The 72,089-nt window shown below is 34.7% G+C and overlaps 2 pseudogenes; one reads left to right on the top strand and one right to left on the bottom strand.

Moving 5' to 3' along the window:
- Nucleotides 1-23,059: 23,059 nt before the first annotated feature.
- LOC145982800 (cytochrome c oxidase subunit 3 pseudogene) lies at nt 23,060-62,702 on the bottom strand (annotated as a pseudogene).
- Nucleotides 56,609-60,627, top strand: LOC145982799 (NADH-ubiquinone oxidoreductase chain 5 pseudogene; annotated as a pseudogene).
- Nucleotides 62,703-72,089: the final 9,387 nt, after the last annotated feature.

Here is a 72,089-nt window from a genome sequence, read left to right as displayed (position 1 = left end):
AATTTGTGATTATGTTATATTATGTGTATGAAAAGCTGTTAATGGAAATAAGCTACTAAAATTGTGTAAACATTATCAAGAGTCAAGTATAATGTAAACAGTAAATATATATATATATATATTCTTTGATAGTTGTTTGAACTAGTTATGGTTCATCGGGAAACTGTTCTGTTACTCATACTTTTGGTAGAAGCACTGGTTGCTATTAATCTCAATAGACATTTGAACGAGTGGGTATATTATGAAATTGTTAAAGTAGTTTTGAGATTTAATATTTCATTTAAAAAAAATCGAAGAGTAAGATTTAAAAATGTAAGTAAACCTCTAAGTTATCTATGATTATGCACAGATAGAGTGAAGAACGACTGAGAAAGATGATCGAACATTTACGCTCAAAGGAGATACACTTGGGAAGTTCTCCAGAATGAAAGATGATATAGTGTTAATGGAATGATAAATAGCTTTAATAGAAGAAAGAAGAAACGAGAGTTCTTGGACATACAGATGATAAAAAGTCAGTGTGAATTAAGAGAAAACTAAAGTCCGAGAGATGCACAAAATTTGAAAATAAGGTCGAAGGCGAACCGGAAAATAATGGTTTTAAAATAAGGTCGAAGAAGGGCCGGAAATTATTACAGTTGTGTATTAAAGTACATGCTGACGTCAAGTAAATATGAATGTTCAAGATTCTGTTACTAGTCATAGAAGATATATGCTATTAAGCGGTGAATCGTAAAGAAATTGAAAATTTCCCAAAATATTATTTCTCTTTATATAAGAGAAAGGAAAGTAGAGGTTATGTCAATAGCAACAAGGTTTACTGTTAAGATTATTTTGATCAAGTAAGGTGATATTTTTTAAAGATAAAAGCAATAAAGTTATTTTTGGAACAATTCTATCGAAGCACGCTCAAGTGTTTATTTCAGGTTATTTGTGTTTGAGAAAAGAAAAGTTAGTATATTTAATAAAGTTACAAAAAGTAAAAGAGGATGTTATTGTTATAAAGTAAGGGTTATGAAGATGATGCAGTAAAATTAAAATAGAATTGAAAAAGAGTTATAGGTAAAATAAATAGAAGAAGCGATGAAGGGTTGAAGAACAGTCTGAAAATTGTTGAAAGGTTTATCTAAAATGAAACAAAAGAAAATACTAGAATGTTAAATACATGAAAAGAAAAATATTATTTGAGTAATTTATGAAAGAAAACTGGCTCAATCAAGGGTGATACAATTAAGTTAAAAAAGAACATTAAAATTATTAATTTTACGTAATAGCAATCTACAGCAATAATTCATTAAGTATTATCCTGATACTAAAGAAAGGGTGCTTTTCTTTCGATAAATATTGTTTGAGAATGTTTTCTAAATTTGTGTAAGCATACTAGTGTATATTTAATTATATTGTATGTGGAGTATATATGATCTGTATTTGATTTAATAATTGGATTAATATGCAAGATGTTTAAGTTGGGAGTGGAAAAATGTTTGATTTGTAAGTTTCGCTGTTACCAAGTCTGGCGCCAGAATGCCAACTTGAGTATTCGATGAGTAAAGAAACTAGAGAAACAATTTAATCTCTAAAGATGTTTTATAAAAGTAAAAAAAACATTTTTCTATTGTAACTCTCTTTGATTGTTAATCTTTTATAACATTTAATAACTGAACTGATAACAATAATAATTGTTAAAATTTCTATGTACGAGGCTTGTCTAATAATTGAAGGTGTCGTTTAAAATTGTAATGGTTATTAAGTTATTATCTCTCATAAATGTCCACATAATAACTTTTTGGGGGAGGGGCTGTTGTAACCGATCTTAACGCACCCTTTATAAAAGTTGACCCTCCCTCGCTGGCAAGAAAAGGGCAGCAAGATAGGCTAACGTCTTTTCTAGCGAACGGTTGATGTGCGTTGCAGAGAAGACAGTCCGGCTCAAGCATTGATACGGTTAGGATCCGTGTTACTTTGGTTATTGGTTTCGCGGGCCAAAGAACAAATGTAAGTGAACTAATGGCCATGATCTCAGCCGGAAAGAGAGATATTGTCTAAAGGACAAACTGTAAGTAAACTAACGGTCATGTTCTCTGCCGGAAAGAGAAATATTGTCTATACAATAAATTGTGAGTGAACTATCGGCCTGTGCAAAAATCTACCAGAACCTGAGAATAGGTTATTAAACAAGACAGGCTACATGTTTATTATGAATCAACGACAAGAGTATTAGGAAATTGAAGACGTCCAACTCGTTACCAGCAAGTTTTGTGCTTTCCCCCCCAACTCCCCCTAAGTGTTCATGGTTAGTGTTTTTCAGCGTGTTTATCGCCAAGTGAATTGCATATCTAAGTAGTTACATCGAAGACGTAAGTACTCAGTGAAGTAATCACTAACTTTGGTCTAATATCTCAACAAATTCAAACCGGAAGCTGACTAATCTGTGTATTCCGGAATCGTTTGTAAACCGCAGAAGTCAGGTGCCTGGGCCTTTAATAAATATTAATACTGTATTTTGTGGTGAATAAATACCTATATAGTTAAATGTAAAAATTTCACTTCTAGTCTCCTTTTGTGTTATTGACGTTGTTCGACGGGAGAAAAAAAATTGTACTAGTAAAAGCAAAAGAAAGAAAAAACGTTATAGTATTCCCTTATCTGATCTTCACATGCTACAGAATGAGCCTGATACTTCGATTTTTGCTTTTCCCATCCGAAATTTAACTGCGAACTATTTAAATACGAAAATTTCGAGGACGAATTATCATAGAAAGACAGGGTTTTTGCATTAATTTCATCTTAAAATTCTCTTTCACTGGACACCTGACTCGACATAGGTCATCATAAAAGAAGATATAACTTTTATTTTATATCTCAAGAATTAATATAGAGTCCTTGCCTTGTAACCAAGGGGTGCCGGGTTTGGTACCTAGTGGGGTACAAGTGGTTTCGATCTCATTTTAAACTGTAGATCCAGTCTCGATTAGCCTTTCTGTGTATAAAGTGGACTTAAAACAACAAATCAACCAACCAACCAATCAAGGATTAATAAAAATATAATATATTAGAATGATATAAATATCGAAAGAAAGAAAAATGCCAATGAATGTATTTGGCATAAGAAAGAATATATTTCCCAAATAGCAAGAATTCCAGACAGCAGCATGCAAGTGATTTCCGATCTTCACCGTAAATTGAAAGAGTTGGTCATTATTCAACTTAATAGTATATGGTACCAGGTAGACGAAAATACTGGAAAGCAACTATATTTTTTTAACAACATCCTACCGTCATATGAGATCCCTGTGACAGGAAAGATCCAAATAAGTATCTCTCCTTCAAATGGTGCTGCTGTTCATGTAGGAAAAAAAACTGTATAGGATTAAGCACAATAATATGTTTCCTAACATACCACACGAGGTGGAAACTGGTCATTTCCTTAATGCGGAAATAATTGGCGATTATGATAAACTAATTCCTCTCTTTATCGAAATAAGAATAATATACCCTCTCATGAATAAATAAAATACCGAAATAAAATAAAATAAATAAATAAAAATAAAACATAAATAAATATAACAAACAAGTGGACGTATTTGGAAATCGAAGAAGGCATTAAATACCCGATAATTCTAGCGACAACGTCTTAAGAAACTTAAATCTGATTTATTAATATTACAAAAATTTGAGTGTAAGCTTACATGCTGAAATTACTAATCTACAATCTGAATTAATTAATACTATAGTGAAAATTGATGTCGAACTAAAATCTCTACTTCATAAATATACTAACTTAGCTTCTCTTGATAATGTTGAAAATTTAAAAGAGAATTTAGCTAAATTAAAAAATGATCTTGAGAAATTCCGTCAAATTCAAACAACTACTTCCGAGCATCTAAAGCAAGAACTAAATAATCAAACGAATACTATTCGTACCGAAATACTTTCCATAATTGAAACTCTCAAGACTCAAGAGCAATATGAACAGTTTAATGCCAGTATTCTTGAATTACGGGACCATTTTTTATCTTTTGAAATTCCCTCACTGGAATATATTAAATCCGAATAGCAAACAGACCAATTACATGCAGCCATAACAGAAGTTCAACTACAAACATTAGAAGACTTTATTAATAATTTACCTTCATCTTCCGAATTAAATGCCATCGCTCCCAGTGTTGCTACTATCAAATTGCAATAAGAGACTTACGAAGATTTTGGTAAGATACAGGCTACCAAAGCTCATATTGAAGATACTTTGACAACCATGAGAGACGAATTGAATACTGTACAAGAAACTCTGGAATTTAAGCTGACCAGCATAACTGAATATTTAAATGTAATTCAAGGACAGATCACAAAATTAGATATCCTCGGCACTGAATCCGAAATATCTCATTTTTACCATCTCATAGACGACATAGAGAACAAATTGCAAACAATGCGACAGTCTACCCCTAAGCTAGATGACATACAGTAACTTAAAAATGCCTTAACCAGTGTAGCAGATGCTACAGCGTTAGATGTACTTAAACAGGACTTGACAACACTTCAAAACACAGTATCCAATTTACCACTTCCCAAGGGTTTAGATCTGTAAGAAGAGCAGTAAATAGAATGTTGAAGTCGGAGGACATTAAGAATATTCAAGCGGAAATTGACATAATTCTAAACACCATTGCTACTTTGCCTACAAATGAGATTGTGAATGAATTGCATGCATTGTTTGTAGCAATCAGAAGGCAGGTATTCGATCTTACAAACAAGAGCACTAAATTGAAACTTGTTGAAAATTTACAGGAGATTACTTCCAACATTAGAGAACAAATTGGTACCATTGAACAAGCCAGGAATCTGCTTTATCAGGTCTTAACTCGCAATTTCATGATCTCAAAGGACAACTTAAACATTTGTATCTCGATGTGAAAATCAAACCCAGTTATGATGAAATGGTACGTACTATCAACGAATAACAGGAAACGGTATTAAAAAGATTAGACGATTTCGAATCACGTCAATTTTTCACCGTTGAGATAGTTAGACTTGATAGTGTACCAAATATACGAGGGCACTGGACTTATGTTAATCGAGGAAATGTACCCTTACAGTCAGTCTCATGAATTTTTCCTTGATGGCGAAATTAAATTTTTACAATTTTGCTACGTGGAGAAAGGAAAGCATGTGGAAGTGCCAAATTTCACCATACAGAAAAAAGATGGCCTCAACAGAGCACTACAGATACCTGTTGCATATTGGGACGAATCTGGAAAGAAATATAAAATACAAGAGGAACAAGAATTATCTGTTTTCCCTGTGCAAGCTAATGACGAATTATTATTTGAAGTGAAACAATTATACCCCGAGGATAATCCATTTTATGTCATATTTTCTTATAGAATCCGATGTCAAGACAAGATATAGTTAATGAATTACACAGACCAGCTCGTCGTAACTACAAACGACTGAGTGTAGTAACGAAAGGTGTGAATGAATTCTTCCAGGCTGATCGGATTGAGGTGGTTACAGAGACTTTAAAACATTTACATAAGATAAATCATGGTTAAAATACATATATATGCTTATAGTTATTGATACATATAGAAAATATGCATGGGCTGTATCCCTAAAATCCAAGACTGATACTTGTGTTACCGAGGCTAATAAGTCGATGTTTAGTGAGTGAAGGATGCCAAAATATTTGCAGACAGACAGAGGGAAAGAATTTAACAATTCTACTTTTGCTAAGTTAATGCATCAACATAATATTAAACATTATTCTACATGCAGTTATCTGAAAGCTAGTATAGTGGAACGATTCAACAGGATATTAAAAAATCGCACGTGGAGACAATTTACTCTACAGGACAATTATATGTAGGTGCAAATTATACCCGAGCAAGTTCATAATCACAATAATACAGTACACAGTACTCTTAACATGAAACATGCTGAGGTAACCGAGTCTGATGAGTCTAGGTTGATTTCTACTGTTTATTGTCAAAAATATACATACACTACCAAGAAGCCAAAGTTTAAAATAGGAGAACAGGTAAGGGTCATTAAAATACATATATCATAAAAGATAATTATAATAAAATATTGAACGGAAGATTCTATGAAGACGAACTCTGTAAAACAAAATATTTTGATACATATTTAATTGATAAAATATTGAAGAAAAAAATAATAAATTGTATGTGAAATGGTTAGGTCTCACGGACAAAAGTTAAATAGATGCAAACCAGATGATTCTTTGACACCAACATGGAATGTGGTACAGCGTTTACCAGATGTAGTGGAAATTAATAAAAAAAATGGAGAACTTTTACCTGATAACATAAAATGCCTCGTTGCAGGCCCATTCGCTTGTGGAAAAACCACTTTGCTGGTTGATAATTTCTTGCTTGACCCCAATTGGCTAGATTGGAAAAATAGACACTTGTATGTATTCTCAAAGAGTTTAGAACAACGTAAATACCAAAAACTCATGAAGCTGTACGAGGGACTGGGCATAGCTTCATTTGCATCAACAATAAAACCTCTCGACCAATGTTTGAAAAATTCTGTTGTGGTGTTTGATGATGTTATTCTAGAAAATCAGAATGAAATTAGAATTTTTTACACAGGGCCGTCACAAAGAAATAGACTGCTTTTATTTAGCACAAACTTATTCCAAATTACCAAACAATTACTACGAGATAATACAAACTTAATCTGTTTGCTTCGTCAAGATCATACTAATTTGAAACATGTATAAGATGATTATGTGGGAGGAGACTTAAATTACAACCAATTTTCAAAATTCTGTTCATCTTGTTGGAACAGTGAAGCTTTTAGATTTGTCACCATCGACATGACTCGTAAACCTAACAATGGTAAATTCAAAAATAAGATCAACGACTTTTTGAACGTTGAAACCATATAAAATAACCATTAATTAAAAAAATGACGAAACACAAAATTGAAGAATATTCGAAATTACGAGAATACTTGTCCAAACGTTTCAAAGGTTGGAAATCAGAGAATCGATAATTGTACAAACAGCACAAACGTCAAGACCATCGAAATATCGATGAGATCAGTGGTCTTGGCAAAGAGATTAAGGGTGTCACAGAACAAAATAAAAATCTTATAAATGAATTGGTACCTCTTACTGCTAAAAATTATGCAGATTTCCCTCCTACGCCTTTACCCAGCATTCACACACTGGTGACATTCCAACAGCCACCTAAAGCAGCTACAGAAGAAGCAGAGAAAATCGAGTTGGGTACCCTGGCAAGGGATTACCTAAGTACTGGAAAATTCGAAAAAGATGAAGTATTTGGATTGTATCCAACTATGGAACCAAACGAAGGCGTAGTATGGAAAATTGGCAAACAAAAAGTAACATTCGAAAGGGACAACATAAAAATTAATTTTAGCGGAAAAAATAGTTGGTCCAGATATCCTGGTACTGTTGGGCTATGGGAGCTCATGACTAAGAAACAACCAAAAAAATATATAATATAAATACCCTCAAAAATAATAACAACAACATGAAAGCAAAAGGAGTTGTGTACCAAAATCTATATCATGATCTTAAAAAGTTTAAAATTAATCCAATTTTAACTAAAAAAACAACAGGAAAAGAAGAGACACTGTATATCCAAAGGAAATGGAATGAAATTATTACTCAGTACGCCACAATGAAAACGATTGCAAAATGGAAGAAAGAAAACACACAGTGGCAGTGGTGTGAAGTCCAAAGCACTGAGAAAATTAAAAAAAGAAGAAGCACTCACGAACCAAGACATTGAATCTTTAGTTAAAATATTAAGGTTAATTTGGATAAGTCCGAAAATATTGGTACCCACTGGATATAATATTATAAACAAAATAACAATGCTTTTATTTTCGATTCCTTTAGAGTGGTACCCCCTTCAGAATTAATTCGTTACTTAAAACATGTAAAGGTTTATTACTACGACGATCGTATTCAAGATTTCGATCAAATTATATGTGACCATGTTTGCATTACGATGCTCAGAATATTAAATAATATAGCAAACATCAAATTATAAGATTTTCAAAAAGCTGTATTATATATTAAATATGGGAATTTTTCATCTCTCCAGCGAGACTTCGGTCTTGAAACTACATCTTCACGATGATATTATCTATCCAAAATCCATAGCTCTGAGAGCATTCTACAGTATGTATCTGATTCCGAATGTAACTAACTACAACAATATTATATTAGTAGGTAATGAAAAAATTATTATTCCTCCCGGACAGTATAACTTATCTACCTTACAATCTGAACACTGTATTGCTATCTCAAAATTCTGTAACACACAGAGTGGAGATTGTGTCAACCAATGGAACAGTGGACTTATCTACCATGGGGGAACTTCTAGGATTCGAGAACAATAGCAAATTAGAACCAGGTGTTAGGCACATAGGTAAATTTATACCAAACTTCTTAGCTATAGAGACATTAAATATTCACTGCAACATTGCCAAAGGTATGATTATCAAAGGAGAAGAAAAATCGATTGGTAGTCACAAAGAAACAGGTATCATTGCTACATTTAAACCAAATTCAGAATTTATGAAACCCATCTTCTATTCCCCAATCCCACCAGTCCATTTCCCTGTTTCTATTGTTAAAGTTAATTACATAGAGATAACAATTACAAATGAGAAAAATGAGATCATCGATTTTGCTGGTGCTAAGAGCACTGCAATAATATAAATTAATATTTAAAATATATAAATAAATACCAAGGTGGTACATATTGAAAGTTATGAATTATTGTCCTTCCTTCCAAGCAGGAGGACATTTGCAAATTTGAATAAGCCCAACAAAGAGATACAGTATGACATCACGGTGGGGGATGGTTTCATTCATCCACATAGATCAGATCCGTATATAAAATTTGATATTGTAAAACAAAGTAATGGTGAAGAATATCCAGCTACTGCTAATGTAAAACTTAGAGATAATTTTGTTCCATTCTTATTCTCTCAAATTAAAATTAGGAAGCATGGTACAGTGATTGACAGGATTGATTGCCATGGAATTACTACCACTACAGTGGGGACGTTGAAACTATCCCATTCAGAGATTGTATATTATTAAGTTGGTGGTTTCGAAGCTGGAACAAATATTCAAGCAAAAAGTCACAACTCAAATAAATATTACAATAAACCAGAAAAATATTAAAAATATTAATATTAATATTTATATCAAATTTTCAATATTATAAACATTTATTACAATGTTTACTTGTATTATAGTGTCCATATTCTTTAGTATGGACATTGCAATCTAATTAATATTTGCAATTTATTATCTTCCCCATTGAGGGCTATTTTGTTTGTTTTTATTGTATGCACACCATCCAACTTGCTAGTGAGATGATATGAAGACATCATTATTGTTTTCTTTTCAAATAAACATTCTTTAAAATCTTCCATTGTAAGTTCTCTTGTACATGGTCGACTTACACCCTTGGCTCTTTTAATTTCTTCTTTGCCATGAATATTTAGGAAATACATTTTTGGTCTTAGATCAGCAAATTCTGTTATTATAGACCCTGCTGCTTCATCTATCATTTTCCCAGGGATCATCTGATTTTCAAGACTCTGTAATGGATTATTTTCTGGATTATTTTCTGGATAATTACTAAAGTCAAACTATCCTTTCATATCTAGAAAATCAATGTGTTTCTGTCACATACACAACACTATGTACGTATGCTATTTCAATTTTGTTTTGTATATAGGTTTCATAATATCATAATGAAATTTATACATTTCTAATTTAGCTAATTCTAGAACTGCAACACCCACAGCTATTGGTGCATCACACTTTACTTTGTTTTTAGATCTTTCTATAAGTCAGATTATCTGTAATTCTTATAAAACCTTTGTATGTGGGATTCGCAATAAGTTTCCTGATATTTTTGGATCGCATAACAAATTACACCTTACTCGATTTCTTTCGTTTTCTGTAAATTTTCCATATATTGCATTAATTATTAATTTAAAAAGATTTTTTTAACTTTACAATTTGTTTGTATTCTATTCTTTGTATTTTTCTCAATATAAGATTTTAACCATTTTTTGGTCAAATTTTAACCCCTTATGGATTTTAGTAAGTTCCATACCTTGCTCTCAGTAATGTTGCAACAGTCGATAGTGAAGCATATATATATTTTTTTAATTTTCAAAACATAATATCAATTTTGATTTCTCTGTACCTGGCACCTTCTGATAAACTGGTGCCATAGGTAATCCGTGGTGTTTGTCATGGAGATTAGATGGATATTTCAAATCAACTTCCAGTAAACAACCTTTTGGATGATCTTCAGACCAATTTATTTATTTATTTATTATATTGAACTCAACAGGTTTACACCAATTTACAGAGTTCACACTGTAATAGAATAGTATAATTTCTTATACAATACATAGAATAATAATATTGTAGAGTTTCATAACATATTTCCATCTATTTTTCTAGCCAATGTATTCATAACTGATTTCTTGAATTTGGAATACGACATTGTGAACAAATCGACGCTTTTATTCTCTTTCTCCATAGCATTGTAGACCGCACTCATTCTCCAAATAGGTGACCTTTTCATGATATTTGTTCGCGCTTTGCTCACATAGAAGGTTCCATGCTTGGGTCGCGTTTTTATGTTCGGAATGCGTATTTTGAATTGCGAAAGCCACAGAGGAGATCGAAGTTTGCCGTTAAAAATTTTCCAAAGTAGCATAAGGTCTCGGGCTGTCCTTCTGTGGTCAAGTCTGTCCATATGGAATTGCTCTATTATGTTGGTATACGATTCGAACCTGGGGTATTTGCCTTCCAGTTTGAATTTCATGTATCGCAATAATTTTGACTGTACACGTTCTAAATTTGCGGTATGTTTTTGAACTTCTGTGTTCCATATGACAGAGCCAAATTCGAGTTTTGTACGCACTAGAGAATAATATAATATTTTTAGTGTTTGTGTACTTCTGAAGCCCCTGCCCGTGCGAATAATAAATCCAACAAGCTTGTACGCTTCGCTTATTACTTTGTCCAGATGATAGGTGAACGTTAATTTAGAATCAAAAAGTATTCCTAGATCTCTTGCCTTTTCCGCTTTCTTAAGGTTAACATTATTTATTTTATACTGATAATCTATAGGCGTCTTTTGCTTGGTGTACGTAACAGAGAAGCATTTTTTAACATTTAGGGAAAGTTTGTTATACAAACACCACGCACTCAACCTATTTATGTCGCGTTGTAAGGAGGCACAATCGTCTGCACTTGTTATTCTTTTGTAGAACTTTAAATCGTCAGCAAAAAAGAGTTTGCGAGAATCAATCAGATGTTCGGGTAAATCATTAATTAACAACAAAAATAGAAGAGACCCTATATTGGATCCCTGAGGGACGCCCGAGCTCACCAAAAATTCATCGGATTAGGAGCCTTTGTAGGTGACATACTGTCGCCTGTTCATTAGGTACGACGCCATGAGTTTTCTTAGGGAGTGTGACAAATTAAAGCTACCTAGTTTACTCAGTAGTACGTCATGGTCTACTGTGTCGAAAGCTTTTGAGAAATCAGTATATATCACATCTACTTGCCCCCCTTCGTCTAATACTGTACTTCTATAATGCAATTTCTCTCCAAGATTTGTTTCAATCGAGCTGTTAGGTAGGAATCCATGTTGAAATTCGGATATGGAATTTTTCACATGGTTAAAAATATGCATGTATAGTATTTGTTCTAGTATTTTCGCAGGAGTGGATAAAATAGAAATAGGACGGTAGTTTTGTATTGTATTGCTTTCACCCGACTTTTGGATTGGACATATAGCAGTCACTTTCCATCTATCAGGAAACTGCATAGATGATAGGACAGAGTTGAAGATGATAGACAGAGGAACCTTTAAAACATCAGCGCAACCTTTGAAAATGTATGGTGGGATTTTATCAGGTCCGGCGGACTTCTTTGGTTTTAACTTTTTGATAGCATTTTCGATTTCATTTATACTGATTTCTTGAATATTCAGTATGTCTAGCACTCTACTTTGTGGATGCTCTGTCATAATTTCAATATTATACGTGGACCCATTGCCTGTGTACACAGACTGAAAGTGTTTCGCAAATTCTTCTGCAACCGCGTTTACGTTTGGTAGGGGCTCACCACCCTCAGAAACAGGGTGTTTTGGTTTGTCGCGTTTTTTACTATTTATATACGTCCAAAAGAGAGAAGGGGCATCCTGCATATTATTTTCAACATTTAATAAATAGTTATCATATGCAGCTGATATTTCTTTTTTTACTAGTGACCTAATTCCTCTAAATTTATTAGCATGGTAAGTTGGGTCCCCTACACTTTGTTTCCACTTTTTGTGGTGGTACGCCTTTGATTTAATTTTCTTAATTATGCTAGTCGTAAACCAGCTAGGATATTTTGGTGCTTTAACGTGTCTTAAAGGGACGCATTTATCGAGAGATTCGTACATTACATCATAAAACATGTGTACCATTCTATTAACATCATTGGAAAGCTTTAAGATCTCCCAGTTAACAGCAGATAATATTTGGTACAGTTTCTGAAAATCAGCCTTTTTAAAGTTGTAAGATAAATTGCCCTGTGAGAGTTTACAGCGTGTTTGCTTTACATGTTTCGCTTCTAAAATGAGACACGGGTGGTGTTTGTCCTCGGGTACCAGGGGGTCCGGTTCTCGTGTCAGTTGCAGGTTGGGAACGTTTGTAAGTACGAGATCTAGGGTTTTGTTGTTGCTATTTTGAATATCGTTTATACTATGCAATTGATGGAAACACATAAAATTATACAGGTCGCGACAAATGGGAGTTGACTCAATAATATTGTAGTTATTGTTTGTTATGCATGGAATGTTAAAATCACCTATGAGGAGAATGTTATGCGCGGGTCCACAATGTCTTTCAATAAAAGCATAGAATAAATCGTACGAATTACTATTGCAGCATGATGTGATATGTACTACACAGACGTATAGTGATGGCAGTCCCTGAATTTTAATTTTCACAGAATCAATATCAGGATTTTCATCATACTTACATATAAGCGTTGCCGTGTATTGCTTCTGAACAGCCAAGAGCACACCCCCACCCAAATTTTTCCGTGAGTTACAAGCACTTCTATCGCTTCTAAACACATTGTATCGATCGTCAAATATTTCAGCATTGGCGTGTTTGTCGGTGAGCCATGTTTCAGTAATAGCCACGGCATTATAGTCGTTACACAATATATTATTAAGAAATAACTGCATTTTAGTGTGCAGCCCCCTAACATTTTGATACACTACGTCAAAACATCCTACCTGGTCCAAACTGGCACGTGCACTTGCTTGTTTACATTTCCCGAGTCCGCGTTCCTCCCTTCAAATTCTCTGTAGGTTGTTGCCTTGGCGCCTGGGGTACCGTTGAACTAGAGGAGGGGTGGAATCTTGACCTATTTGTCGAAGATGGCCATTGTCCTCTTCCTTTCTTGTCACAGGTGGGTGATTAGTGGAGGGGGGAGCCTGTTGCTCGCACTGGATTGCAGACGGAAGCGTGGACGCTGTCGCTCTTGCTTCCTCGGATGTTGTCAGATTTCCAATGTTGAGGTGGGAGGGGAGAGCCTGGTTCTTGGAAAACGAAGTGTCCGAAGAAATTTGTGTGTCAGGAACTCCTACATAATCGCTCTGGTTGTCTTCCAGGTCCCATATGGAATACTTTTTACCGTTTACATTAAGGTACTTGTACGTGAGATGGGCTTTGCATCCTTGTTGCCTGGCTTCGAAGAGATGCTTCTTCAGTCGCTGCCTCTGTTGACGAACAGCATAGGAGTAGTCCTGTTCGATATAAATGTTGGTGCCTTTGAGTTTGTTGCTATGTTTTAAAACTTCCTCCTTGGTTGTATCCCGCAAAAACTTACACACGACGGGCCGGGGTTTTCCTGAGTGCGCACTCCCTGTACGATGGGCTCTTTGGATGGAGTCCGACGGTAAGGAGAGATGGAGTCTGTTTGTTATTAAGTCTCGCACCGCGTTTGCTGATTCATCCCACGTTTCATGTTCTTTTTCCGGAACACCATGAAAAACAAGATTCTGCCGCCGTGACCTGTTCTCAAGGTCATCTATATGATCCTCCAGAGATCGAACATACGACTGCACTTCACTTACAAGTATCTTGAGTTGGTCTGTTTCGGCCTCGATTTTTTCTATTCTTCCTACCAGTCTGCTCACAGTGACAGATAGTTGCTTCACTTCGCACATAATAGCTTCATTAGAGCTTTTTACCTGGAGCATAACCTGCTTCAGTTCGAAAAGTTCGCTTTGGACATCAACGTTGTTACGTGGGGCTGGATTCTGCTCAATTCCGCCTATAAGCAATAGCGTTAACACCACCAATCCATATGCGACATACCACGTATTTCTCCGTAAATCACTTCCTACTTTGCCTTGGGAGCCTGATCGCCAAGCAGCTCGGAAGAGGCCGATCGCCTGCCGCCACTGCATCACTGAGATCCCCATCTCGTTCCACTTGACTGGCCGCTGGAGACAAACGAAAACACGTCCACTCGCTTTCACTTCTCAATGAAAGAAATTACTGTCTTCAAGTTCTTTCTTGCTCATCCATTTGTAATTACCAATTGGCAGTGATTGAGTCATAGCATAACCATATAAATTGTTCATATCAACATAAAATATGTATTCAGATGGTTTAGCTAGGATCAAAGTTAGGTAAATATTTAATGTTTGCTTTTGCATAGCTTAAATGACACTGCACTATACCACCACGTTTAGCAGATTCAACAAACTTGAACTGGTTAATATTATTAATAAGATCAATTTCAACTTTAGTTTTAAAAGCGTGGCCTGCCCGGATAAACCGGGTGTTGTGTACATGAAACAGGTTCTACTTCATGCAATTTAAAACAATGTTCTCGAAAAGTTTCGAATACATCAGCCAAATGGAGAGTATCCTAAATCAAGTAGTTTTCATGATAATCTCCCATTGCTTTGCAATCTAGTGTTTTCCAGGCTCTGTGTGCATATTGATAATCTAAGTCGCTACATTCTTTATCATCAAGTTTGTTAAGAAATTTATCTATCGATGGTACCTGTCTCTTTAAATTTTTCAAAATCATCCATGTGACCATATTGATAGACCCCTTTTCTCTTCAACAATTCTATCTTATCCTTACCAAAATATTATTTTCTATAAACAAATTCCTCGTTGGTTAATTGACTTACCTGAGTAGCTAAACTGATTGGAAGAAACTGATATGAATCCAAGAATCTAAGAACGACCTTTTTTCCATTTTCTAATTTGATAGTTTTGCCTATGGCAATATATTTATCTTTACTGAGTGGTATAATATTGATATTCTCTGTATCATATCCTAATTCTTTGATAAATAAATGCGCATCAACATTTTGCAAATTGTGAGTAAATATTGGAATGAAATTAGGTTGCTGTATTTTCGAGTTACATAAATTACAAATTGCATTGATATATTCTCCATTAAAATGGTTGTGGTGTATCCTTTTTTCACTATCAGAATTAAAATATCTATTACAGTATCTCCAACTTAAAGTATTATCATGCTCCAGTTGTTGTTCTCGTGTAAAAGGTTTCATTGGTAATTTTTATATAAGATTGGACCATATTTTAAACCCCACTCTCGAAGTTTTTGAATATTTTTTTGGTCCGCATCTTCACCTAGATAAAAATATAATTCTGAATTATTTTGTTCATAAGTTTTTACTAATTTTAGTGCAAAGCCACATGCTTTATGTTTAGCTATATTGTAGTACTAGATGCATTCGAATCTGGAAAACATGTTTCTGGTATTGTTTCAAAATCTCCATAGATTGTAAATGGATTTTTTACCAATGATTTGAAATTACTAAATTTTACATTTTTGGATGAAACATCATAAGTCCCAGGAGGGTACAGACAGCAATATTTAATATGTTCCTTTAATTTTTCTTCACATGTTTTCCCAACCTCTTCCATCAAATTTTGACAAGCATCGATCACATATTACTATTTTACCATGATCTGATTTTATTTGACTATGTACCAATCGTCCTAGTTCCTGTATGAGCCAATAATGTTTCTTGTTTCTCTTTGTAACATATAATAAATGTATAACACGTGTAACATCTGCTGCTGGATAAATTTTATTATTTTTATCAATACCATAAACTTGCACAGCTATTGGTCGATTGTAGTATTCTTTATATTGTTTTTCAAACTTACTAATTTACTGAGATATCTACTGTATATTTTATGCCTGGCGTAGGTTTTTTAAACTCTTCTATATATTCAGGATAATTGTAATTAGAGATACGATATTTATTGTTAGATGTTGGATGAAAATGAGCAATGATGCACCTGAGAAAACATTTATTATCTTCATTTTGAATATTTATTACAGCATTCTTGTTTTTGATCTGCTCGGGTAATATAATATAACTAGATCCAACCACAAGAGGGACAAGAGGGCTATTTTCAATTCAAGTTTATGGTTTGTATCACAAAGTGACCAACCCGAATCTTTTCCTTGAAACTTTTCTTGTTTTGACTTAAGTTCTTTACAAATTTTTTTCATAAATATCATACAAACAACGAATATCACACTTGTGTAAAATTAATACACGGCTACGATGAATGTATTGTTCATTTTCACTATGAGAATTTATATACATAGAGAATAGATTAAAATATATTTTGAGAGAACATCTTTCAATTTTATTTTGAATTGCTTCTATAATTTTTTCTTTCAATTTAGATAGAAAATTTGGAATATCGGAGTCTTCATCATTTATGTCCAATGTGGTATATATATTTTTTTTGGTTTCTATTATTCATTTTTTATTCTTTTATATAATTTATAATTATATTTTTTTTTAAAAAAATATTTGATTTGATATATTAAAAAATTTACAAATAATATTTATTTGGTTTCATATATTTAATTTTTATTTTTTTAAAAAAATTGGTTTTATATATTCAAATTTTTCAAAAATATATTAGAAAAATTTATACTCAACAAAAAAATAATTATAAATTTACATGTTATTAGTATTCTAAATACCAAAGATTCATATATATTTTTATATATAGCTTCTTTTCTTTCTAAAAAAATGCACATTTGTACATTTTCAGACGTAAAAATTAATCAGAATATATTATACGTTTGAGAAATAATTTTATATATACGCTACATAGCACTGCAGCACTCATAACTTAAAAAAACAACAGTATCTACATTTTCAAACGTAAAAAATTAATCAGAATATACACACATTTGAGAAATAATTATACACGCAGTGCTGTATAGCATTGTAAAATAACTCAAAATCACTATCAATATATATATTTCTCTTAAAAAATTTAATAATTGTAAATATATGCTTAAAATATACTGATATATAGGCTGAAAAAGTAAATTTTGTTCCCCATGAGTTGAGATTTGATAAAAAGAAAACATAATTATTTTTATACTATAAAAATATTAAAAATTGGATTTTTTGAATCATGCCCCTTAGAAAATTATCTGATATCAGGGTAAAATAAATAAAAAGCAAATAAATGTTTGCGAATGAAGCATTATCTCTACTCTCCCTCATCCTCGCCCTCACAATAGTGCAAATGAACCCGCGCGTCACTCAGTGTCGCTCCATCAAAACCAACGTTATTTACACGACTCATTGATGCAAATAGATGTCGAATTAGACAAGCACTTACTGTCAATATGGCGAAATATACATGAATACAAATGTGTCCGTTTCGGATACTTTTAAAAGCTACTCAAATAAATAAATAAATAAATATGAAAGTGTCTCATACAATTACAAACATAGACTCTTGAATCAAAAGCACCAAAATAATATTGTATAAATAATTAAAATTGTGCAATATAATGAATGAATTAAAAAATTAACTCACCATTCAAAGATTTTCAACGTAACTTTTAATAAATATCAACGTAATTCTACTAAAAGAATCAACGTATTTTTCCAAAAAAAATCAACGAATTTTTCAAAAATAGTTAAAATCCTATCTACAATATACAGGGTGATTCTAAAGGTATAGTACAAACGAAAACCACAGATACCTCCCATGAAATAGAGACGAAAGTTCCCCTTCCACTTTGCCGAGAGATGCCTCCGTGAGGAGCTAACACAACGCCGAAAACGTGTGAAAATGAACTTCACACCTCTGTACAGCCAGTACCAGTGAAGATAGAAAGGCGGAACAAACGAAGTCAAAAGGAACACCAAAGTCGCCCATCCGAAAAACACTAGGCGGCAGCTGCGCAACGCATGCGCATGGGGTTCCACAAAAAATAAATAGGAGTGTCCCGCAAGACAAGTGAAGGGAAAGGGTAGCGATCGACAACGGTAGGGAGAAAAGAAGCTATGAAGCATGAAGTAACAATTGCACAGCGGGAAACAAACACCATGACTGAAGCAGTGCAGTCGAGAAAAGTAGTGCGGGGTTGCAGAACCACGGGAGGACGACGTAGGATGTAAAAACACACCGAGAATGCAAGCAAAGTGGTCCGTTACATTCGACAGGCAACAGACGCGTACATGGTTCGGGGCAGAAATGGCGGCGCTGGCGGTGCAGCTCAAGGGGAGTCCCCAAAACACAGTGGGGAGACACCGCAGCAAGAACAAAGCACGGTGCAACAAAAGAGAAAGAGGACCTGACGGGAATGGTACCTGCCAAGGAGACAACAAATGCGGGACGAGGGTTTCCCCGTAGCAGCACCGAGGGGATGTCACACAGAGGTCGTGCGCCAGCAGGACAAACACAGCATCTACGGGCACAGGAGGTTATTGCCAATGAAAGGTGCACGTACAGATAGGACCACGTACCCGGTACTGACGTTGTAACAAACGTCGTGATGGAGCCCAATCAGCTTCTTAGAAATGAAGCCGGAGGCACATCGCTGGGTGGGAGCGGACGAAAGGCTGCTGGAGTGTCGTACGGACCCCACCAGTCCGTACGGTGGACGACACTAATGGACGAGGTCGGAATGTTTCCATCCCGATCACCAGGTCCACCGTTTCCAGACCTGACGCGGCTGCTTGCTTCCGAGCGCAACCCCAGCCGAACAACTCGAGTCCCTCCTCCTCCGCTCCGAAACCAAGCGTGCCTCACACCACCGCAGCCGCACACTGCCGCGTGGGTGTGAGACCGGGCCGAGCAAGGCTGGACAGATAAACTGCGTGGGACAATCGTGCAATGAAGCTACGTGGGGGTAAGCACGTCTCTTCAACTGCTGGATTACCCCACATTGGTGTACACAAACACCACACGATCGTACGTAGTGCTCCCGTCGGCTCGAGCAAGACGGACGAAGTACGTGTTGTGGGTGAATGCGGCAAGAATGAAGGACGCTATATGTGTTCCACGATGACAAGGCCCCAGAGTACATGGCCCCACCTGACGGCAGTGGTCAGGTAGTGAAGAGCACAGGCACGGGTGGCTCAGGAACGTCAGCTGATTGTACCACAGCGCCGTGCGGACGTGTGGGCTGATTGGAAGTGCAGCGTCAGGGAGCGTGTCAGTGAAAGAGCTGGTGCGGTGGTGGTGTGCTTGAAGTACGGCAATTGAGTACGTTGTTTCGAAGCCGTTGTTACCAGTGTGTGTGTGTGTGCCACCTGTGCATTGCAGTACAGTATTTCATAATTGGCACTATCCTCACCGTACCATGGAACGCTACACATTTGTAGAACTGAGGGACATGCATTTTGTCTACGGCCTTGCAGATTGCAATGGCCGAGAGCTGCACGCCTTTATCGCGGACGGTATCCGGAGAGGCAAAAACCCGACAGCAGGTTGTTTTCGAACGTGCACCGTACCCTTGGTGAATCGGGTGTGTTACGTGCAGGCCATCATGTCGGTCACCCAAGACATGTGCGCACCGCGGTGGTCGAGGAGGACGAACTTGCTCGCGTGGACGACACACCGTCCACTAGCACCCGTAGCATTGCACGTGCAGTGGGAGTATCACAGTCGACAGTGTGGCGTGTCCTTCATGATGATCTGCTGTATCCCTATCATCCACAGCGAGTGCACGCGTTGCAGGCTGGGGATTACCCACGACGTGTGGAATTCTGTCAAAGACTGTTGCAGTTTTGTACCGACGATCCCCGTTTTATGCGCCATGTGCTTTTCACGGACGAGGCAACATTCACCCGTGAGGGCATCTTCAATTGCCGAAACAGCCATGTGTGGGATTATGAAAATCCACATGCAGCAGTCGAGGTGCACCATCAGACCCAGTTTGCAGTGAATATCTGGGCAAGTATCATCGATGAACAGATTATCGGTCCATACCTGCTGCCACCACGTTTAAATGGCCGCCTCTATCGCACCTTTCTTGCGTCAGTCCTTCCAGAGCTGCTAGAAGGTGTGCCCCTCAACGTGCGACATCGTATGTGGTTTGAATTGGATGGAGCGCCTGCACATTTTGATGGCACAGTGCGAACCCTTTTGCACCATACCTACCCACAGCGCTGGATTGGCAGAGAGGGCCCAGTCCCTTGGCCCGCCCGTTCGCCTGACCTCACACCAATAGATTTCTTCTTGTGGGGCCATGCGAAAACACTCGTCTACGAGACCCCGGTGCCTGACAAGGAAACATTGGTAGCGCGGATACTTGCAGCATCGGCCGAGGTGTGTACCATGCCAGGGATTTTTGATAGGGTTCGCCAGAATTTCCTGCGACGCTGCAATGCCTGCATTGAATGTGGTGGTCGTCAATTTGAGCAACTTTTGTAACAACGTCAGTCCGGGGTACGACTACGTACTACGTACTATTCCTATCTGTAAGTGCACCTTTGAGTGGCAATAAACCTCCTGTGCCCGTAGTTGCTGTGTTTGTCCTGCTGGCGCACGACCTCTGTGTGACATCCCCTCGGTGCTGTTACGGGAAATCCCTCGTCTCGCATTTGTTGTCTCCTTGACAGGTACCATTCCCCGTCCGGTCCTCTTTCTCTTTTGTTGCACCGTGCTTTGTTCTTGCTGCGGTGTCTCCCCACTGTGTTTGGGGACTCCCCACGCGCTGCATGTGTTTGTTTCCCGCTGTGCAATTGTTACTTCATGCTTCATTGCTTCATTTGTCCCTACCGTTGTCGATCGCTACACTTTCCCTTCACTTGTCTTGCGGGACACTCCTATTTCCTTTGTGGAACCCCATGCGCATGCGTTGCGCAGCTGCCGCCTAGTGTTTTTCGGATGGGCGACTTTGGTGTTCCTTTTGACTTCGTTTGTTCCGCCTTTCTATCTTCACTGATACTGGCTGTACAGAGGTGTGAAGTTCATTTTCACACGTTTTCGGCGTTGTCTAGCTCCTCACGGAGGCATCTCTCGGCAAAGTGGAAGGGGAACTTTCGTCTCTATTTCATGGGAGGTATCTGTGGTTTTCGTTTGTACTATACCTTTAGAATCACCCTGTATATGGGTTTAGATAGAAAATATTGGTTCCAGAACTCTCAATCAAATTCTCTGACTCGCAGAAGAAGCAATCAAATGTACAAAATACTACTCGAAGAAACTTACAAAATATTTTTAAAATGTTTAAATCTCAACTGAATCGGCACATTTAAGAAGGGAATGAAGACCAAAGAATAGCCAAATGACCTTTTGTACTCGACATCTTCGCAAATCGTCGCTCTACACGTGAGTGTGAAGAAAGATATAGAAAGCAGTCAGTCCCTAAAGGAATTTAAAGAACCCTTAACTACAAGCAAGGTGTAAGAAGACAATGAATTCCTACCACTTACACAATTGTTTTTAATTTCAAACAAATTTACGTTTTGGATATATTCCCTTCTTAAACCTGCCGATCCAATTTTTTTCTCATACTCTTACGAGTATATAGTAGAGAGCTCAGCCTGCGTTCGTCTGCCGAAGAATTGGTTATGTTCCGCGAACATCGGGAAGAATATGTCATCCACACGTTGCACAATAAATTCAATTCATAAGCCACTCGAAGGTTCGCGGCCCGGTGCTCCATATCACTTCCCTCTGTCGTCACACGGAATCGATGGAGTGCTGCCCGTAGCCGCTAAGACTCATGCTGCAGTCCTTCGCTGGATGTATATTTGAGAAAGGCCTCGAAAAGAGCCAGCCCCTAGTTATGAATAAGAAAATGTAATACTGTAATCACTGTGTACATATAATATATATCTAACATAATTTGTCTATATTTTCAGACGTCGACACTTCCCCTCGGATTTAGTTTGGTGCATGGCGATATTAAGGAGACGACAGCAGGTCCGGAAGAAACAAAACGGGTTTTGAAACAATTCGCCAATTATGTGAATTTTTGTGAAGAAAATGGACTGGCGGTAGTGTCATTGGCAAAAATAGAAGATATATGTAAAGATATTGAGGTATCGCTGGACTATTTGGTCAAAATATTTACTTATATTTTTGACAAAAAACAAGATGCGCCAGTGTTTGGAGATTTTATAGAAAATATCCAAAAAGCGCAATATGTACCCTCCCATCTATCTTTAAAAATATATTTCGAATTGATGGAGGTATTTAAAGGTGTGAGAAATCAGAAGGCTGAAAATAAGAAAACAGGAGTAACAGGGGAAAATATGAATGAACAAATGATGGAGATGTTGAAAAAAAGAAAACAGGACGAGTAATTCACATATACTGATAAACTAACATCTAACACGGGCATGTTATATACAGGGTGCTCTGAGATTAACTTAACAAAATCCTATGGCTAGTGGAGGGGACTGAGTAGACAATATTTGGAATAGGAACAAATATCCGGAAACGTATCGTTTCCGTGCTACAACCATGACTAAGTGTCGGATGTGCCTGTGTTGGTATGCAACCAGGTAGGCAGTACATGACGTCAGAAGATCACCTGATGACCTAAAGTGTAATCATTTATTACAACCATGTCAAATGGGGTGTTACGTAAAGTACAGAAGTTGACGTGTGACTCAGTCCATAATACAAACAAATTTATTTGGTAACAATGCCAAGGAAACAAGAAATTAATGTACTATTCATTGCTCACAATAACACCTGTGTCGACAGTGGAACGTAACAACTTGTTTCTGTCTTCTGCACAGGATGTGTCGCGTACGGCACTGATGTGACGACCACGAACGTCGTTGCACACATTGTACCGACGAATCATGTTCCGGTACACTTGCTCCATTACACCTGGTGTCACGTCAATTGCTTGTGCAGCGACCATAACTCCTGCCAGCAGTTTTCTTCTGTCTCTACAGGAGTCTCGTACACCATACTCTTCATACGACCCCACAAGAAATAGTTCAATGGCATTTAAATCTGGCGATCGTGGGGGCCACACGGTTGGACTATCATGGCCTTTCCACCTTTGCCCGAATCTTCGGTTAAGATGTCTCCGAACGTCACATGTAAAGTGAGGCGGTGCGACATCGTGCTGAAACCACAGTTCCTGAAGGACGTTCAATGATAAAGCTTCCAAGAACAGGGCCAATACTTCCTGTAGGAAGATCAAGTACGCGGCACCTGTTCGCCTGGCTGGAAGAAGGTACGACCCGATCACATAACCGTCCAGAATACCTGCCCACACATTGATAGCAAATCTGTTCTGGAATCAGCGGACATGCATTGCATGAAGGTTTTCGTCTGCCCAGACAAGGCTGTTTCGAGAATTGAGAACACACTCCCTAGTGAATTTACATTCATCCTGTGAAGAGAACTCCACGTGGAAAGCGGGGCTCGTCGATGCAGAGGTGCAGAAGTTGACACGTGGTACAAATTCGGCTGGTCTCAAAGCCTGTACTCTTCGGTGGTGGTAAGGATGTAGCTGTTGATCATGCAGAACCTCCCACACGATGCTGCGAGGTCACCCATTGCATGCGCAATTTTTTGCATACTTGTTGAAGGGTGCTGTTCAACGTGGTACAGTAGAGCCTCTTTCAATTCGGGCGTGCGGCTTATCTTTGGAGCACCACAGTCCATCCAGTCGGCGGTGAAGGTGCCTCGTTCTCGGAGTCGTTGCGTAATTCTGGCAAGAACGCTATGCGATGGAGTCGCACGTTGTAGATAGCGCTCTCCATACAGCATTCCCTTCCGCTGTGCCATGCACAAGGATCATGGTCGCGTATTTTGCAAATGTGTAATCAACCATAAGTAGTCAGAGAGGGGGAACGAGCAAACACAGCCCCAAAATCTAACAATTTCATAGTGAGCTCTCTTAGTGTAATTTAACTGAAAATCATGATTTTAGCTGATTTTGCAAGTGTAAAAAACTGAAAATTTGTTTTACGCAAAAGCTTAAATTCCAATTTTATTGTATAAAAATTTTAAGATTTAGTTAATTTTTCCCTATAACACCCAATTTTTAAAATTTCACTTTTTCAAATAACTAAAGCGAAATACATTACTTTTTTAACTGTAAAAAATAATTGACTCTCATGAGTCAATTTTGAAAATTTTTGCGAAATACCCCAGTATACATTCGGTCCATTTATATGTGAACCGAAGATACCGTACTTTCATATTCTCATATCCCCAAGTACTGAAACTTTAAAACAGATTTTTAATCAAAGTAAACAGAGAAGAGGTTTGTTAATTACCAAAAAATATATAGTTTTGTATACTAACAAATATTTTTATATTTTTTTGTTTTTTAAATAACATATATTTTTTAATTATTTTAATTAAAAATATGTCATCTTAAAAAAAGTTTTTTTGTATATATAAAACCAATCTCAAATTAATTTAGGAAATCATATATAATAATTTTTGTATATATATATACACACAAATAACCAATAATGAAAATTATGAAGCATTAGATATTTCTCATTTTCTGACTAAACTTAAACCCAAAATTATAAATAAAATAAATAGTCAACTTACAATATGTTCTCTCAAAATAAATTTTATTTTATCATAAAACTATAGAATTTTTTCTAAAAAGCGAGAAGATATGTTTTATCATTATACCCTTACAAAAATTGTACACTATAATAACAAACATTAATTAGATGATATTTATGATAGCTTTTGTAAAGAACTTAAGTTAAAACATGAAAATTTTGAAAAAAGGAATTCAGGATGGTCACTTTGTGATACAAATCATAAACTGGAATTGAAAATAGCAAAATATCACCCTCTTGGAGGGGGAAGTGGATCTAGTTATTTTAGATTACCAGAACAGATCAGAAACAAAAGAGGTGTATTGAATATTCAAAATGATGACAATAAATGTTTTCTTTGGTTCATCAAAGCATATTTTCATCCAGCTAAAGATAATAAATATCGTGTTTCCCAAAATAAAAAAATTGAAATAGAATTTTAAAAAGTCATGAAAAAAATTTATCCAGTAGACATCTTAGCTATCGACCAATTTGAAAAACAATACAAAGAACACAATAATCGATCGATAGCTGTTCATGTTTATGGTTATAATGAAAAGAATGATGATATTTATGTACTCAAACAGAATCATTCATCACCACACGATATACACACTATAAATTTATTACATGTTAACAAAAATAACAAAAAACACTACTGTCTCATACAGGATTTCCAAAAAAAATATATAATGTTGTAGAGAAAACTATGAGATCAGAAAATAAAGAACAGTTGTTCTTAAATTTTTGGATTCATATCAGTTTCTTTCCAGCAGTTTAGCTACTCTGGTCAAACAATTAACCGAAGGCAAATTTATTTATACAAAAGAAGAATTTGTACAACGTGATATAAATTTGCTAATGAGAAAAGGAGTCTACCCTTTTTGAAAAATTTGAAGAGACAGAGTTACCACCGAGAGAAGCATTTTATAACCATCTTCAAGATAAAGAATGTAGCGAGGAAGATTATCAACTTGCACACACAATTTGGGACATGCTACGTTGTGAAACAATGGGAGATTATCATGATTATTATTTGAAATTAGTTGTTCCATTGTTGGCTGATGTGTTCGACACTTTTCAAAAAAATTGTTTTGAAAAATATAATATGGATCCTGTTTTTATGTGCACAACGCCTGGTGTATCTTGGCAAGCTATGCTTTTAAATACTGAAGTTGAAATTGGTCTTCTCGAAGATGCTGAACAGTTTACATTTGCTGAATGTGCTATACGTGGTGGTATAGTACAGTGTCCTTTATGATATATAAAAGCAAACAATAAATATTTATCTGATTATGATGCTAATAAAAAATCTAAATATATTTACTATATTGATATGAACAATTTATATGGGTATGTTATGACTCAATCACTCCCAATTGGTAATTACGAATGGATGCCCCACGAATAACTTGAAGACAGGGATTTTTTTAAATGGCCTGAAGATCATCCAAAATGTTGTCTATTGGAAGTTGATATGCTATACCCACCATGGTGTCATGAGAAACACCACGGATTAGCTATGGCACCACTATCTCAAAAGGTTTCAGGTACAGAAGAAACAAAATTAATCATAACATTCGAAAACAAAAATAATTATGTACTTCATTATCGACTGTTACAATATTACTAAAAGTAAGGTATAATATTTACAAAAATCCATAGGGGTTTAAAATTTGATCAAACAAAATGGTTTGCTCAATATATTGTGAAAAATGCAAACAATCGAATACAAACAAATTCTGAAGTTTTGAAAGATCTTTATGATTTAATAATTAATGCCATATATGGAAAATTTTTAGAGAACAAAAAAATATCGATTGAGGTGTAGTTTGGTGACCAATTGGAAAAAACTTTTGAAACTTATTTGCTCATCCTACATACAAAAGATTTATAGAAATTACTGAAAATATGACTCTTATTGAAAGAACTAACACCGATGTAGTGTGTGATGTGCCAATAGCAGTGGGTGTTACAATTCTTGAATTATCTAAATTACAAATGTATAAATTTCATTATGATGTGATGCAAGCTAGATACCAAAACATAAAAGTAACATACATAGATACTGAGAGTTTTATATATGAAATAGAAACAGAGGATTTGTACAAAGATTTACTAGATATGAAAGAATATTTTGATTTTAGTAACTATCCAAAAGATTATCCATTATATAATTTATTATACAGTGTTGATAACAAGATGATCCCAGGGTAAATGAAAGATCAAGCAGCAGGATCTATAATATCAGAATTTGCTGGACTCAGAGCAAAAATGTATTGTGTCAAAATAGATGAAAAAAAATAAAAAAGCTAAGGGTATGAAACCACCAAATATAATAAGACTGACAATGGATGATTTTAAAAATTGTTTATTTGAAAATAAAAATGAAAAAAATTAATGTCTGCATATTATCTTACCAACAAAAATCATGATGTTTATACTACAATAAAAAATTAAATAGCCCTCGATGGTCATGACAATAAATTAGAAATATTAGATTGTAACATCCATACTAGAGAATATAGACACTATGAAAATGTTGACACAAGACATTGTAATAAATGTAAATTAAAAAGTTGATAGAAAATATTTATATTTAATTTTTTAATGTTATATATAATTATTCATATATTTTTATCGAGCCTAAGACTCTGAAGTAAACAATAAAATAATAAAATTCTATATTCTATTCCATTCTATTTAAAATTGTTCAATCACTCTCTCATTCTTTACATCATATACATATGACTTTTCTACTATTAATATAGCACTCCATGTAGTATTTTCTGGTAGAGTTTCATGAAATTCACATATCAATTTTATATTAGTTCGATCATTTATAACTACCAATTTTCTTTTTGACGCATTTATTAAAAACATTGGTCTGTGAATTATGATCTCATCTGGATAATAATACATGTCTATGTTTCCTTCAGTTACTCGTTTGAAAGCACTAAATGCTTCATATAACTTCAAATAATCTTGTTCTGCAGTGTTTAAATTATTATTTTCACTAGGGAACACCTCATTTCTGCCATTCTTCAGATTCACATTTTTAATTTTACAACTATAAAACTGGCTGCAATCTTTTTCCTGTTTGTCATCTCTCCCTGTCTGAAACAACGCGGCTACGAACTCTGGCATTACGTATTGTAGAGATTGGAACTGATTAGTAATGTCAAATTAAAAAATAAAAACCCTCCACAGGCTTCTGAATGCATTGATAAGTATAAAATTGAATCGGAATTTGATGATTTTTAAAAATGTTGGCTTCGTATTTGAGAGCATAATTTGACTCATATTCAACAATAGGCATTCGTGACTCCATAGACTGGATCACTAATTTCGCAGCTTTGGGTTAACTAGCCTCATTAGCTGTTACATCTGCATTTAGAGTTTTGTATCTCATGATGGCATTATGATCAGTAAGTGATCTGCGAAATATGACACTTAAACCACCTTTCCACATAATTTATTTATAATCAGAGAAAAAGGTAAATAGCAATCTCATGGGGAACTGTACTGTGTGACTTTTTGCTTGAATTTTTGTTCCAGCTTCGAACCCACCAACTTAATAACATACGCTCTCTGAATGGGATAGTTTCAATGTCCCCACTGTATTGGTAGTAATTCCATGGCAATCAATCCTGTCAATCACTGTACCATGCTTCCTAATTTCAATTTGAAAGAATAAGAATGGAACAAAATTATCTCTAAGTTTTACATTAGCAGTAGCTGGATATTCTTCACCATTACATTGTTTTACAATATCAAATTTTATATACAGATCTGATCTATGTGGATGAATGAAACCATCCCCCACCGTGATGTCATACTGTATCTCTTTGTTGGGCTTATTCAAATTTGCAAATGTCCTCCTGTTTGGTGGAAAGGACTGAAATTCATAACTCTCGATATTTTACATTTGGTATTTATTTATATATTTTAAATATTAATTTATATTATTGCAGTGCTATTAGCACCAGCAAAATTGATGATCTTATTTTTATCATTTGTAAATGTTATGTAAATCTCTATGTAATTAACTTTATCGATAGAAACAGGGAAATAGACTGGTGGGATTGAGGAATAAAAGATGGGTTCCATAAATTCTGAATTTGGTTTAAATGTAGCAATGATACCTGTTTCTTTGTGGCTACCAATCGAATTTTCTTCTGATTTGATAATCATACCTTTGGCAATGTTGCAGTGAATATTTAATGTCTCTATAGCTAAGAAGTTTGGTAAAAATTTACCTATGTGCCTAACACCTGGTTCTAATTTGCTATTGTTCTCGAATCCTAGAAGTTCCCCCATGGTAGATAGGTTCACTGTTTCATCGGTAGACACAATCTCCACTCTGTGTGTTACAGAATTTTGAGATAGCAATACAGTGTTTGGAAGTTCAGATTGTAAGGTAGATAAGTTATACTGTCCGGGAGGAATAATAATTTTTTCATTACCTACTAATATAATATTGTTGTAGTTAGTTACATTCGGAATCAGATACATACTGTAGAATGCTCCCAGAGCTATGGATTTTGGATAGATAATATCATCGTGAGGATGTAGTTTCAAAACCGAAGTCTCGCTGGAGAGATGAAAAATTCCCATATTTAATATATAATACAGCTTTTTGAAATCTTTTAATTTGATGTTTGGTATTTTATTTAATATTCTGAGCATCATAATGCAAACATGGGCACATATAATTTGATCGAAATCTTGAATACGATCGTCGTATTCCGCTTGAATATTCTTAATGTCCTCCGACTTCAATAGTGTATCAATCCCTAAGATTATATGTTTATTTTAAAAAGCCTCCATGAATGCTTCATGTTGACCAGGGCATTCACTTGTTTATCTCAGTTGTCTCAACCTCTGAGGCATGTAAACAATGCACAGTGTTGTGCTATGCAAACCTCCTGAGGTATTCAGGAAACAGGCAGTTTCTTCTGCCCATGGAGTCAGCGGTTTGCGTAGTGGCAATTAAAAACACAATTCGGCATGGAGGAAGAGCTCCATGGCCTTGGGAATATAGAGGTGAGACAAGCTGAGAGGGGACTGAATTTTAGGATTGGAATAGAGGGGAGAGGAGAGCTTAGGAAATGAGTAGAGCAAAAGTGGGACGACGCGCTGGTCAACCGATAGAGAAGCCAACAGACTACTTGTTTTATTTTATTCATCGTAATTATCATCATTCGTCAGATAGACAGGTAACTATCCTACAACCCAGGCATGATTCAGGTTCAAAGGGTCAGAAAACCCAACGAGTGACCATTGTCTTTTCTAGCTGTTAAGTTCCTAAATCTTATTTGTACCTTTCGTATTGCCAAGCTTTAACTCGTCATGCCAATGACGAATGCTCTCATCATAGAGAATGAATGATGAAAAGTTTACATCACCCAGCAATTAATTGCGAAGTTACTGGTTCTGATTCCATCATTCTTTAGAATGATACGATATTCTATTTACTGCTCTTTTTACAGATCTCATCTCCTGGGAAGTGTGTAAATTGGATACTGTGTTTTGAAGTGAGGTTAAAGCTTGCTTAACTACACCTAATTCTGTAGCATCTGCTACACTGGTTAAGGCATTTTTAAGTTGCTGTATGTCATCTTGCGTAGGGGTAGACTGTTGCAGAGTTTGCAATTTGTTCTGTATGTCGTATATGAGATGGTGAAAATGAGTTAGTTCAGATTCAGTGTTGAGATTCTCTAATTTTGCGATCTGTCGTTGAATTACATTTAAAGAATCGGTTAAGCTTTGCAACTAAAATTTATAGAGTTTCCTGTACATTTGTCAATTCGTTTCTCATGGCTGTCAAAGTATCTTCAATATGAGCTATGGTAGCCTGTATCTTTCCAAAATCTTCGTAACTTTCTAATTGTAAGTTGATGCTGGCAACACTGGGAGCGATGGCATTTAATTCGGAAGATGAAGGTAAATTATTGATAAATCTTCTAATGTTTGTAGTTTGGATTGAACTTCTCTTATGGCTGCATGTAATTGGTCTATTTGCAGTTCGGATTTAATATATTCCAGTGAGGGAATTTCAAAAGATAAAAATTGGTCCCGTAATTCAAGAATGCTTGCATTAAGCAGTTCATATTGCTCTTGAGTCTTGATAGTTTCAATTATGGAAAGTAGTTCGGTACGAATAGTATTCGCTTGGTTATTTAGTTGTTGCTTTATATGTTCCGAAGTAGTTGTTTGAATTTGACGGAATTTCTCAAAATCATTTTTTAATGTAGCTAAATTCTCTTTTAAATTTTCAACTTTATCGAGAGACGGTAAATTAGTATATTTTTGAAGTAAAGACTTGAGTTCCCCATCAATTTTTACTATGGGATTAATTGTAGACTGAAAATAAAAACCGGGCTAAGTGCCACAACAATCGATTTCCATTTTATTGCTAAAATATGGGCTATGGGCCTTTGCCAGTGCGGTAAAAACCGGGCTATGTGATATGCAGTCTGCAAGTAGTTCAAACTTTAGCCATAAGAATGCGCCTTGGTCTAAGTGCCACCTGCTGTGTATCAAAATACGGGCTATGTGCCAAGCGACATGTGACTGGTTGTGTGGTCACTTGGACGTCTTGGAGGTTATTGTGTGCTGCGTTTCCTCCAAAACAAGCCCCGTCTAATGAGGTAAGCCTAGAACGGTAATGTTAATCTTGTAGGATATCTTCCAAGACAATGTTTTTCCTGTTTTTGTCGGAACTTAGATTTTGGCACTTAGCTCGGTTTTTGTTTTCAGTCTACAATTAATTCAGACTGTAGATTGGTAATTTCAGCGTGTGGGCTTACATTCAAAGAATTTTGTAATATTAATAAATCAGATTTAAGTTTCTTAAGACGTTCGTGTAATCTGGCAATGTCGTAGGAATTATCTGGTATTTCCTATCTTGTTCTGTTTCCAAATATGTTCATTTTGTTATGTTTATTTGTTTATGTTTTATTTTTATTTATTTAATTTTATCTTTGTTTCGGTATTTATATATTCATAAGAAGATGGATTATTCTCATTTCGATAAAGAGGGTTAATTAGTTTATCATAATCGCCAATTATTTCAGTATAGAGGTAATTTCCTTTTTCTACATCGTACAATGTGTTGGGAAACATATTATTGTGCTTAATTATATAGAGAATTTTTCCTACATGAACAACAGCAGTATTTGGAGGAAAGATACTTATTTGGATCTTTCCTGTCACAGGGATTTCATATGATGGATGGTTGTTGTTAAAAACATATAATTGTTTTCCGGCATTCTCATCAACTTCGTACCATATACTAATAAGTTGAATAATGACCAACCCTCTCAATTTACGATGAAGATCGGAAATCACTTGCATGCTGCTGTCTGAACTTCTCTCTATTGGGGGAATATGTTGCTTCTTGCTTCTTATAGGCAAATACATTCATTTGCATTTTTTAGGGGGATATTTTTTATCAAATTTAAATATTTTTTTTTACTAATTCTTAAAATAAAAAATATTTTTTATGATAAGCTATGTCGACTTTGGTCTCATTTTAAAAAGTACGTTGAGACGAAGCAAATAAAAAAACCGCACCATTCTACGTTGTATAGTTTTTGAGATATGAGTATTTTAATAATTTGCAAGTGAACACTAGGTCAAGAAAACTGTAAGACAAAATCTATTGCTTATTGTCTTTCTCTATTACACGCAAAGAAACAGATAACAATCTTTATTCCAAGTTGAATCTGTTTAGTGTTTCATGTCACGAACTGTCATCGATCCCCTATTCGCACACTACATATGTCATTGTTACACGCTAACATTGATTTCTCTTCGCACAACATGACCTCGCCATTCATGTATTCATTAAGTTTGTTGTCTCTCTATTATCGACATAATATTTCTAACAGGGCATTGCATACACCTGCATATTACAGAGTCCCCCCAAAGTGGGAAGAGAAGTTATTTCTTACGTAGTATTGCAATTTAGTAGCAAATAATTGTACTTAGAGAAACATGAAAGCAGAATAGAAGCATGCGTGTGTGTGTGTACGTAAGTACTCGCCATCTAGTTGCAATAGAGAGTACTAATATAGCTTTCATAACTGAGCATGCGTAACTTTCTCCGAGCTAGTAACATTTAGCAATGCCCCAAAGTTTCTACATACACTTGCATATTACACATTTCCAGAAGAGGGAGGGGTGGGGGTTTTACTAACAAATAGAAGTATGTGTGTGTAAGTGCTCGCCATCTAGTTGCAAAAAAAAGTACTTGTCAGACACAAGTTTCATTACCTAATGTTTTATAAAATATTCAAACAGTGACGGGATTTAGCTGTAGACCATAATAGTGCGCTCTTAACTTGACGTAGCTAACTTTTGCCCCCCCCCCCCAATGTTACTAGAATATCTTAAACTTGCATATTTCTTGTACCGACATGATGTTACTGATTAGTTATAAGCACAAACAGTGTGAAAAACAATGTCATAACACTGGTGGGATATGAGAATATGCAACTACGGTATCTTCGGTTCAGATATAAATGGACCGAATGTATACTGGGGTATTTTGCAAAAAAATTTAAAATTGACTCATGAGAGTCAATTATTTTTTACAGTTAAAAAAAAGTAATGGATTTCGCTTTAGTTACTTGAAAAAGTGAAATTTTTAAAATTGGGTGTTATAGGGGGAAATTATCTAAATCTTAGAATTTTTATACAATAAAATTGGAATTTAAGCTCTTTCGTAAAACAAATTTTCAGTTTTGTACACTTGGAAAATCAGCTAAAATTATGATTTTCAGTTAAATTACACTAAGAGAGCTCACTATGAAATTGTTAGATTTTGGGGGCGTGTTTGCTCGTGCCCCCTCTCTGATTACTACCATGTTCATCAGAGATGAACAGGCACGAGAATGTTGCTCCAGGCAGGATACCGCGGCAGGGTAGGCGTCTCGTGCCATCAGGTGATATTCTCACTACCTGCCCGGTTGCATACCAACACAGGCAATTCTGACACATTGTCATGGTTGTAGCACGGAAACGGTACTTTTCCGGACATGTGTTCCTATTCCAAATATTGTCTACTAAGTCCCCTCTACTAGCAATAGAAATTTGTAAGGGGAATTTCCGAGCACCCTGTATAGAAAATAAATATAGGACTTATTGCGGACATTTCAGTGAAAGCAGCTTATAACACTTCTATAGATGTTCACCGTGTCGATAAATAGACATCTGTAGGTAACCATTTTTGTAAAATAAAACCTGCGATGATTCTATAGAGCACAAAATCTTGAAATTTATTATGTTTTGATGAAAGATGTACCGGATTCGAAACCCACTCAGGTATGGTTGGTACTTCTGCCTGAGACCCTGGTTCAAATCCGGGTCCGTGACTTTATATACCGGTAGATAAACAAAAATGTGTAAAAATATTTGAAAACCCGTAATATGAGTTGAAATAATAAAACACTTTGTATATGTAAAACTTGTGATGTTTCTATAAAATTTCAATGTGTCAATAAAAACATTTTGTACAGAAATGTTTTGTGTTTGTATATAAGTAGTATTGTGTTAGAATGCCGAAGACACTGGGTACAAATGCCGTTTTGATGGAAAAAGGTAACGGATTCGGAACCCTGCCATGGCATAATTGTTACCCCTGGTTCGAGTCCCGGAATTAACTATGTCTGCATAAAAACCTGGATTCGAATTCCGCTCAGGCCATGTTACGAATGTTGCCGGAGACCCAGGGTTCGAATCCAGGAATTAACTATACTTCCATAAAAGAGGTTCTTGATTCTGCTCAGATATGGCTGTGAATGTCTATTTAGCACTTATTCCATCTTTGTAAATTAAAAGACACAGAATACAAAGTAAAATGTAAAAGGGGTACTTACAACACGGAAGATATTTTGGTTGTCCATTCTGATGCACAGATGAAGAGAAGATGAACCTAAGGGAAGGATTCTGAAAAGGAATCTATCCACTTCCTTATGGAGACGCACATCTGCAACATGCTTTAGAAGTCTGCATATGCAATCACAATGTTTTTTGTGTGTATGTGAGGCATAACAGTGCCTTGTTCGAACTTCATAGGAGTTCCTTGTTCCGTGTCGGTACATATGCTTCTGCGAGGAACGAGTGATGCCACTTAAATGAAAGTAACGTAAAATGTGAAATGCCTGCATATTGAACTCATGTTTGAAATCCGTTTTATGCACCGAGGCTAATTGGTACAGATATATACGGCGCCATGGTAGAAAATGTGGGATTTTTAGGGGTCCGATCAATTGATCGAATGACGGATTTAAATTATGTTTGAAATCCGTTTCATGCAACGAGGCTGAACCGTTTTATGCACCGAGGCTGATCGGTAGAGAAATATAAGAGGGCATGGTATAAATTGCCCGATCTATCGATCGAGTGACGGATTGAACTGATGTTCGAAATCCGACCGAGGCTGAACCGTTTTATGCACCGAGGCTGATCGGTACAGAAATATACCAGGGCATGGTATAATTTGTCTGATCTATCGATCGAGTGACGGATTGAACTGATGTTCGAATTCCGTTTTATGCACTGAGCTCTCCCATAATAAGGGCTGATATTATAATATCAGTTATATATTTTTTATAATTTGGAAGCTAGGCAAAAAATATGTCCTATAAATATGTATATAAGTATATAATAGGTATACAATAGGTATATATAAGTATATAACATATATATATAATTCTTTGATCTTGACCTTGACCTTGAAAATTTGAAATTCTAATATCTCGATTCCTAATTGAGGTAGAGGGATAACTCAGAAGAAAATGCTCTTTCATATGAACCGCGAACTTTCTATATTTCCGTTCGGAGACCCTCGATGTTACATTGAAATGAAAGATTCCGAATCTGTAATTACTTTTGCTCTAGCTGAATTAGAAGCCAAGATATCTGCGATTAAAAATAACCCGTTGGCACCACTAAAACCCATCTGGTAATTCCGAGAAGATTATATAGGCGTTATATGAGTCACAGATAAAACATCAGAGGATTGTTACTGTCTTCCGATCACGCAGTAGAACCGTTAGAAACCTAAAATAACTGCATTGTCATGTTTTCGTATATAAAGAACGGATTTATATCCACAAGACAGTCTTCGTGACACAACCATCGTACAATCATGGACGTACAGTTATCCGCTGACGATCTGTTAGTGCTATATCGTGATGGATATTACACAACACCTAGACAGTTGCGGGAAGTGTTGGTGAACATTGCGCAGAAAACCATCGCGGGAGAAAGTATTGCCTTGCCCGAAGAGTCCCCACGCCCGTCGTCGACACCTGATCCTGTATCCCGAGTCAGCAAGGAGAAGCAGATAGCCGTAGTATCCAAATACGTTACATCACCATCAACGTCTAGGAAGGCTGCATCCGGATCACACCCGGAGCCTTTGCCCGGACCATCATGGAGACCGGACCCCTTACCACCAGCAGAACAGTCATCCCAGAATGCTTCTGTATCAGATGGGAAAGGTAAGAAATGAAACGTGCTACAGTGTCTCGTGAACAGATAGGGAATATCATATTATGCAACATTCAAGAACGTGAATATCCTAAATTCCGTTCCAAAGGACGACATGTGGAATTCAGTTTCTCACACCTCCCAGAAAATATCGATCCTCAAACTTGGATTCGCGAAGGTGTTGAAAATCTTCTCATCTAAGTAAAAAAAATCAAGGATGAAGACAAAATAGATTTAACTCTGTCTAACATATCTGACCCAACTGTAAAATATATTTACAACGGGTGGCATAGATGTGATCAGTTTCATAGTGATATGGTGTGGAACATTATGTACAAAATATTGCAAAGTGCGAAAACCTTCACTGCTACAGATCACATTACTTTACGAGCAGACCATGTCAATATACCTGTTGGAGGTGGTGGGGGTACTTGAACATATTGTTTACCTAATTACATGTTAAGGACGCAAGAAAGAAGTATAATCGGTGTGCCAAATAGAAAAAAACATTCTGTTTAGCTCAAGCTGGTCATAAGGAAAGCATATGTTGATAACGATCCGTCATATACTCAATATAGAAAAAACAGAAATCTTCTTAAACCAGTTTTCGAACATATGCGAAAAGCAGATGTAGATCTGACAGAAAATACTTGTGCCGGAAGTGGAATTCCTGATCTGAGAAAATTTCAGCAAGTTCTTCCTTATATACCTTCTCTATAACCTGAGACAGCATTATGGTGTGATAGTCAACCGTGTTGGAATATTTGAGGCAAAAAAAAAGTAGCTGCTGTAACGAACTCATATTTCATAAAGCTCATAACCATCTGTGTAAACAATTATGTTCTATGTGCCGTTCAAGTCCACCGTGTGTGCATGAAGAGGGGTTCGCAGAATATGTCAGACATGTCACAGAATTTTCAAAAATGAGAACTGCTTCACAAATCATGTTTCTACACCATTCCGAAACGGTACAGTTTGTAGTGAAATCCAGCAGTGTCCCCGATGTTTCAGAATTATTCTAACAGAAAATACATATAAAAAAGTGCATAAAGTGACAAGAAATACTGTACTGTATGCAACTGCGTGAAACCTGTAAATCATTTCTGCTACATGGTTATACCAAAACCTAAACAGAATTCAAAATTTCTATATATATTTTACGATTTTGAATGTTACACAGATATTCCTCACTCCGAGAAAGAGAAAAATTTTCTTCACGTTCCTAATCTTATCGTGGTGCAGACGGCCTGTCACGCATGTTACAAAAAAGAGGATTTAACAGTTCCATGTTCTGTTTGTGGAAGAAGAAAGTTTATATTCTGGGATGACCCTGTACACACATTCCTGTCCTATCTGGAATTGCCACGCAAGTTTTTCCACATAACCATTTGTGCACACAATGCACGAGGTTACGATTGCACATTTCTATTACGGAGAATGCTGGAAAGAGAAATGAAACCTCGTGTCATCTCAGATGGTACCAAAATCATTAGTATGTCATACCAAAATATTCATTTTGTGGACAGTCTCAACTACGTTCAAACAAACCTTGCAGGATTTTCCAAACTTTTTCGTTTGCCTGTTTAGAAAGGATATTATCCGCATTTGTGGAACACTTACAAAAACAGAAATTACATAGAACCGATTCCTCCTCCTTCTGCATACGGTTATGAATATATGAAAACGGTTGAAGATCAACACCGTTTTATTTCTTGATATGACATTGAAGGCATGTAAAATATACCTTTCAACAACAAAAACCAACTTCTCCAATACTGCATCAAGGATGTTATCCTGTTGAGACAAGGAAGGTTGAAGCTGAGACAAAATTTGCTAGACATATGCAAAATAGACATTTTCAAGGATTGCCTCACAATAGCATCTGCCTGTTCACTTATTTACAGACAGAAATGTATGCCGGCGAACACCATAGGAATAATACCTAATGGAGGTTACTATCATTCAGATCAGATGTCCAAGTTTGCATTGAAATGGTTAACTTATGTCGAAGAACAAAATGATGTAATACTTCTTCACGGTGGCCATACTCGTGAAAAATATGTCATAGGAGGACATTACAGAGTACACGGCTATCACGAGGAGACACCTACAGTGTACGAGGCGCTTGGATGCTACTGGCATGGTTGTCAACGCTGCATATCAATTAACAGGGATATGTATCCGAAAGATGACGAAGAAGATGAAACCGATCAGGATAGTAGCAGCCAGAAACATAGTGACATGTTGAACACTGCAGCCTTCAGACAGCATGACGTAAACTTGCGGCTTTACGTTTTGAAGGATACCATGTCGTCACAATGTGGGAATGCGATTTCAACAAAATATTGCAAATAATTCCTGATCTCGATAGATATCTATCGACACATCCTATCGTTTGCTGCATTCCTTTAAATCCACGAGACGCCTTATATGGGGGAAGAGTTGAAACAGTCAGGACTTATTACAAGATCAAGGAAAATGAGAAATTACAGTTCAACGATTTTACAAGTTTGTACATGTATGTCAACAAATACTGTGCCTATCCTGTCGGACATCCTACCATATTTCTAGGAACTTATATTCCTTCGGTAAATGAGGTTTTGAACATGGATAAGCTCATAAAATGTACTATTCTACCACCAAAAGGCCCATTTTCATCCTGTTTTACCTACAAAAATGCATGGAAAACTGATGTTTGTGTTGTGTCAGAAATGTGCTATCAGATTAAAATGTGAAGGTACACTTCGCATCATCTTATTTGACCGAGCCGAAAGAATTCTAAGTCCAGAATTCGTAACCTTAGCAACATTGCACTTCGGCTCCAAGTGAGAGTAGCCAACTTTGAGTTGGTCCTTCCAATTGACGAAAAACGCTGCGGTGAGAGGTTTTCAATTTCGCACTTTCCATGAACATAGAAACTATAAACCGCTATTATAATATACCATCAAACAGAAATAATAAATTGGAAAAAGAACCTTGAGGAATTTTTACGATTCTGCTTGCTCGACTTGAAATTAGAGGGGTTTGAAACACTGAATAGAGTTTATCTCCACCTGAAGGATATCGTCATCAAGTTTGTGCAGAAAGAAGCAAATTTGTGAGGAGTTTATGCGACATTTTATTTACAATAGCTTGCATAATATCGAACAGTTCCCAAAAAATAATATTTTTCACGATTTGTCGAGAAAATGTGCTTACAACACAGGAATTTGGGAGTCTTCACAAACGTCAACATGTTTTTAAGGGTATTACGTCATGACGTTAACGTAGAGCAGTTGGTTACACCCTGCTCTCCTTATTTTTTATCCAGCGTGAAAGGTCGCGGGTTCAACCCCCCCTCTCCTCATATATATATTTTTTCTTATACTGAACAGAGACCGTTCATGTTAGAATATTTTAAAAAAAATAATCCGATGCACACTTGAGGGACGTCCCTTCTGCGCATATTTCGCCTTAGAAGTTGCAGATTTCCAGCTTTAAAGTTAAAACTTTTTGTTAGTTCTTGTTCATATGTTGTGTTAACACACACATCTTGATTAATTCACAAATCGCATATACGTATTCAGGATGCACAATGTAATGTTATTTAAGTTATATATTGTTTGTTCTTTACTGACACCTAAAATATTGATTATTTGATTTCGATATACTAAAACAAACATATACAGATACGTTAATTAGTGATGTAGTGCATTACTGTAACGAAGGAGAGCGTTTAATGAGTTCAAATTGCTAAGATTGGTAATTTTATGTCCGTTTCTTCGTAATGACTGTTGTCAATCCCCTCACCACCATCTTACCAAGCGTCTAAAAATAATAGCCAATTAACATAAGTAAATGGTTATTGCGACGGAGGCCGATTCGATAAGAAACAACTAATAAGTATTTATATAGTGAGTGACAAACAAAAAATTCAAAACCTCATAATGATCGTTAATTCGTCACTGCCTTTGTATCTAAAATGTTTGTCATCTTTGAACAGAAAGTAGGAGTATCAGATGTAACAAACTTTCCCCACTAACTTTGCAATATTCGATACCACCATTACAGACTTAGCTCTACGTAACTTGATTCAGGGCATTCCACGTGGCATGTGACTTCCTCCTATCATCGAAACAACTTTATCTTACTATTTCCTTTCACCTCGTGAAATACAGAGACCAATGTTAACTTCTTAGCATGGTGCATAAACTTTACATCCAACGATAAACTCCTGATAAAAATCCTCCCTAGGTGCAGAATAGAACCTAGGACCTCCATCGTGAGAATCAAGAACGCTACCTTTCCTCCAGGTAGGTCATGTTATGCTTAGCTACAAGTTTGAAGAAATCAATTTCATGAGGAAAGGAATTCAGAAGAAATCGAGGAACGACGAAAGGGAAAGATGATGAACATGTCTATTGGTGTTTTGTCGTATTTTGTGAATTGTGTAAAAATTCCGTGTTTTGAACAAGCAATTGTTTAGTTACGAAGTATTTTGTTATTTGTTTAAGGTAGGAACACGAGAGCGAAAAGGAATGATTTGAACTAGAACCCGGTTGCCAAGAAACTTCAGCTTTTTTCCAAAGACTGTATGAAAAGAGAGAGAAAAGGAATATTCAACGTATGAAGTATAAAATATGCGTGAAAATAAAACAATGGAAACCCTGCAAGATAATACTAGCGAACTTTAAACTATGAAAACATATTTTCGTGGTGGAAAATTGCAAGTCATTTTCGAAATATGAACTTGATTTTTTTGTGTATTAGATAATGGAGATATGGGACGATACGATCCCTGAGCAAGATAATTTGGTAACAGTAGTGTAAGTCGGAGACGGATTTCTTAAAATTTACAGGAGAAAAGACGAGAAAGTACTTACGGAATTGTGTTCTTGAGGACTTTCTGAAGCCGGAGATATTTTTTTTATAATCGTGCTACGTATTTTGCCTGTAAATAAGGTATTTTTCGTCAATCATGCATTTCCGTTGTGCGATAGCTCACGCCGCCATTACCGTCGACTACGTGAATCAAATGTTCCGTGCGTTTGGTTATGTAACCCCCTCACAGTGTAGCAACCACGCGGAAGTTTGACAAGATGGTGTGTGAGCGGTTTTTTTTTTTTCCAATAAAAGGTAAGACTCTAGTTTACGTCCTTTTCCTAAGGAATACATGTCATATATCGTTGGAAAGCTTATTTTATAAGGAATTCAACAACGTAAATCCCAAAGCGAGCAAAAATTAAAACCGATGTTGTCCGGATATGCGCAATTGAACGTACTGAGGTATTTTTTAGATGCTGAAGCACATATTTAGGGGTGAAATGAGTGCTAATGGAACCTAACCTAACAGGCCTAACCTAACCTCGTAGGCATACCTCGACCCCGTGAATGGATAGTGGGGCTTCGTGAACAGAAAGTGTAAAAAGAAAAAGGTACTTACCCGAAGAGATGCCGGGTGCCGCACCACGATCGCGCACCGCGAACGCAAAGAAGCAATCACCATGCAGATAAGGACGTAAAGTAGAGTCTAGCCTCAATTTTCGCTTAAAAACCTTTTGTGAATAGTTTGTGCGGCATTTATCGGTTCATAAGTTTGGAAACACTGCACATCAGCTGACGATACTGCATATCAGCTGACGATAGACAACGATAGTCAAGATTTGCCCGCCGAATTAGCAACGACCAATACATGATTATAATGTTAAAAGTAACGTGTTTTTCTCGGAAAAAAAGTGATGGCCAGCTTGAAAAATCTTCCGCTATGCATATGAGGTAAGTAGCAATGATTTTTATTTGAAAACAACAGAGTTTTATGTGTCTCCGGCTTATACTACTGTTACCGATAATTTAAGTAAGCCGACTCCTTCCCTCCAACTTTTTCAATGGTCATAGTTAGTTATTAGCGTCCGGAAGTTGAGGAAAAATCAACATTTTTGCTGACCCTTAAAAACAATGCCAAACCTGATATCATATCCGTTTCTCTTCAGTTAGAGCCTGAAAACACTTTCTATTTTACATTTCCTTTGCATTTTTCAGCCTTTTTTTGGCTTTTAGTTAATTTCTCAGTAGGTATTCTTAATAGTTTTTGTTGCATTTTTACTTATTTTTGAGGTTTATTTTTCTCCTCCCCTGTTGTTTCGTGCATTTTAAATGCATTTGCAAGTAAATCTTACATATTTAGATTTCTTGACATGGTCATTTTAGCAAATTTTCTATGAATCGAAAATACGGTCAATGGAAAAGCATAACATTCTTAACTGAAATGTTTGGCAACTTATTAAAATACTTTGTGTGAAGACTACTTTGAGGTTCTTTTTCTGGACACTATTATCGCTTTAATCTGTGGTTTTAAAGTAAAAATAGTCACAATATTAAATGAAATTATACACTGGTGTACGCTAAGCAGAACTGTATTTTCGGATGCTGTCCGACTACAGTATCGTAGAAGGCCCACTCTGAAAGGAGATGTATTGGTTGATTTGGTGTTTTAAGTGAACTTTATGCACAGTAAAGCTAATCGGGACTGGGCCTACAGTTTAAAGTGGGATCCGAATTACTGTGCAATGAGCCTCCACCTGATATTAAAACAGGGACACCTTGATTACAACATGCTGTTCAACAACATGTATTTATGATATATTAATTCTTAATGTGTGTTAACATAGCTTTTGACAGCTAAATGAAAAGAAAGGTCTTGCCAAAAATCCTGCCAATCACTGAAAAATCAAGAAGATAAGTAGAAAAATTTCCCAGGTATGCATCGCATAAATATTGACAGTGATTTAATGTAATCTTATATTACATTATTACAACACTTCGTACTACCTAAATAACAATAAAAATATAAATCAGGGGTGGGTGAGATTTGAACCTACGATGTTTCGTTCTTGACGAAAAAGAAAAATGAGACGACTGCTTAACCAACTGCTCCAGGGGATTGCTAACGTAAAAACCTGCAAAACAAGTTGATCTAAGTGTAGTCCGGAGTTCCGAACCATGTTTCGCCACAGATCGGGAAAAAGACGCACTTTGTAGAATCGTCCGGTATTGTGCAATTTATCTTTACTGTAATTTTGCTTAAAATCGAGAGAAATTTGTTTCATTGCATTGATATGTGATTTCAATTCTCTCCAGGTGGTGGAGAACGAGTTCAGTGCTTACAACTGCACATAAATTCCCCTGTTTTCTATTTCAGAACGAATAGTCTTAAAAAAATCAACATTTCTAGTAGTGTAATTGGGCCGGTTCAATGCCATACTTTGTAGGTATGCATTTGTAGCCTCTTTTTTTTATCAATCGAATATCAGTTTTTGACATATTTTGACAATTTTTTGTCGATGTTTTAGCGTTTAGCGATGTTTTAGTAAAATTTCCCTTTTTTCCCACTCATACTTGGTAGGTATATCACGATCTTACTTGATATAACTTAACCTATCTTTTTTTTTCTTACGATTTTTTAATTTTTTTACGATCCTAAGTGATATAACTTAACCTATCATTTTTTTTTATTTACGCACCGAACTAACCTACAAGGGACTCTGTTTGTTTTAATATTTCAGTATTTTAAGGTTTTCACAAATTTTATATAACCTAAAATGTGTTGGATGTTGATTTTTTTTTTTAGTATGTGGCAATTTTTTTTTTACGAATTTTTTAAAACTGCTCCGTCACCCTCTCGTTCTTCACGTCGTACGCGAAGGACTTCTCTGCAATCAGGATGACGCTGCACACGGTATCATCGGGCAGCGCGTCGTGGAACTCGCAAACGATCTTGATGTTGGTTCGATCGTTAATAGGGGTAAAAAGACAGTTCTACGCCAGAAAATGATGCGTTTTTTGCAACCTTAACGGAAAATATCGTAAAGGCAAACGCGAAAGTGATAAGATAACTCCGTTTCCGGTCGCCATTTTGGATTTCCGAACATAGGTTCTATTCATATTTTACTTACATATAGGCGTACGTGATGAATCCGCAAACAGATTTTTCCTAAGTCTTACCGTTTCCAAGATAACCCCACTTCCGGTCGCCATTTTCGATTTCCGAGCATAGGTTCTATTCATACTTTTTCTCACATATAGGTGTACATGACGAATCAACAAACAGATTTTTCCTAAGTCTTACCGTTTCCAAGATAACCCCACTTCCGGTCGCCATTTTGGATTTCTGAGCATAGGTTCTATTCATACTTTTCCTCACATATAGGTGTACATGACGAATCACCAAACAGATTTTTCCTAAGTCTTACCGTTTCCAAGATAACCCCACATCCGGTCGCCATTTTGGATTTCCGAGCATAGGTTATATTCATACTTTTTCTCACGTATAGGTGTACATGACGAATCCGCAAACAGATTTTTCCTAAGTCTTACCGTTTCCAAGATAACCTCACTTCCGGTCGCCATTTTGGATTTCCGAGCATAGGTTCTATTCATACTTTTACTCACGTATAGGTGCACATGATGAATCAGCAAACAGAATTTTCCCAAGTCATGAATTGGAGGGTTCTATGACAACCTATATAAATTCTCGTAACAGAACAGAAAACACAAAAAAACAAATAACGATACTGTGGTCACTACAACAAATAGTCTTCTTCAACCCCAATCCAACAACCCAAAAATCATCATCCTAACTAGAACCATGTAACTATCTGCCATCTGTTAGAGGTTTTGTGAACTAAGTGGTGCTTTGTTTGTGTGTAAGAAAAAAAGAAATGCAATGCTTTTTGCACTTGGTTATCATCACCTAACATGTTATTAATTGTTTTTTAAAATTAATTAGAACTGAAAACTAATAATTAATATTATCTAAAGTTACTAATTAATATTATACAAGTAATTGATATATTTTCTTTTGTTCTTGTTGCTAGTGTTGGGTAATTATAGTTGTTGCAAAATATAGCTCTCGCATATGACAGTTTCTGAGTTTTGTTGGGTATATAAGAACAATTTTACACGACCTCTCTCGGTCCTCCTCCGTAGCCGTGCGTGTAAAGGCGTTCACTCGTTCTTGTCATTGTTCGTTCTACGTGTGGCCTATAGGTTCGAACCCGGTCGTGGTCGAAAGTTTTTCAGCGTGTCTAGGAGTCTTGATCAGCGTGTATATTTACTTCTCAAGTGTTGAATCTACGGATTCTGATCGGGGTTGTGTAATGTATATGTTGATCTTGATATATATATATATGGTGTTCATGTATGTATCCAAAGCACATTGGAAACAATATTCGATCATTAGCTGCGTTCAACCACTGCTGCGGTGGAGTGACCACCCCTTGTCCCGGGGGGTCCCCCCCTGTCCCTGGACCCCTGTCCCCAAGGTCCTATCCCTGTTCCCGGGCTCGTGTTCCCGGTTAAGTTAGGTTAAGTTGTCTAATGTCTATGTCTATGTGTAATGTCTATGTCTATATATAATGTCTATATGTAATGTCTATGTCCATGTCTCTGTCTTTGTAGGTTTTTTTTTGTCCTCAGATTTTTTTTTAACGCTGGACTTAGAAAATTTTCGATTGATGAAAAAAATTGGTGCCATGACGACCTATGTTTATTTTGGTATGGGTGGACAGAGGACACCGAGACTCGAGCGACACACTAAACCCGACCTCTCTACGACTATTTGTTCAAAAGTTACGAGTGATCAAAGTTTTTGGGAGGGGGTGGGCTAACTTCTTAACCCTTGACCCCAGGACCACCAAAACTTGGTACACGTATTCTACACCTCCAAAATCGACAGGGGGCATCTAACGTTGCCGTATGGGGGTGTTTTTCGATATATTTTTTCGATAACTCTTACCATTTTCGAGATATTTGCAATTTAAGATTTTTTTAACGCAGGACTTGGAAAATTTTCGGTACATTTTTTTTTGTTCCATGACGACCTATGTTTATTTTGGTATGGGAGGACAGAGGACACCGAGACTCGACCGACACACTAAACCCAACCTCTCTACGCGTACTCTACGTCACCAAAAAAGGTTAAAGGTTCCAAATAACAATAGTTAGAGTTTCCCCAATCTGGTAAAGTGGATTGGTTGAAATCTCCAAGGCGTATTTTGCATTTTTTTTCAAATATGAACACGTTAAAACTGAACTGTCTCGGATTTTTGAGTTTTGTAATTACCCCGAGAAATTCTATATAAAATAACATACCCGGAAATTGTATTCACAGTAGATTGATTTTTTTAGTTTTGTAATCACCTCAAGAAATTCTATATAAAATAACATACCTGAAAATTGTATTCACAGTAGATTGAATTCTTGAGTTTTTGTATTCACACACAAGAAATTCTATATAAATAACATACCTGAAATTCTATTTACAGTAGATTGATTTTTTTGAGTTTTGTAATCACTCCAAGAAATTCTATATAAAATAACATACCTGAAAATTGTATCGCTATATACTAGACTTTTTGATTTCTGTGATTTTGGAGAAAGCAATGGCATCCACCACCAGTTTCAATCGTAAAAATGATAAAACTGAATGTGTCACTTGTGGGAAGCTAATCTCAAGGACCAATTTATCGGCACACGGGGCAAGATGTAGCGAAACAGGTTCGAGAATTAATCGTTCGTTACCTTCTAAGCCCTGTGCTCGATGCGGAAAAATGATCAGCATTGCAAATTTAAGTAAACACCTGAAAATTTGCAAACCATCGACCGGACAAGCATCGAAAAGGAAAATCGATGATCCAGAAACGGAAGCTTCCACTTCCAAGCAAAAATTAATTATCCAATGAACCCAAACCAATTAGATCTGCATTCAACGACCAACTCCAGGATTTTTCAATTAAGTCAGAACCAGGCCGTGACATCCTTAGTTTCTTGGATGAAACGAAAACATCTGTACTAAGTATTTTAAAAGATAAACTTGAAAACAACTCTATAAAAGTATACGTTGTTCTGTTTTCTGAATACGAGAAAGTTGATGGCACAACGAGTATTTTTTATCATCGTACAAAAAACCAGACTCTTTATTTTGCTGACGTCGAAAATTTAGACAACTTCTATTATAAAGTTTCCAACGAGCTGGTTAAGAAACATGACGATTTCGAGGCTAAAGGGTCGGGATGGTCTCTATGTGGAAGTCCTCACACGTTAACTGTTTACGTGAACCAATTCTCGCCTCTTCGCGCTTCCAGCTACGTTCCTCTTCCACCGAACATTCAACACAAGAGGGCTGTGTTAAATATACAGAACAGCGATAAAAAGTGTTTCCTTTGGTGTGTGTTATCAGAACTTCATCCGATTCATTGGTCAAATCATCCAGAACGGGTTTATCATTACAAACAATATGAGTCCGAGTTTGAAAGTGTAATGTCTGGCATCGAATTCCCGGTGACATTGTCGGATATAACAAAGTTCGAAAATCGTGCAGAAAAACGCATCGCTATTAATGTATATTCCTTCACGTCAGATAAATATCTCGTGCATCCCGTCAGGATAAGCGATATCGACGATGACGATGCTTGTGTAATAAATCTCCTTCTCATTTCCAACGAGGGTGTCTATCATTACACGCTAATTCGTTCAATGTCTCGATTACTAGGAAGCCAAACAACCAAGCATGAACATTGCATCGAAGTTTGCCCGAGATGCCTAACCACGTTCGACGATCGAGACCGACGTGATCATCAAAATCTTCATAGTCGTCAAATTGCTATAGAGAAACTTGCTGAACATAAAATATATTGCGGCAACAACAGACCGGCTAGAATGTTGATGCCCGAAACGAACGAAGTCGAAGAATTCAAAATGCACAAGGCATTGTTAGAACATCCCGCAATCATCGTCGCTGATTTCGAGGCGTTCCTGAAACCACTCTCATACTGCGAACCGGATCCTGAAATTTCCTCCACAACGCCGTACCAGCTTCATCAACCTAATAGTTTCGGCTATGTTGTTGTGCGACGTGATAAAATAAATGAAGCATATATATACCGCGGGCCAAATGTAATCGAACACTTCCTGGAAAAAATGGTGGAGGAGGTTGAGGTAATTGCTAGCGTACTGCTTACATCAAAACCGATGGCACCTTTAACTGAAAATGAACTTCAAAATTACAATTCCACTGAGGTGTGTCCGGTATGTGATCAAAGTTTCACTGATGAGAACAAAAAAATATTCCACCACGATCATTTCAGCGAAAACTACATAGGTGGAATTTGCAACACGTGCAATCTTAAAATCCAGAAACCTAAATTCATCCCCATATTCTTTCACAACGGAAGCGGATATGATTTTCACCACCTGGTGAGACATCTTGGCTACGATCCGAAACGTATAGGTGTCTTGGCCGAGAATGAAGAACGCTACATTAGTCTCAGCAAGCAAGTGTCGATTCCGGGAACGAAAAATACAATCGAGATGCGCTTCCTGGATTCGTATAGATTTCTCTCTGCAAGTCTGGATGCTTTAGCGAACAAACTCACCGACGATCAATTTAAAATAACTAGAGCTAGTTTTCCCAACGTAGACATAGAACTCGTTAGACGTAAAGGGGTTTATCCTTACGAATATGTTAGTGATAATTCTAAATTTAACGACGACGCTCTCCCACCTCCAAGAGAATTTTACAGCAGACTCAGAGAGAAAGGAATCACGGACGAAGAATACCAACACGCGCAACTCATGTGGGAGAAATTAGAATGTAGGACACTCGGAGACTACCACGACGCATACTTAAAATTAGACGTGACGATACTCGCGGATGTTTTTCAAGCGTTCAGGAAAACGGCAACGAATATTTATAAATTAGATCCAGCGTATTTCTACAGTCTACCGGGATTAGCGTGGTCGGCAATGTTATTCCAGACAAAGGTCAAGCTGGAACTGATATCGGACGTTGACATGTTACTTTTCATCGAAAGAGGGATACGAGGTGGAATGGTGCAATGCGTACAGAGACATGCAAAAGCTAATAACGTACACATGAAAGAAGATTACGATTCAAATCGAGCATCGAATTACATCTTCTACGCCGACTTTAATAATCTCTACGGACATGCCATGGTTCAGAAACTTCCTTACGGGGGATTCGAATGGTTAGATCCCACTTCGATAGACATTATTCATTTCGACGATAGCGAGTGTGGTTTCTTCGCAGAGGTAGATCTCCAATTCTCCGACCACCTGCACGACACGTTTTCGGATTTGCCTCCGACTCCCGAAATCAAATGTCCACCCGACTCGATTCAAGACAAGCTTTTGTTAACATTGGACCCTAAACAGAGATACGTCGTCCACTACAAGAATCTCCGGTTTTTGATTGGGAAGGGTGTTCAGATAGTAAATGTTAGAAGAATACTAAAGTTTAAACATTCCACGTGGTTAAGACCTTACATAGAAACTAACACACAACATAGAACAGCTGCCACTTCCGATTTAGGCAAGGACTTCTTTAAATTAATGAACAATGCGGTGTACGGAAAGACCATGGAGAATGTTAGAAAGTACGTAGACGTGAAATTAATTTCCGATAAGAATAAATGTCGGAAGTGGATAGCCGATCCTAGATTCAAGTCGAGAAAAATTTACAACGTTGCAACGTTTAGAAAGTCGTTGATTTTGTTTCTGTATTTTCCGTCGTTGGGTTTCCTCGTCATGTCGATCGTCGCGAATCCGAAATCGTCACTGTTCCAGCAAGAAGAGCAGCGTTCCGAAAATTGATTGATCAACAGGCCGTTGAGTTTAGATAACATGGAAGATAGAAATTCATGATCTGCCGTCCGGTGTACAGTCTCCATTGTTTGCTTTCGGAAACCAAAGTGATTCATTGTCCTTGCTAGTTATTTATTGTGTATGTGAGATAGTTAAAGTTTTTTTTATTTTAGTTATAGTTATTAATGTTCATTTTTTTTCATTTGCATTGCCTACAATTTTTACTAATTTCTAAACGATAGTGTCCCCAAGGCAACGTGTGGATTCCACAAGACAAAATACATCTTTTATCGTCATGCGGATCTAATGCTACTTTCCTAACTTTGTTTGTTGTAATCACGTGGTCTACACTTTGGATTCTTTGTTCTATACTTAGTATCGTCGATTGTGAGTAAAGGCAATCGATGTAATCGTGGAAGGTGAGTTTGTTCTCCACCGTATTCTTGCCCACACCTTTTGCTTTCTTCGTGACGCTACTCTCTGTTCTCATGGCATACATCTTCGAACGCAAACCCGCGAACTCGACAATAATATCACCGTTACATTCATCTTTCAGTTTACCTAGGACTTTTTTGTTACGAGATGGAATTCCAAATCTGTTGGGTTGAGGATACGCAGAAGTATCGAAATACTCGAGCATGGAAGGATTTTTTATGTCTTCATAGAGGTTAGGTGTTTGTATGCTGTAAATGAAGCTGTCGGTGTCCGTGTACAAAAGTGACATCTTATCATTGTAGAAGGGTTTCATCACGTCATAATGAAATTCGAACATGTAAAGTTTCGACAAGTCGAGAACCGTTGCGCCAACGTAAATTGGTTTTCTGAATTTCACCAATTTTATATCTAGATTGAAAAGTGCCAAATTCTCGTTGTAAATTTTTCTCGACTTGAATCTAGGATCGGCTATCCACTTCCGACATTTATTCTTATCGGAAATTAATTTCACGTCTACGTACTTTCTAACATTCTCCATGGTCTTTCCGTACACCGCATTGTTCATTAATTTAAAGAAGTCCTTGGCTAAATCGGAAGTGGCAGCTGTTCTATGTTGTGTGTTAGTTTCTATGTAAGGTCTTAACCACGTGGAATGTTTAAACTTTAGTATTCTTCTAACATTTACTATCTGAACACCCTTCCCAATCAAAAACCGGAGATTCTTGTAGTGGACGACGTATCTCTGTTTAGGGTCCAATGTTAACAAAAGCTTGTCTTGAATCGAGTCGGGTGGACATTTGATTTCGGGAGTCGGAGGCAAATCCGAAAACGTGTCGTGCAGGTGGTCGGAGAATTGGAGATCTACCTCTGCGAAGAAACCACACTCGCTATCGTCGAAATGAATAATGTCTATCGAAGTGGGATCTAACCATTCGAATCCCCCGTAAGGAAGTTTCTGAACCATGGCATGTCCGTAGAGATTATTAACGTCGGCGTAGAAGATGTAATTCGATGCTCGATTTGAATCGTAATCTTCTTTCATGTGTACGTTATTAGCTTTTGCATGTCTCTGTACGCATTGCACCATTCCACCTCGTATCCCTCTTTCGATGAAAAGTAACATGTCAACGTCCGATATCAGTTCCAGCTTGACCTTTGTCTGGAATAACATTGCCGACCACGCTAATCCCGGTAGACTGTAGAAATACGCTGGATCTAATTTATAAATATTCGTTGCCGTTTTCCTGAACGCTTGAAAAACATCCGCGAGTATCGTCACGTCTAATTTTAAGTATGCGTCGTGGTAGTCTCCGAGTGTCCTACATTCTAATTTCTCCCACATGAGTTGCGCGTGTTGGTATTCTTCGTCCGTGATTCCTTTCTCTCTGAGTCTGCTGTAAAATTCTCTTGGAGGTGGGAGAGCGTCGTCGTTAAATTTAGAATTATCACTAACATATTCGTAAGGATAAACCCCTTTACGTCTAACAAGTTCTATGTCTACGTTGGGAAAACTAGCTCTAGTTATTTTAAATTGATCGTCGGTGAGTTTGTTCGCTAAAGCATCCAGACTTGCAGAGAGAAATCTATACGAATCCAGGAAGCGCATCTCGATTGTATTTTTCGTTCCCGGAATCGACACTTGCTTGCTGAGACTAATGTAGCGTTCTTCATTCTCGGCCAAGACACCTATACGTTTCGGATCGTAGCCAAGATGTCTCACCAGGTGGTGAAAATCATATCCGCTTCCGTTGTGAAAGAATATGGGGATGAATTTAGGTTTCTGGATTTTAAGATTGCACGTGTTGCAAATTCCACCTATGTAGTTTTCGCTGAAATGATCGTGGTGGAATATTTTTTTGTTCTCATCAGTGAAACTTTGATCACATACCGGACACACCTCAGTGGAATTGTAATTTTGAAGTTCATTTTCAGTTAAAGGTGCCATCGGTTTTGATGTAAGCAGTACGCTAGCAATTACCTCAACCTCCTCCACCATTTTTTCCAGGAAGTGTTCGATTACATTTGGCCCGCGGTATATATATGCTTCATTTATTTTATCACGTCGCACAACAACATAGCCGAAACTATTAGGTTGATGAAGCTGGTACGGCGTTGTGGAGGAAATTTCAGGATCCGGTTCGCAGTATGAGAGTGGTTTCAGGAACGCCTCGAAATCAGCGACGATGATTGCGGGATGTTCTAACAATGCCTTGTGCATTTTGAATTCTTCGACTTCGTTCGTTTCGGGCATCAACATTCTAGCCGGTCTGTTGTTGCCGCAATATATTTTATGTTCAGCAAGTTTCTCTATAGCAATTTGACGACTATGAAGATTTTGATGATCACGTCGGTCTCGATCGTCGAACGTGGTTAGGCATCTCGGGCAAACTTCGATGCAATGTTCATGCTTGGTTGTTTGGCTTCCTAGTAATCGAGACATTGAACGAATTAGCGTGTAATGATAGACACCCTCGTTGGAAATGAGAAGGAGATTTATTACACAAGCATTGTCATCGTCGATATCGCTTATCCTGACGGGATGCACGAGATATTTATCTGACGTGAAGGAATATACATTAATAGCGATGCGTTTTTCTGCACGATTTTCGAACTTTGTTATATCCGACAATGTCACCGGGAATTCGATGCCAGACATTACACTTTCAAACTCGGACTCATATTGTTTGTAATGATAAACCCGTTCTGGATGATTTGACCAATGAATCGGATGAAGTTCTGATAACACACACCAAAGGAAACACTTTTTATCGCTGTTCTGTATATTTAACACAGCCCTCTTGTGTTGAATGTTCGGTGGAAGAGGAACGTAGCTGGAAGCGCGAAGAGGCGAGAATTGGTTCACGTAAACAGTTAACGTGTGAGGACTTCCACATAGAGACCATCCCGACCCTTTAGCCTCGAAATCGTCATGTTTCTTAACCAGCTCGTTGGAAACTTTATGATAGAAGTTGTCTAAATTTTCGACGTCAGCAAAATAAAGAGTCTGGTTTTTTGTACGATGATAAAAAATACTCGTTGTGCCATCAACTTTCTCGTATTCAGAAAACAGAACAACGTATACTTTTATAGAGTTGTTTTCAAGTTTATCTTTTAAAATATTTAGTACAGATGTTTTCGTTTCATCCAAGAAACTAAGGATGTCACGGCCTGGTTCTGACTTAATTGAAAAATCCTGTTAGTTTGTTATAGGTTATTAGTACAGTGTTGGGATTTATTAAATATATGAAATATTAATTTTTATTATAGGAGATGTTAATGATCGTACCTTTTGTATCAGGGAGGATTAAATTTTAATTGAATATTCTATTTTCTCGAAGGGTAAGGAGCTAGTAGACTAATTTTAAGGTAAAAGTGTTATATTTTTCTGTTAAAATTGTTATTTGTAATAAAATGTTATTCGACTTATCTTATATCTAGTTATTAGGGAATAATATTTAATATAGCTTTACATTTTAATATTTTTATACTGCTATATATATTACAATATTAATGTTTAGTTATGACTAGGGGGATGTGCTTTTGGTTAATATGTTGGTTATAACTTTATATTAAACTATTATATTTATTGGTTTGGAGATTGCTAATTTTTGTAATTTTGTTTTAATTTATTTGAAATTTTATTAAAAATTTAGTTTGGTTTTACTTGCTTACTTAATTATATGTTTTAATTGGTTTTATTTTGAAATTATGATTCTATTAGTATATTTATTTAATTAATTAAAGGAATTAGGCAAAATTTATTCTCGCCTGTTTATCAAAAACATCTTTTCATGATTTTTTATATGAAGTATAACCTGCCCAATGACATTTGTTTAATGGCCGCGGTATTTTGACCGTGCGAAGGTAGCATAATCATTAGTCTTTTAATTGGGGGCTAGAATGAATGGTTGGACGAGGAATAGACTGTCTTTAGTTAATTAATATATAATTTTACTTTAAAGTGAAAAGGCTTTATTTTTTTAAGGGGACGATAAGACCCTATAGATCTTTATATTATTTTAATGATGTTTTGATTAGTAATATAATTATATATATTATTAAATAGTATTTTGTTGGGGTGATGGGAAGATAATAATTAGCTCTTTTTTATTTAATATTCAATAATTTTTGTTATTTAGATCCATTTTTAGTGATTTAAAGAATAAGTTACCTTAGGGATAACAGCGTAATCTTTCTTGAGAGATCATATCGACAGGAGGGGTTGCGACCTCGATGTTGGATTAAGATATCATTTGGGGGTAGTATTTCAAATTTGATGGTCTGTTCGACCTTTAATTTCTTACATGATCTGAGTTCAAACCGGCGTGAGCCAGGTTGGTTTCTATCTCTTAATATTAAAAGTGTTTTAGTACGAAAGGACCAAATACTTATATTATATATATAATATTGATTAATAATAATTACTATTATGGCAGAGAAGTGCATTGAATTTAGAATTCAATAATGAAGATAAATTTCTTTTTATAGTAGATGATATTAGATTTGTTTATTGGGGTTATTTCTTTTATTATTTTAGTTGTATGTGTTTTAATTAGAGTTGCTTTTTTTACTTTATTTGAGCGTAGGGTTATAGGTTATATTCAAATTCGTAAGGGGCCTAATCGGGTTGGGATTTGTGGTATTTTTCAGCCTTTTGCTGATGCAGTTAAATTATTTACTAAGGAGCAAACACTACCTACTTTGAGAAACTATTATCCATATTATATATCTCCAGTTTTTAGTTTATTTTTGTCTTTGGTTGTTTGGGTTGTTTTTCCATATCACACCTTATTATTTAATTTTTATTTGGGGGTATTTTTCTTTTTATGTTGTATGAGAATAGGAGTATATAGAGTAATATCTGCCGGGTGGGCATCTAATTCTAATTATGCGTTACTTGGGGGTCTTCGAGCCGTTGCTCAAACCATTTCTTATGAGGTTAGATTAGTATTAATTTTACTATCTTTTATTTTTTTAATTGGTGGTTATAATTTACTTTTATTTAATGTTTTTCAGAATTATTTATGATTTATTTTTATTGCTTTACCGTTGGCGTTAGCTTGATTGAGTTCTTGCTTAGCTGAAACTAATCGGACTCCTTTTGATTTTGCTGAGGGGGAGTCTGAACTTGTTTCTGGGTTTAATGTTGAGTATAGCGCTGGTGGATTTGCTTTAATTTTTATATCTGAATATGCTAGTATTTTATTTATAAGTGTTTTATTTAGAATTTTATTGTTGGGGGATACCACTTTTCTTATTTTTTTTACTTAAGGGTTATTTTTTTAGGATTTATTTATATTTGAATTCGAGGTACATTACCACGATTTCGTTATGATAAACTTATATATCTAGCTTGAAAGAGTTTTCTTCCGGTTTCTTTAAATTATTTATTTTTTTTTGTTGGTTTTAGGGGATTAATTGTATCAATTTATATTTAGTTGCATAATAATTAGAATGTGAAGACTTCTAGAATATTTATATTCTATTTTATGTTTTCAAGACATACACTTAAAGTTTCAGTCAAGAAGTCATTTTTTTAAAATTTTATCTCATAATAGTAGGGTTGCCGGGGATATAATGAAATATATAAAATATATAATTGTTAATACTTGCCCAGTAGTAATATATGGAGTCTCTACTGGTCGGGCTCCAATTCAGGTTAATAAAATAAAAGTTGCAAATATTAATCAAAATAATACTTGATTTAATGGATAAAATTGTAGTCCACGAAAATTTCTTTTATGGTGTATTGGTATAATAAATAAAATTATGATAGATAATACTGGTGCTACTACTCCTCCAAGTTTATTTGGAATTGATCGTAGAATGGCGTATGCAAACAGAAAGTATCACTCTGGTTGAATGTGTACTGGGGTTACTAGTGGATTTGCAGGGGTAAAGTTTTCAGGATCTCCTAGGGTTGTTGGAAATATTAATGAGAGTTGTATTAGTCTTAAAATTATAAGTATAAACCCTAATATATCTTTTATTGAGAAATATGGGTGGAATGGAATTTTATCCATGTTGCTATTAATAGATAGTGGATTATTAGATCCGGTTTGATGCAAGAAAAGTAGATGAATTATGGATATTGCTATTAAAATAAATTTTAATAAAAAATGAAAGGCGAAGAATCGAGTTAGTGTAGCACTATCTACTGCTAATATAATTATAACCCCAATAGATCATGTGTGAAAATATAAGTAGGATCCATAATATATTCCTCATCCAACATGTATATATATACAAATGAAAAATATGGAGGCACCATTAGCATGAATAGTTCGTAGCATTCACCCATAATTGACATCTCGGCAGATGTGTATTACTCTAGAAAAGGCTAAATCTGTTCTTGAAATATAATGTATTGCTAAAAAAAGACCTGTTAAGATTTGGATTGAAAGACATATTCCTATAAGTGATCCAAAATTTCATCAATAGGAAATATTTAGTGGGGCTGGCAAGTCTACTAATGCATTATTTGCTAATTAAAGTAGGGGGTGATAAATCCGTGCTGGTTTTGTCATTTGTAATTATTTAATTATTTTTAGAGGCCCATGTGAAAGTCTAGTAATTTTTACAATTGCAATTAATGTAATAAATAGATATACTACTGTTATAGTAGTTATTATTATAATGGATTCGTTGTATAGTTTTATTCCTGGTAGGGGCGGGATACTTCTTCAAGTTGTATAGGTATCTATATTTTGTAGTATTGAGGGGGCTAATAATGGGTCTATTATTATTAATATAAATAAACACAATAATATTAAAGTTACACCCATAATTATTATTTTTGTTCTTATTTTGAATATTTCATTTGGTGTAAGTCTTGTTGTGTAAATAAATAGAACTAATATTCCTCCTAAAAATACTAGAAATAATACATAGGAAAGTCATGTGGATTTTAAAAATGTGGATATTGTTAGGCAGGCAGTAATAGTTTGTATAATTAGTGTAATTCCTATAGATAGTGGATGTTTTATGTATAATATTATTAGTGCCAATAATAATATAACAGTAATTAGTATTAATTGTATTTTAATATCAAGGGGTAGTTTAATAAAAATATTGGCTTTGGGAGCTAATGATGATATAATTATATCTTCCTTGATGTTTTTAGAATTATTAATTCATTAATGATTTACAAGACTATTGTTTTTATTAAACTATAAAAACTTATGTTAAGAGTATTATTTATATTATTTATTTTATTTACTAGATTTTTATGCTTTATTTCTCAACGTAGGCATTTATTAGTAACTCTATTAAGACTTGAATTTATTGTGTTATCCTTATATTTATATATAACTTATTATTTTATTAATAATCAGGAAGAAGCTTATTTTTGTTTATTATTTATTTCGTTTTGTGTATGTGAGGGGGCTCTTGGTTTATCTGTTATAGTGTCAGTTACACGTACTCATGGTAATGATTATTTTAATTCTTTTGTATTATTAAAATGTTAAAATATATTTTTTATTTTATATTTTTAATCCTTTTGAGATTTAATAGTTCTTTGTGAATGGTGGTTCAAATTTCTATTATTTTTGGTTGTTTTTTGTTTTTATTAATAGTATGATTTGGTATCGGAGTATGGGGGACTGGTTATTTTATTGGCTTAGATGTGATGTCTTATTCTTTAATTTTGCTTAGCATTTGAATTATTTTTTTAATAATAGTGGCTAGAAATAGTATTATATCTAGTTATTTTTACCCTTGTAGATTTATATTTTTGTTAATTATTTTATTATTATTATTAATATTAACTTTTATAAGAATATTTTTTTTTTATTTTATTTGTTTTTTGAGGGATCATTGGTACCTACTTTATTTTTAATTTTAGGGTGAGGATATCAGCCAGAGCGAGTACAAGCGGGGGTATATTTACTTTTTTATACATTACTTGCTTCTTTACCTCTTTTGGTTGGTATTTTTATGTTAAATTATAAGATGGGGGGGTTATATATATATATATTTAGATATATTAATATTAATATAAATTATTTTATTTGATATATTAGAATGGTGTTTGCTTTTTTAGTAAAAATACCTATATTTTTGGTTCATTTGTGACTACCTAGGGCTCATGTTGAGGTCCCAGTTAGTGGGTCTATGATTTTGGCTGGGATTTTGTTAAAGCTTGGGGGGTATGGGATTTTGCGAATTATTTCTTGTATTGAGAGATTAGCTGTTAAATATAATATTTTTTGATTTGGTATTAGAATTGTTGGAATTTGAATAATTAGTCTTGTTTGTATACGTCAAATTGATTTAAAGGCCTTGGTTGCATATTCATCTGTGGCACATATAGGCCTTGTTTTGATAGGGATTATAACTATGGGAGCATGAGGGATAAATGGTAGTCTTACTTTAATAGTAGCACATGGTCTTTGTTCTTCTGGAATATTTTGTCTAGTAAATATTACTTATGAACGATTAGGTAGTCGTAGTATATTAATTAATAGGGGGATAATTAATTATATTCCTAGATTATCTTTATGATGATTTATATTGAGAATTACTAATATAGGTGCTCCTCCTTCTATTAATCTGTTGGGTGAAATTAGTCTATTAAATAGAATTATTGGGTGATCTTACTTTAGTTTTGTAGGTGTTGCATTACTCTCCTTTTTAAGTGCTGGTTATACTTTATATTTATATTCTTACACTCAACATGGAATATACTACTCTGGTGTATTTTCTTGTTGAAGAAGTAACATTCGTGAATATTTATTATTATTTTGTCATTTATTTCCATTAAATTTTTTAATTGTTTTTTGTTCTCCAATATTTCATTGAATTTAAATTATTTAAGTAGTTTAAGTAGAATAGTAAGTTGTGGACTTAGTGGTAACTAAAAAGTTCTTAGATCAATGGTTTTTAATTTTTTTATTACAAGTATAGTATCAATTATTTTATTAATTAGTAGAATAATTTTATTATTATTAGGGATAATATTTTTAGTTAGGGATATTACAATTTTTATTGAGTGAAATATTGTTAATTTGAATAGTTCTAGTGTTATCATAACAATATTATTTGATTGGATATCTTTAATTTTTATAGGATTAGTTATATATATCTCTTCTATGGTTATTAATTATAGAGGTTCTTATATAGAAGGGGACTATAATATAAATCGATTTATTATTTTAGTTTTATTATTTGTTGGATCTATAATGTTTTTAATTATTTCTCCTAATATTATTAGAATTATTTTAGGATGAGATGGTCTAGGGCTAGTTTCTTACTGTCTAGTAATTTATTATCAGAATGTTCGTTCCTATTCTGCTGGAATATTAACTGCTTTGTCTAACCGAATTGGTGATGTATTTATTTTATTATCTATTGCTTGAATATTAAATTATGGTAGTTGAAATTATATTTATTATTTATGATTAATTTCTGATTTTGATATAATATTAATTACTAGATTTATTATTATTGCTGGGATAACAAAGAGTGCACAAATTCCATTTTCTGCATGATTGCCGGCAGCTATAGCTGCACCAACCCCAGTTTCTGCATTAGTTCATTCTTCTACTTTGGTTACTGCCGGGGTTTATTTATTAATTCGTTTTGGAGATATATTGATATATACTGTTTTTGGTAGGATACTTTTATTATTATCAGGACTAACTATATTTATAGCTGGGGTCGGTGCTAATTTTGAGTATGATTTGAGGAAAATTATTGCTTTATCTACGTTAAGACAACTTGGGTTAATAATGTTAACATTATCTGTGGGATTAAAGGAATTATCATTTTTTCATTTATTGACGCATGCTATATTTAAGTCTTTATTGTTTTTATGTGCTGGTGTAGTTATTCATGTGATAGGGGATGTTCAGGATATTCGTTGTATGGGGGCTTAATTAATAAAACACCAATAACTATTTCTTGTATAATAATTTCTAGCCTTGCCCTATGTGGGATACCATTTTTGGCTGGGTTTTATTCTAAGGATTTAATTTTGGAAATATTAAACATATCTTCTTTTAATTTAGTAATATTTGTTTTGTTATGAATTTCTACAGGTATAACCATAGCTTATAGTTTTCGATTAAATTACTATTTAGTTGGTAAATCTTATAGAGGTATATCATTTCAATTCTTTTCAGATGATGGGGGGTGAGGTATATTTAAAGGTATATTAGGCCTACTATTCTTATCTATTGTAGGTGGTTCTGGGTTAATATGATTAATCTTTCCTTCTGTTTTTGTTATTATTATTCCACTTAGTTTGAAAATAGGGGCAACTATATGTATTTTATTGGGGGGGTGAATTGGGTATAATATTACATCTTTCTTATTCGAAATTTATCCATTTTTTAATAATAAAATAGTATATTATTTATTAGGTGGAATATGATTTTTACCTTATTTATCCTCTGGTGGATTAATTGGTAGTTCATTTACTACTGGCGGTTTATATATTAAGGCTGTTGATTGTGGATGAAGTGAACTTATGGGTGGACAGGGAGTCTATAAGTATATAAGGAGTGGTTCTTTAAATATCCAATTAATGCATTCTAATTATTTTAATATTTATTTTATATTTTCATTTTTAATAGTAATTTTATTAATAATTTATATGTGTTTATATAGCTTATAATAAAGCATAATATTGAAGTTATTAGGAAGAATAAAATAATTCTGTAGGCACTTCTTGAACTTATTTAAAGTTCAGCTTTATCATGAAAAGATAATGTAATTTTATACTAAAGAAATAGTGTGAGAGTATTAATGGAATTTCACCACTAAAGACGGAAGTTAGCGGCCCCCGCTTAATAAGATACCCCTTAACTGAGGAGATAAACCCTAATTTTATTATTAACATTAATATGCCGCCTCTCTTTGGCTTCAGTTAAATAAGCAAGGGTAATATATACCAATTTATTCAGGTCGAAGCTGATTGCTTTTGCTTCTTGCTCAGTAAAGTAAATTGAATTATTCAATACCTTTTGAATGCAATTCAAATATTATTATTAACTATTACTCTAGCATGCTCATTCTAGTGATCCTTGGGTTCATTCATGATATAAACCTAAAAGTAAGATTAATAGGAATAGGAGTCTAACACATATTCAATATATTAGTTTTGAATTAGTAATAATAACTGTTATTGGTAATAGTAATACAATTTCTACATCAAAAATTAGAAAAATTACTGCAATTAGAAAGAATTTTATAGAGAATGGAATTCGCGCTGAAGATTTTGGGTCAAATCCACACTCAAACGGTGATCTTTTTTCTCGGTCTGTAATTATTTTTTTTGATAGTAATGTGGATAATATTATTACAATTGAGGTAATTACTATAATTAATAATGAGGCACTTATGATTATGTTAATTATATACTTTATTTTATTATAATCTTTTTAATTGGAAGTTAAGCGTACTTTAAATATACTAAGTAAATTATCTACCTCATCAGTAAATTGAAATATAAAGGAATAATCATACTACATCTACGAAATGTCAATATCAGGCTGCTGCTTCAAATCCGAAGTGATGTGTTGGTGAAAAATGACATAAGATGTGTCGAGCTAAGCATACCCCTAGGAATGTTGATCCAATAATAACATGTAACCCATGAAATCCTGTTGCTATAAAGAATGTGGATCCACATACTGCATCAGCGATAGTAAAGGGGGATTCATAATATTCATATGCCTGAAGAATAGTAAAATATATTCCTAATATTAATGTTAATATAAGGGCTTGCGTTGTATGTGAGTGGTTTTTTTCTAATAACCCATGATGGGCTCATGTTACTGTTACTCCTGAGGCTAGTAAAATTGCTGTATTTAATAAAGGTACTTGTATTGGGTTAAATGGAGTAATTCCCCTTGGTGGTCATAATATCCCTAGCTCAATTGTTGGGGATAGTCTTCTATGGAAAAATGCTCAAAAGAAGGATACAAAAAATAATACTTCTGAAATAATAAATAGAATTATACCCCATCGTAGTCCTATTATAACTTGATTTGTATGTAATCCTTGATATGTTCCTTCTCGTGAAATATCTCGTCATCATTGAATTATTGTAAGAAGTATAGCTGTTATTCCTATTGATAATAGAATTATATTTTGTTGGTGAAATCATCTAATTATCCCTGTTGTTAATATTATTGCTCTAATAGCTCCTGTTGCGGGCCATGGGCTTTGATCTACTAAGTGATATGGGTGGTTTTGGTTTGCTGACATTGGTTATTTTGATTCTCTAGAATAAATAGCAATTAATAAGGCAAATACATAAGATTGGATAAATGCTACGGCTGTTTCTATAATAATTAATATAATTTGTGCTAAAATTAATATTGAAAGTCCAATAATTTCTAATATTGTTCCTGTATTTCCAATTATTGATATTATTAAATGTCCAACTATTATGTTTGCTGCTAGTCGCACTGATAGGGTTATTGGACGGATTAGATTTCTAATTATTTCAATACCTACTATAATTGGTATTAATAGTGCTGGTACACCTTCCGGTACTAGGTGTGCTAATATGTGTTTTGTGTTATTGATTCACCCAAATAACATAAATGATAATCATATTGGTAGGGCCAGGGTTAGGGTAAATACTAAATGACTTGATCTAGTAAATACATAGGGTAGTAATCCTATTGAATTATTAAATAAGATTATTGAAAATATACTAATAAATATTAGGGTTCTTCCCTGGTGACTAATTATTCCTAAAAATGTTTTAAATTCTTCATGTAACTTTATTATTATTATGATATATAATATAGAGGTTCGTGATTGTATTAATCAAAATGGGGCTGGGATTATTAATAATCCCAGGAATGTTCTTATTCAATTTAATGATATATTTATAATTGATGATGTTGGGTCAAATGATGAGGATAATCTTGTTATCATTTTCAGTATTTAATTTTTGGTTTATTTTCTATTTTAAAGTTGTTACTATTTAATAATTTACTATAATTATAATAATTGATGATTATAAATAGAAAATAAATTGATATAAATATTATAAATAGGATAATTCAATTTAATGGGTATATTTGTGGAATAAAAAAGTATCTATAAAGATAATTTAGGTTTGACATTCCTATGTTATATGTTAACTAACTTTTTCATTAGAAGTAGTTGTTATATTACTATTTTGTGGTTTAAGAGACCATTACTTACTTTTCAGTCATCTAATGATTCTTGTATAATTTTTATTAATCAATTAATAAAAGATTTGTAGTTTCAACAATAATTGGTATGAATCTATGGTTAGAACCACAAATTTCTGAACACTGTCCGAAAAATAAGCCAATTCGACTAATATTTACTCCTGCCTGGTTAAGTCGTCCTGGGGTGGCGTCTATTTTAATCCCTATGGATGGTATGGCTCATGAGTGTAATACATCTGCAGATGTAGTTAGTACTCGGATATCTATGTTAATTGGTAATACTGTTCGATTATCTACATCTAACAATCGAAATGAGTCTATAGATATTTCATTTGTTGGGGATATATATGAGTCAAATTCTGCCTTTATAAAATCGGAATATTCATAACTTCAGTATCATTGATGTCCAATAGTTTTAAGAGTTAATGAAGGTTGATTGATTTCATCTAATAGGTATAATAAACGTAGAGAGGGTAGGGCAATAAAAACTAGGGTAATTGCTGGTATAATTGTTCATATTGTTTCTAATGTTTGTCCTTCTAAAAGTATTCGGTTTGTCAATTTGTTATTAAATAATGATGCTATTAAGTACCCTACTAATACTGTAATTATAATTAAAATTAATATTGTGTGGTCATGGAAAAATATTATTTGTTCTATTAATGGGGAGGATCTATCTTGTAATCCTACTTGATTTCAGGTTGCCACTTTTAAGTAAGGGATACCCCTTATATTTGAAGCTTAAATTCAATGCACTTCTCTGCCACCTTAAAAATTAGTTGTTAGTAAGTAGTATTGGAAGTTCTGAATATGTATGTTCAGAGGGAGGTGACATTTGATATCATTCAATTGATGATGCTTGTTGTAGATTAAATAATGTTGGTCGGGCACTTGTCATACCTTCTCAGGTAATAAAAATTATAATAATTACTGCTGTAAATGATAGGATTGACCCTAATCTTGAAACAATATTTCATATTGTATACGCATCTGGATAATCCGAATATCGTCGTGGTATTCCTCTTAATCCTAAAAAATGTTGTGGGAAGAATGTTAAGTTGACTCCAATAAATATTGATATAAATTGAATTTTTAATCAATCTGGATTTATTATTACTCCTGTAAATAATGGAAATCAATGTACTAGTCCTGCTATAATAGCAAATACTGCTCCTATAGATAATACATAATGAAAATGTGCTACAACATAGTATGTATCGTGTAGCACAATGTCTAGTGATGAATTAGCTAATACTACTCCTGTTAATCCCCCTATTGTAAATAAGAGAATAAATCCTAATGCTCATAATATTGATGGAGAGTAATTAATTTGTGTTCCATGTAGTGTTGCAATTCATCTAAATACCTTAATTCCTGTTGGTACAGCGATAATTATTGTAGCTGCAGTAAAATATGCTCGGGTATCAACATCTATTCCCACAGTAAATATATGGTGTGCTCATACAATAAATCCTAGGAACCCAATTGCTATTATTGCATAAATTATTCCAAGAACTCCAAATGTTTCTTTTTTACCTCTTTCTTGAGTTACAATATGTGAAATTATTCCAAATCCCGGTAGAATTAGAATATATACTTCTGGGTGTCCAAAGAATCAGAATAGATGTTGATATAAGATTGGGTCTCCACCACCAGATGGGTCAAAAAATGAGGTATTTAAATTTCGATCTGTTAATAGTATTGTAATTGCTCCTGCTAGAACTGGTAGTGATAATAATAGTAGAACTGCAGTGATTACTACTGATCATACGAATAATGGTACTCGTTCTATGGATATTCCTATAGTTCGTATATTAATTACTGTTGTAATAAAATTTACTGCCCCTAGAATAGAGGATACTCCTGCTAAAGGTAATGAAAAAATTGATAAATCTACAGAGGCTCCAGCATGTGCAATTCCTGCAGATAGTGGAGGATATACTGTTCAACCAGTTCCTGCACCACTCTCTACAATTCTTCCTGATAATAGTAGAGTTAATGATGGGGGTAGTAATCAAAATCTTATATTATTTAATCGTGGGAAGGCTATATCTGGGGCTCCAATTATTAAAGGTACTAGTCAGTTTCCAAATCCCCCAATTATAATAGGTATTACTATGAAAAAAATTATAATAAATGCGTGTGCAGTTACAATCACATTGTAGATTTGATCATCTCCAATTAAACTTCCTGGCTGGCCTAATTCTATACGGATTAAGATACTTAATGATGTTCCAACTATTCCTGATCATACTCCGAAAATTAAATATATTGTACCAATATCTTTATGGTTAGTAGAAAATAATCATCGTTGCAAAAATGAGATGACTGAAGTTATAGGTGATAAACTGTAAATTTATTTATGAGTTTAAGACTCTCTCATTAAATTTTGGCTTTATAGTTAAGAATAATAATTTTGAACTGCAATTTCAGGGTGATACATATATGTATTAAGGCCTAAAAGAGTACCCTTTATTTATGACTTTGAAGGTCATTAGTTTAAAATTAACTTAAGACCTTATGAAGATTTTATAGAGATATATAAATTGGTTGAATTATAGGTAGTCCACATACTGAAAGAAAAATTGTAACTACCGATAATACTTGTTCTTTTAAATTTAATGGTTTGTTGTTAATAATATTTCATATGTTAGTTTTATAATTTATTAAAATTGATGTAAGTGAGGTTCGTAAGTAATAATATAGGGTTAACAACGATATACTAATTAGGATTATAATTATAATTAATTGCTTAAAGTTAGTTGTTTGGATAATGACTATTCATTTTGGTAAAAACCCTAGTAAAGGTGGTAGTCCACCAAGAGATAATATTGATATGAATAAGGATATTTTTTTAATGGGTGGAAGTTTTAATATAAACAGTTGATGGACGTAGTATGTTTTGTTTATTGAAAATAACATAATGGTAGAGGTAGTTATAAGAATATATAGTAGTAAATATGTTAACCAGGTATTATCTTCTGATGTTATTCTTAGAATAATTCATGATATGTGGTTAATTGATGAAAAGACTATAATTTTTCGTAACGAGGTTTGATTTAACCCTCCAATTGCTCCAATAATTGCTGATGTTCTAATTGTCAAAATTAAGATTATGTTTAAATTGTCAATTACATAACTAAGCAATGTTGATGGAGCAATTTTTTGAATAGTTGTTATTACTAGGCAGTTAATTCATGTTATTCCTTCTATAACTTCTGGTATTCAAATGTGAAATGGAGCAGCTCCTATTTTTATTAATAAAGCTATAGTTAAAAGCTGGATTTGTATATTGAAGTTTACAGCATTAATTATAATTAATGCTGCGGCCAAGATTATTGATGATGCTAATGCTTGAATTAGGAAATATTTAAGTGATGCTTCTGTATTTCGTTGATTATTTGGTGTAGAAATTAACGGAATAAAAGATATTAAGTTAATTTCTAAACCTATTCAGGCTGCATATCATGAGGTGGAAGAAATAGAAAGGAGGGTTCCTATTGTGAGGGTCAATAGGAATATTATTTTCTTGGGGGTTGTGAGCATTAAAAAGGGAAGGATTAATTATAGACCTTCATATGAGGGGTATGAGCCCTCTAGCTTAATTAGCTTACCTTTTTACTATATTTTGGTGTATGATGCACTATGGGGTTTGATACCATTGGAGAAAGTTTAATTCTTTCAATTATAAAAATTCATTTTTGTTACAAATAAATTAATAAGAACATGTTAAATTTCATGTATACTTTACCCTATCATGGTAATCCTTTTTCAGACATCTCATTTATATATAAGTTATAATAGTGGTTAATAATACTATTTATTAGACTTTTATTGTTATGATCAATAAGTAGAACCTATTTATTAAATAATATAAAATACTTCAGAATCCTTTTTAATTTTATCCAATTTTTTTTAAGTTTTTGTAGTCTAACTTAAAGTAATTGACTTAATTAACATGTCATTTTAATACTTATTGAGTCTAGAGAAAAAAGAAGTTAATATATCTATATAGAACACAATTTTGAGGGGAAAAAAAATTGTGTTCTATATAGTATGGGAAAGTGAGTTAAAAAAAAATAAGGGGGAAATTTTCGTGAGATAATTCCTAATTATAATTTAATTTAATATAATACATATTATATGATAATAAAGAACCTCTCTTTATATTTTAGAGTTAAAGTTTTATTCTAGCTTAAAATTCCCTAGTTAAATTTTACATATGTATTTATTAAAGAGAGGAAAAATTTCCCCCAATTTTTTATGGGTTGAGGTGGTGTATTTGAATTTAATTCGCAGTGTGTGGTTTTGTTTAATTTTAATGTAAATTAGATTACAGGATTTTAAATTTTAATATTTATTTTGTCCGGCTAAATTCGTGCCAGCTGCCGCGGTTAGACGTGGGGACATAAGTGGAGAGTTGTTGGCTTAATTGTAGTAATAATTGATTTTTGGTTGTTTATATTTTATTTATTAGGTGAAATTTTTAATATAATTTGTTCTTTATTTTTATTAATTCTATAAAGATGATATGTTAAACTAGGATTAGATACCCTATTATTATCATTGTAAATTTGGTTTGAGTAGTATTAGTTATGATCTTGAAACTCAAAGAATTTGGCGGTGCTTTATTCTATTTAGAGGAACCTGTCCCGTAATCGATATTCCGCGTTCTATTTGACCTATTATTGTAAAATATCAGTTTGTATACCGCCGTAATTTGAATATTTAAATATATATACTCTTTTTTTCTGTTGAAATATATTTCAGGTCAAGGTGCAGCTTATTAGTGGGTGGAGGTGGGTTACATTATGTTGATTTGGATAATGTATTGAAATTATATTTGAAATTGGATTAAATTGTAATTTTGTTTTAGAATAACATTTTGGTTTATTAGCTCTAGGGCATGCACACATCGCCCGTCGCTCTCATTTATATAGGTGAGATAAGTCGTAACATAGTAGGCGTACCGGAAGGTGTGCCTAGTTTGAATAATATCAAAATATTTCTGTTAGTTAGAATATTCATTTACATTGAGTAGTTAGTCGTGCAATTCGACATATTTTGATAGAAATTTTATTACTATTTGAATTTAGTTTATAAGTTGATTTTATATGAAAAGTAATTTTATTGGGGTTGGTTATATATTTAGTATATATAAATTAGTTTGTTATAGGTTATTAGTACAGTGTTGGGATTTATTAAATATATGAAATATTAATTTTTATTATAGGAGATGTTAATGATCGTACCTTTTGTATCAGGGAGGATTAAATTTTAATTGAATATTCTATTTTCTCGAAGGGTAAGGAGCTAGTAGACTAATTTTAAGGTAAAAGTGTTATATTTTTCTGTTAAAATTGTTATTTGTAATAAAATGTTATTCGACTTATCTTATATCTAGTTATTAGGGAATTATATTTAATATAGCTTTACATTTTAATATTTTTTATACTGCTATATATATTACAATATTAATGTTTAGTTATGACTAGGGGGATGTGCTTTTGGTTAATATGTTGGTTATAACTTTATATTAAACTATTATATTTATTGGTTTGGAGATTGCTAATTTTTGTAATTTTGTTATAATTTATTTGAAATTTTATTAAAAATTTAGTTTGGTTTTACTTGCTTACTTAATTATATGTTTTAATTGGTTTTATTTTGAAATTATGATTCTATTAGTATATTTATTTAATTAATTAAAGGAATTAGGCAAAATTTATTCTCGCCTGTTTATCAAAAACATCTTTTCATGATTTTTTATATGAAGTATAACCTACCCAATGACATTTGTTTAATGGCCGCGGTATTTTGACCGTGCGAAGGTAGCATAATCATTAGTCTTTTAATTGGGGGCTAGAATGAATGGTTGGACGAGGAATAGACTGTCTTTAGTTAATTAATATATAATTTTACTTTAAAGTGAAAAGGCTTTATTTTTTTTAAGGGGACGATAAGACCCTATAGATCTTTATATTATTTTAATGATGTTTTGATTAGTAATATAATTATATATATTATTAAATAGTATTTTGTTGGGGTGATGGGAAGATAATAATTAGCTCTTTTTTATTTAATATTCAATAATTTTTGTTATTTAGATCCATTTTTAGTGATTTAAAGAATAAGTTACCTTAGGGATAACAGCGTAATCTTTCTTGAGAGATCATATCGACAGGAGGGGTTGCGACCTCGATGTTGGATTAAGATATCATTTGGGGGTAGTATTTCAAATTTGATGGTCTGTTCGACCTTTAATTTCTTACATGATCTGAGTTCAAACCGGCGTGAGCCAGGTTGGTTTCTATCTCTTAATATTAAAAGTGTTTTAGTACGAAAGGACCAAATACTTATATTATATATATAATATTGATTAATAATAATTACTATTATGGCAGAGAAGTGCATTGAATTTAGAATTCAATAATGAAGATACATTTCTTTTTATAGTAGATGATATTAGATTTGTTTATTGGGGTTATTTCTTTTATTATTTTAGTTGTACAGGGAGGTTATTTCAGTCGTTCACCGCCAGCGTGACGGCCGTTCCGCGGACTCTTCATGCAACAGGTCCCGGCAAATTGCGTTCAGGAAGTCCGTAACAGAAACCGCTTGTTTTGTAATGTTTCCACTTTTCACAATTACAGTTACAATTACAATTGAAATAAGCACGTACCTTGTCGCACGGATGCAGGAAAAGGTGTCCTCCCAAATACAAATATTTCTGGCACCTTATTTCTGACATCTAATCTTAGATTAGTCATCGCTACTTTATTCTCAGTTGTCGCGACAGCGCCTGCAGCTTATCGGGGGTTGGGTGAGTTGTCAGCCGCGAGAGGGCGATTCATACTGCACGTGTCGGCAGTGATGCCAACCGTAGGGACATGTCCCTACGCATAGGGACTTTTCACTAAATTTCGCCCGCGTAGGAACGTAGGGACAGATTTTGCCAAATGAGGGAAAACGTAGGTACTTTTTTCAATCTTGGTAAATTACATTTTATGAATTAGTTTATCTGGATACTTTAGCGAGGAGGAGAAAAAAGAACTAACTAACAGATCTCCATCAGAATTTTGGAACATGTTATCGGTTACCAAAAACTTTCAAGGCAAGTTCCTTTTTGAAAACATTTCCACTCTCGCGAAAATAGTGCTAACATTGCCGCATTCTAACGCGGAAACGGAAAGAATATTTTCAATGTTAAGTGATACAAAAACAAACAAGGGAAATAAAATGGGACCAAAATTGTTAAAGAATGCAGGAAATACAGCATCACCAACCAACATCTATCTCTTCACAGCAGCAGCATGTATGACTTCAAATAACATAATCAACAGTAAACGACTCAACGTTATTCATTAGGGGTGTGCTGGATTATTTACTTTAAAAAGTCGTTAATTCTCGACGTTTTCTGCCTTGTAAGTTTCTGGAACTTATCGAAAGTTGTAAGTTTTTATTCTAGAAATGCAAAAACAATCACTTAAAGTGAAAATGACTTGTAAAATTCGAGATTTCCAGTGCTTCGGGAAATTTCGAACATTTCCCGTCCAGAAAATTTTCCGACTTGGTCGGGAAATTGCAAATTTTTCAGTCCCGAATGTCGGGATTTAAAAAAATTACCGTCCCGATCCCGTCCCGACCCAAAAAATTCTGTCCAGCACACCCCTATTATTCATTAAGGCAAGAATTTACAATACCGGACCCTTCTGTAATTTCTATGCTACGTCTTATACTCACGAAATAATTATTCGTGATTATTTATCTCAAGTTAACATGTTGGCGTGAGGGGGAAAAAATGTTCATTAACGTGTAGAAGTTGTAAAATAAGCTTTTCAATTCTCGCAATGATTCTCCGTATACAAGTATGGTAGCCATATTTGTTGATATGAACAAATTAAAATTAGTTACCCTGTCTACAGCGTTGCCACACTGTTGATTTCATACTTGGAGAGCATGGATCGTGTAAGAATGGCGGAAGAGAACAGTAAAAAGTTGTTAATGTTGTACAGATTGTTAGGTGGAGTGTGCAGGAGGATGGCTGTGGGCTAATTAATAAACTTATGGATGTCAGTATATTGCCCAAAGAACGTGCTTACATGTGACAGCGACAATCACGATGTAGAAGAACTGATTTGATTACAGGTAAATTTGGCAACAGTACATCAATCATAAAATTGCAGGATACGAAAATGGCGTCTTCGATGATGAACGTTTGCCGTTAAAGTGCTACGAAAATAATATTTTTTATCGGTTCGTAATCACAATTACCGCAAAACCATTCAGGAATAGCCCCACTGACCATTCTCGGTAAGTTTAGGTTAAGTTAGGTTAGGCAAACATAGTTAAAATTTGGGCTCGAAAAAAACATGCACGGGTAGCCCAACAAACCATTGACGGATAGCCCCACGAACCATTCAGGTACGGTTAGGTTAGGATA

The sequence above is a fragment of the Lepisma saccharinum genome, unplaced genomic scaffold, assembly GCF_977018435.1.
Source record: "Lepisma saccharinum unplaced genomic scaffold, izLepSacc3.1 HAP1_SCAFFOLD_425, whole genome shotgun sequence".
Classification (NCBI taxonomy): domain Eukaryota; kingdom Metazoa; phylum Arthropoda; class Insecta; order Zygentoma; family Lepismatidae; genus Lepisma; species Lepisma saccharinum.
The sequence above is the reverse complement of the archived record's forward strand: the minus strand, read 5'-3'. Positions and strand labels throughout refer to the sequence as shown.